At 37.4% G+C, this 72,089-nt stretch overlaps 1 protein-coding gene across 1 annotated transcript; it reads right to left on the bottom strand.

Annotated features, from left to right (window-relative positions):
• Positions 1-27,064: 27,064 nt before the first annotated feature.
• On the bottom strand, positions 27,065-58,175 carry LOC134470291 (kynurenine/alpha-aminoadipate aminotransferase, mitochondrial-like). Its single transcript, XM_063234754.1, has 14 exons — positions 57,995-58,175; positions 55,975-56,084; positions 54,375-54,543; positions 52,635-52,767; positions 44,847-44,921; positions 43,541-43,750; positions 38,483-38,548; positions 37,237-37,319; positions 36,414-36,510; positions 34,861-34,922; positions 33,982-34,046; positions 32,642-32,748; positions 29,856-29,957; positions 27,065-28,743 (listed from the first exon to the last, which is right to left on the bottom strand). The coding sequence occupies exons 2-14, from the start codon at positions 56,039-56,041 to the stop codon at positions 28,702-28,704; spliced, it is 1,278 nt and encodes a 425-aa protein (XP_063090824.1). The 5' UTR covers positions 56,042-56,084; positions 57,995-58,175; the 3' UTR covers positions 27,065-28,701.
• Between the last annotated feature and the right edge of the window lie 13,914 nt (positions 58,176-72,089).

Genomic DNA, 72,089 nt, shown 5'->3' with positions numbered 1-72,089 from the left:
TAAGATTTTTCCCAATTTGTGGTTTTTCTTTTGACTATGCTGGAAATTTCTTTTGACATTAGAAACACTTCAACAGGATGTGATCCCAGTTACTGCTTTTGTGAAGTATTTTGTGTGTGGTTTGATTCTTGTTCATGAATTCTCTGCCTACCCTTATGGCTTCAAGATTTTTAGCTACTTTGTCTTCCAACAGATTTAGTGTTTCTGTTTTAATATTTAGATCTTTGATGCATTTAGACTTTAGTTTAAGTACATGGTGATAGGCATGGGTCTAGTTTTAGTTTTTGGCATATAGAGAGCCAATTTTTCCAGCACCACTTATTAAAGAGACTGTCTTTCTTCCAGTGAACGTGTTTGATCCCTTTATCAAAGATAAGGTGACCAAGTGTGTTTGTAGTTGTAATTGTATATTATCATGTATTCTATTCGTTTTCAGGGCTGTTTTTATTCCAGTACCATGCTGATTTTATTACAGTAACTTTGTAGTAGCTTCAAGTCAGGGATTGTGATGCCTCCTGCCTTGCCTTTCTTGCTTAAAATTACCTTTGTTGCTATTCTAGGTCTCTTCTGGTTCCAGATGAATTTTAGGAGTGATTTGTCTAGATCTTTGAGGTATGCTAGTGGTATTTTGATTGGGATTCCATTAAAGCTGTATAAAATTTTGGGATAGTGGGTATCTTCCCAATGCTTTTTTTCTTCATATCCATGAACAAGGGATGTCTTCCCATTTTCTGAGGTCCTCTTTGATTTCTTTTTCAAGGTATTATAATTTTCCCTAAGTAGATATTTTACTTCTTTTGTTAGACTGATTTGTAAATCTTTCATTTTTTGGATTCTATTTTGAAGTTTATGGTTTCTCTTATTTCTCTGTGAGTGATTTTGTTTTTAGTGTATAGGAATGCTACTGATTTTTGAATGTTGACTTTGTATCCAGCCACATTACTGAATTTATTTGTTATACCTAGGAGTTTTTGGATGAAGTTTTGGGGGTCTTCTATGTAGAGTATCATGTCATCTGAAATAATGATAATTTAAGTTCTTCTTTTCTTATGATTATTCCTTTTATTTCTCTCTCTTGTCTAATTGCTCTGGGTAATATTTCCAGCACTATATTGAATAAGAGTGGTGATAATGGACATCCTTGTCCTGTTCCTGGTTTTAGGGTAAAGATTTTCAGTTTTTATCCATTTAATATGATGCTAGCTGTTGGTTTGTCACAGATGACTTTTATCATATTGACATAAAGACTATTCCAAGAATAAGTGTTGGACCTTGTTAAAAGCTTTTTCTGCATCTATAGAAATTATCATGTGGTTCTTATTTTTGGCTGTATTGATATGGTTAGTAATATTTATTGATTTGTGTAAGTTGAACCATCCTTGCATGCTTGAGATGAATCCCATTTGGTCATGGTGTATAATTTTCTTGATGATTTGTTGCATTCTGTTTGCTAAAATTTTATTGAGAATTTTTGCATCTATGTTCATTAGGGAGATTGGCTTGTAGGTCTCATTTTTGATTATGTCTTTCTCAGGTTTTGGTATTAGAGTAATATTTGCTTCCAGGATTGAGTTAGAGAGAATTGCTTTCTTTCAATTTCATTGAAGAGTTTAAGGAGTGTCAGCTTTAAATCTTCTTTGAATTTCTTGTGGAATTCTGTAGTGAATCTGTCTGGACCAGGCTTTTCTTTGTTGGTAAGGTTTTAATTACATTTTCAATTTCATTAATAGAAGTTTGGTTATTCAGAAGTTTTACATCTTCTTGATCAAGTTTTGGCAGTTCATATGTTTCTACGAATCTGTCCATTTCTTCTGTGTCATCAAACCTATGAGAGTAGAGGTTTTTGAAATAGGTGTTGATATCTTCTTTATTTGTACAGGGTCTGCAGTTATTTCAGCCTTTTCATTCCTTATTGTATGAATTTGAGTTTTTTTTTCTTTTTTAAAATAAAGTTAGCGTATTAGATGCTTATCAATTTGATTTATTCTTTCAAAGAACCAACTCTTTGATTCATTGATTCTTTGAATTTTTTTCTTAGTCTCTATTGCATTGATCTCTGCTTTGATCTTTATAATCTTCTCCCTTCTTTTGGCTTTGAGCTTGACTTGCTCTTCTTTTTCTTGCTCTTTCTTTTTCTAGTTGTTTGAGGTGTAACATCAGGTTGTTCATTTGTTTTCCTGATGTGGGAATTTACTACCATAAATTTTCCTTGAACACTGCTTTCATTGCATCCCACAGGTTCTGGTAAGATGTATTTATATCTTCATTTGCTTTTAGATATTGTTTAATTTGTTCTTTAATTTCCTTTATGACCCACTGATTGCTCAGGAGAGTACTATTTAATTTCCATATGTTTGTGGGGGCTTTGTAGTTTCTTTTTGCAATTAATTTCTAGTTTTATGGTGCTATGATCTGATAACATGCATGGGATAATTTCAATTCTTTTGCATTAACTTAAGTGTGTTCTGTGGGCTAGTATATGGTCTATTTTAGAAAACACTCCATGTAATGCTGAGAAGAATGTACATTCTGATATTGTTGGGTGGAACACTCTGTATATGTCCATCAATTTCATTTGTTCACAGGTGTGATTCAATTCTGTTATTTCTTTGCTGATTTTATGTCTACTTGGTCTGTCCCTTTGTGTCAACGGTGTGTTAAGGTCTCCTGTTATACTTGTGTTATTACTTATTTGATTTTTCATTTCTGTTAATATTTTTTGTCTAGCTGGGGTGCTCCCAAATTTTGTGCCTATACATCTAAGATTGTTATCTCTTCCTTTTGAAGTTTTCCCCCAACTAGTGTATAGTGACCTTCTTTATTTCTTTGGGTCATTCTTAATTTGAAGTTCACATTGTCTGCAAACAAAATAGCTACCCCTGCTTTTTTTAGGTTCCTGTTGCATGGAGTATTGTTTTTCATCCTTTGACTTTCAGTCTATGAGTTTCCTTTTGAGTGAGATGGGTTTAAGGTAGACAGCATATGGATGGATGCTGTTCCTTGATCCATTCTGCCAGTTTGTTTCTTTTAAGTAGTGAATTGAAGCAGTTTACATTAATGGTTATAACTGATATATATTGTCTTACTCTTGACATTGTCTTTCTGCTATTGATTCTTTATTTTCTACGCTGTTTAATTGTTTGCCTTGCTTATAGTTTTTTCCTATGTCTATGTAGAATGTCTTTCAACATTCTTTGCAGGGTTGGCTTGGTGGTCATGAAGTTCTTCAGCTGTTCTTTGTTGTGGAAGTATCTTATTTGTCCTTCCATTTTTGAAAGATAGTTTTTCAGGGTATATCAGTCTGGGTTGGAAGTTGTTTTCCTTTAGGATCTGAAATACTTCACTCTGTGCTCTTCTTGACTTCATTGTTTGTATTGATAAGTCTGCTATGATTCTAATAGGCTTTCCTCTATGGATCATCTGTCTCTTCTCTCTAGCATCTTTTAATATTATATTCTTATGTTGGATTTCTGGGTTGCTGATTATTATATGTCTGGATGTAGTTTTATTTTGGTTATGGTTATTTGGAGTTCTATATGTTTCACTGATCCTGATGCCATTTTCCATTCTCATGTTTGGGAAATTTTCAGCTATTACTTCTATAAATAGCCTCTTGATATCATTTGTGTTGTCACTTCTTTTTCTTTTATCTCCATCAATTTTATGTTGGTTTCTTTGCATCATCTTGCAGCTGTTGAATTATTTCCTGATTCTTTGTTATTTTTAAAAGATCTTTCCTTTCTTGTTCATTAGCTTCAATCTTGTGTTTGAGGTCTGAAAGTCTATCTGCACTTTCAGTGGGGTGGTTTTGTCAACTTTCAATGGAATTTTTTGTTTCCTTATATCGCTTTGAATCTGCTTCATGCATTCTATTTGTTTCTTGTATTGTTCATTCAGGGTTTCCATCTTTTTGCATTTTTCCTCTAATTTTTAAACTATGTCTTCTTTATATGTGTTCAGCATTTCTTTCATTACATTTATCATTCCTTCTTTTACCTGGGAGATTATTTCTGATCTGAGTTCTTTTTTTTTTTTTTTTTATTTAAGAGGAAAAAGAGAAAAACACAAAACAAACCAAAGCGGTGTAAGGGTACACGTAATACAGAACTACAAAAAAACAAAACAAAACAAAAAAAAAAACAAAACAAACAAACAAAAAAAAACATAACAGTAAGAAATCACCTGTTAGTATATTACATATTATCATCTTGAAAATAGTTCCTCAAATCACAGTATCAAAGAATACAAGGTGGACATTCAAACAGGTAGACTGCAAACAGCTGTGTTCAATGACTGATCTGAGTTCTTTTATAGCCTCCCAGAGTTGTTTCTTTATTTCAGTTGTTACCATTTCAGGAATTTCAGGTGTATGGCTTACTTACATTTTGTTCTTTGTCCATGTCTCCTAGGCTTGCTTAGTTTGGGCTGGAAGTTTGAGATTGCATTTTGGTCTTTTGTTTTGTCATTTTCCTGTATTTTCAGGTTTCAAATGATGCTCCAAACTTCCCCCGTGTGCTGGGGATCACCTGACTCACTTTTTATAGGCAACTGCTAGCTGCTTGGAGGTCACTGGGCATGGCCAGTTAGGCTGTGGAGACCCTCCATGCACCCTCTGGTGATTTGGGATGCTGGGTGTGGTCTTACAACCTGGGAGCCATGTTCCAAAGCTTCCCTGTGCATCTGAGATTCAACTCGTGCACATTCAACTCCTGTTACTGAATTCAGGCCCTGGCTAGCCCTTTGGAGTTCACTGGATGTGGCCCACAATGTTATTTTGAAATATTATACATAGTTGGGTGATGAACACTATTGTAGAAAACTATTTGCTTATATCCTTAATTATTGCCTTAAGGAAAAATTCTTAGAAGTGTACATTCTGAAGAAAAAGATGAGCAACAATATTATTTTTAAGAGAAACATGAATAAGTTAGGTATGTTCAGAAGAATATTTTGTGGACCAGAAGCCATATCATTTGAGACTAGTTGCATGAGAATAGTTACAAATAGTCCCAAGAGAAAAAAATCGGGATTTTTAATTTCTGCAGTTATTTCATAACTTGTCACAATGAGAAGAATGGCAAAATTAAATATATAGTGCTTTTTGGTAAATGGTTTGAGGCAAAAGGAAATAGATGGACGAATCTGTAGCCAGAGCTACTAATGAAAGAATGAGGGAGAGAATAATTCAAGGGAAGAAGGGTGGTTGGCCTTGCAGGCAGCAAACATAGGCTGATGGTTGTATATGGTTGGGGATATTAGAGATTCAGTAGATTGAACTCTTCTAACCTTCTGAGTAACTAACTTGTCCTAAATAGGAAGTCTTTATGAAATGATTTTCTGTTTTTCTGTTTTCATTTTGGTACTGTAATTTACACAGGGTTAAAAATGGGAAAAAGAACCCTCAGTAGCCCCAAACCTGGTTTACTTCAGAATTTACGTTTGTATGTTTTCCTAAAATAATTTGTAAATCTCACTTTTGCTGCTGGAACTTATTTTTTTTTTTAATAAAGAAATGGATAATACTTCCACTGTAATGATAGTGTTTATTATCACATGGATGCTTTAAAACATGAAGCAACTTTTTTGTTTATAATATACTCACTATATAATAGGATGTGAAGCTGAAAGTCTTGTTTATGGTGCTTCATTTTTCTTTTATTCTGAGAAACCTGTCAAAGTCACTATCTTTTTCAGTTATGATAGTGTCAACAGGAGGTCTTTCTGCAGGTACCTGAAGCTGCCAGCAGGGTGTCACAGAGAGTAGATGTGAGTGATTGCAGGATGGATGAATGAGTGGCAGGTGTGATGACCTCTGGAGGCTGAGAAAGATACCCACACTGGTTAGGGAAGAGGTACAATCAGATGCTTTGCTTGCCCAAGATAAATGGGAACACCTGTCTGATCTCTGAAGAGATGAGTTTCTTGGAAGAGAAAGGGATAGCTGTCATACCTCTACAGCCCACAGTAGTCCTGGGCTTGTTTCTTGGGGAAAGCTAAGTGACTAACAGAAATCAGGGTAATAGGAAACCCTGTTCTAGCTTTGCTCAGATCAGAAAGAGGTATCTTCTCTTTAAGATTCCCTTGGTCCCTATGTGAGAATTGAATGAATATTAGTTGTGCTGAGTAGCATCAGTCTCATGTATTGAGATGTGAGTAGGAGTATCAACCCCTATGTGGCAGCAAGATACAAAGACTGCCTTTGCTTGAATGTAGAAACTGGCCCACCAGTGTCACATTTGGACTGAGAAAATCATTACATTCCTGGATAATTTAGGGATGGGGTTACCTGTAATGAACTGTCCAGTAGAATGTAAGCTAACATATTTTCTGGAGATGTTGTTCATCGGCTTTTTTTTTAGTAGTACATATTGGTAGAACAATGACTGTCACACAGTAGTCATTCAATATTTACTGAATAAATAAGCAGTGCTTTTCTTGCTTATACAACAGGTGGTGGGGGCTGGAGATTTAGCTTAGCGGCATAAGCACCTGCCTTGCAAGCAGGCAGTCATGAGTTCAATCCCCAGTACCGATAAAAAGGAAAAAGACAAAAAAAAAAAAAAAAAAAAGAAATACAACAGGTGGTGAACAAGCTATTAATTAGCAAGGGAAAGAAAGATGTGATCAGACATTTGTCCTGATTTCTGGGTCAATTTATATAATCTCTTAATTATTTGCATATGCATAAGTCATATGAATAAACAAAAGTCCTACATTTTTTTCCCCCTGAGACCAGGATGCTTTTCATCTCATCTCACTATAGCAGCTGTACTGGGCATAATTTTGTTAATGTCGTGACTGTTAGCAGTGAGTAGATTACTTACTTGACCTCTCAAAACCAAATTTTTTGTCTGTGAAAGCTAAAATTAGATGGAGAAAGGATCAGTAAAAATAGTAAAAATGTAATGAATCATAGGAAATGAAATGACTTCTGACAATTGCTGAGATGAATGTGACTGCACAAAACTTCGGATTGTCATTTGGAAATGATATCATGGGAAACTAATTGCAGTGGGAACGTTAATAAAAAATCTTCCACAGCACTGGTGCCCATTAATTTTATTTCTAATGACTCTGGGAATTAAGAAACTAAGTATATTTCTCAGCATTTCTCACTCATTTTGTGATTCAAATATCTGACTCTTTTTACCCTGTAAGTCATACAAAGTGACTTAAGAGGGATGTTTATTTTACAATTCTACAATTTTCATTTTTACTTAGATAGCTTGTCACGCTTAAGTATTTCTTTTTAAACCTTTTTTCTTGTATTAAAAAGATAGAATTTGAAAGTTCATGATAGAAAATACTATTCTCAAAATGATATTATTCAACCTGCATCCTTTAGCCCTTTGCTGTAAGACTATGATGCAGTTATGTTCCAACAAAGTCACAGTAATTGGAAATATTGTGTGACAAAAATGCATTCAAAGTATCTAATCTACCACATAGCTTAGCTTCAAATCTGTTTCTAACATTGGGTTCAGTGTCAGCACTAAAAACTACTTTTAACAATCTTTACAAGGCAAGTCTATGCGTAATGAACTCCAGCTTTTGCTTTTCTAAGGAAGTCTTTATTGTACTTTTATTTCTGAAAGTTTTATTGGGTGATGTCTGGTAGTATCATCCCATTGTCTTCTCACCTGCAAAGTTCCCACTGTGACATTTATTGATTATCTCTTTGTGGTTTCCCTATGTGTGTGAGTTTTCTTTTCTTTCACGACTGTGAAGAGACCTTCTATGTTTAATTTTTGGCAGTTATCATGTCTCATGTAGTCTTTTTTAGGTAAATCTGATCATGACTTTTGAGCATCCTGTATTGAATATTTTATCTTTTCTGATGTTTGAAAAGGTTTTTAGCCATTATTTTTAAAAATACTTTTTGACATTTCTTTTTTTTTTCTTGAAGACCTGTGAAAGTTTTCTTGATGAGGCCCCTTATATCTCAAAGGCTTGCTTTATCCTTCTCTATTCTTTTTTTTTTCTTTGTCTTACTAGACACTTTCAAATAACCCAACTCTTGATCCTCCACTTCACTAAGTCAGCTATTGTGGTTCTCTATTCCATTTTTCATTTAATTCATGTATTCTTCAGCTTAAGACTTTGTTTAGTTCTGTTATAATTAATTTCTCTGTTAAACTATTGATTACATTCATGAATCATATTTCCATTAGTGCTAAATTGTCTCTTTGTGTTTTCCTGTAGTTCAGTGAACTTTCTTAAAAATCAATTATTAGAATTCTTTGCCAGGCAATTTGTAGATGTGTTTTTTGGGGGTGGGTTATTGGAAAACTGTGGTGGGGGTATATTTCCTAGTTTTCATATTTCCTGTTGTTTTGTTGGTTAGGTTTGTGCACTTTTATGGATTATATAACTCCCAAATTTTATGGTGTGATACTGTTGTTGAAAGATCTGCACATATGGGTAAATGAATAGGCATTGGTGATTGGGCGACATCGGTTCTGGCTCCAGGAAGGTACAGTGCAGTACATTCCTTGAAGTATGTCAGCATTAGTGAATACTGTATAGTAATACTGTGATTCCCTCCACAGAGGCAGTGAAAGCTGAAAGTATTCCTTTTGATCTTTTTCTTCCAACCTGGATATTCATGGCTCGGGAAATTCTTTTAGGTGTTTGTGGTCTCATTTGTGGAGACACTTGCTGTGGGGGAGACATTTTCTGATCTGTGGAAACAGCCAAATGGCCATGAATCCAGACCTAGCCTGAGGCTTGAACACATGGAGGGTGATTTTAGTCCAGGTTGAATGTATTTTGTAAATGAGGCACTAACTGGTGTTCTGGTTTTATTTTATTTCTTCCTTGCTTTGATTGCATTTGTTTTAAAATGTTTACATAGACATCGTTGTTAAGGAAGGAAAAAATAGGAGCTATAATATTAAAATTCATAGATAATTTAACCACTAAAGTTGCTCTCACTCTTGCCTACTATAAATAATTTTAGAATAAATTGTTTTGTGAGCAAGGCTTCTAATTCTCTTTTTATTTATTTCTTTTAGAGCATTTTCCTCAGGTAAATACAAAGCCAAATGGCATACTGTTTTTTTTTTTTTTTTTTGTTTGTTTGTTTTTTTTTTTTTTTTTTGGAGAGGGTGATTTGGGCATAGAGGGATGTCCTGACCGGTTTCCCAAAACATTTACATCAATTTACACTGCCTTCAGCCAGTCTGAGCTTATCAGTGCACTTCCCCTTTGGAAGCATTGATTCTCATTTTGAAAAGAAGTATCTTTTTCTAAAGAACCCTATGATCATATTTTGAAGTGACTATTAGCAGATTATTTTCCTCAGATGTTATTTGTTTATTTCATATTGCTTTCTGTGAAAGAACTGATGAAAAGCAAGGAGAAACCTGAAGTGGAAATGTAACATGGGAAGAGATCACATGAAAATTCTCAGAGGGCTGAATCGCGCTCTGCTATCAGTGAAGTGGAAGGATACTGCATTAATAAGCTATGAGAAATTGTGAGGTCTGACAGGAAATAGGTGATTCCCGCCATCGTAGAATTCATGCTACTCAGTGAATACCAGAGGTTGGAGTGTTTTCTGGTGGAGGAGGAATTGGGAGTAGAAAAAGTAGCATTTGGTTAGGCACAGAGAAGGTATAGAGGACATTTCAGACATCTCGGGCTTTGCTTGTATTGTTTCAGACTGAGTTCTGATAGCTCTCTTTTGGCCCCTTACTGTATGACCCCAAAGATGTTTAATTTTCATTTCCTTACATGCAATCCATTTTCTCTAAATTAATACTATAGTACATGCCACATATTATGCTGAACACCTTACATTAGTGTCTAAAGAACAAATATGTACTTCATTTGATCTGTCTTTCCTTTTTTAAGAGCCTTCTGGGCCATTTCCTCAGCTGATGAGGAATTTCTTCAGCTCCAGAATTTCTATTTCAGTATCTTCTGTGGTTCTTATATCCATTTTGAAATTTGTATTTCATTCATGTATTGTTTTTCTGACATTTTTCTGTTTGTCTATGTTGTGCTGTACTTCAGTGAACTTTACTGAAGTCACTACCTCCAAGTTTTTGATGTGGAAGTTTGTGGTTCTCCATATCTTTATGGAGTATTATTAATGCTTTGTTTTTTTCCTTTGGTAGTATATGAGTAAGCTTTCACATCATAGAGACACAATAGTCAAAAGTCACAAATTAAAGGAGAAGAAGTTTAATTTTTCTCTGGGTTTTGAAGGATTCAGTACATGATGAACTGGCTCCACAGCATAAATAACGTGGTGGAAGGGATTAGCAGCACAAAATTACTTAGTTTATGCAGCCAGGAATAAGAGGAGGGGAACAGTGTCAGAGAGGAAGGTGCAAGGGTCCAAATATAGAATGCAGGATAAAGCCTCGATGACCTACCCAGACTCACCAAAATGTATACCCTACGAGTCTCCTGAGAAACTATGAACCCAGTCAAGTTGACACAGTCAAGCTTAAGCACCACAGACAATATGTTTTCCTTACTATTCAAAATCCTGTAGCCTTGCACTGTTGTTTACACATTGACTTAAGTACTTCCAGTCTACAGAATGACTTTGGCAGCAAATGCAGACTGCTTGGCTGATGAGAGTCACCGATTGAATTTGCTGTAGGAATCTGTGGGCAGAGTAGTCTAGTAACTCTGTTATGTAGGTGAATAAAGGAATGTGGATGCATCAGCATGATCTTGAGCTGGTGTCTATGGGAGTCATCTTGATGCATAGATCCACAGAAGCCCAACAGGATTGGGTCTTGGATCTGTATAAATTAGCCCAGAGCTCACAGTGGACCCAAACAGGCTTGCTCATTGGTGGATAAGTGCAAATGACCTGGAATCTTGACTTATAATGGCCTGGAATTATGATGGCTCTACAAGGGCAGGCCTGGAATCAGAGTCCACAGGGTAGTCCTTGGCTGGTATCTGAAACTTCAAGGCTGACTTGGAGCTTGGGTCTGTGAGGTGTCTCCTAGCACCGGAGCTGACCTTCAGTCTGAGCCCAGAAAGGTCTTAGTTCCACAGGTATCATCCTGGTGCCTAAGGACTAGGGTGCATTTGGGTTTATTTGTGCAGCAAAAGAAAATTTTCCATTTTTCCCTTTGCACTATATTTTAAGCTACAAGTGGATCAGTAAATTAATAGCCACTATCATAATCCACTTAAGGGATAAATAAAACACTATTGATACCAAAATTTCTCCCTTGCTGCTCTATAATAGTGTATCATTCGAAAGTAAGTTACTTAATTTAATTACTGAACTCTCCAGAGTATTTAAATACACATCAAGCTTGGAACATCCATATACATTACCCAAAACAGTTTTGAGTGAAGGAACTCATTTGGGCTTCTCAGATTAATGAAATGTATGCAATAAGGAAGCTTTGAACAGGTGACAGCATAAGCAATGGACCTGAAGGGTCTAGTTGGAATTGTAGTTAAACTGTGTGCCCCTGGAGGAATTACTGAATTTCTCCTTGTCATTATCTATAAATACAGATAGAAATGCTCATCCTTCTGTATTTATATGAGTATGATATACTAAGTCATGTAGCCCACTTAGACATATTATTTAATGTATTTTTGATATTACCAATATTATTTTATTAAGCTTCAGTAAATAAACTCATTGTAGAAAGTCAAGCTCACTCCTTCTCTGTTCTGTTTTGAGATCATGAAAAAACACACCAGAGCCCTATTTTTCTCTGAGTTTATCTGTCCTGAAAAAGCACACATTCATGAGGCTAGTCACGCAGAGACCAAAATGCCAATCTATACGCCGGTACTGTTTGGTACTTAGTAGGAAGTCAAAAAAATATTTTCTATATGTGAGTAAGTGCCTCGGGATACATGAGCACATATTTAAATGGGCATAGTAATGATTCTAATCCTAAAATAGCCACTTTTGATCTTAAGGAGCAGCAAATGCAGCTCTAGAACTGCAAATATCACACTGCACTAGAATATTTCAATGCTATAACATTAATGATATTTGATTTAATCATATTATAAAATAAATCAATTACAGGGCTGGGGATTTAGCTCAGTGGCATAAATGCCTGCCTTGCAAGTGCAGGGTCATGAGTTCAATCCTGGATACCGAAAAAAAAAAAAGTCTATTATTTTCGGATATAGAAGAGGAGGGATGGACTAATTATATTGCCTATAATTATTCTCTCTCTGAATTTGTAACTGTATTTTTCCCACCACTCATTTGTCTTTCCAGTATGCACAACTGGCCTCAGTTTTAAAATTTGAATTCTTCAAAAAGGACACAGTGCACAAACACGTTATGGCTGGCAACACAGGACGGGATTGCACTTCAGTCTGCAGATTTTATTTTTCTTTATTCTCTTTAGACCCTTCACCTCTCTTGCCTTCTTGTCCCAAGAGAGAACTGTAACATGTGCATCGTTCACTGCTGTCACTCTATTTTGTAACCAGTATGTCACTGTACCTTCCCCTCACTGTTCTTTGAGGACTGTGACAAGCAAAGAACTTCATGTGGAAACACTGAAGTACTCTTACTGTGGCTTTCATAGAGAATGGTTTTTAAAATCACTGTAGCTTGACTGCCACCTAGAGAAGAATGGAGATTCTGAAGTTAACCAAGCTAAGCAAGTATTTTCTGGGCTCAATGTTTACTAACCCCTTGACAAGAAGTCATGAAGAAAGGCATGTCAACAAAAAAAGAAAGTAGAAAATACTTAAATGCTGCATGGTACTAAGATGGTGCTATTAATTGCTTTTACAAAATAATATGCAGCAATTGTATTCTGATTCCAAGGAGAAATGATACCACTAGTGAGAGGAATCTGCTTGCCACTGAATTTATTTTATGGGTTTCTCATGAAAATAAGCACAACATTATTGTATCTGCACATTTGCATTGCTGTACTTCAAACTGAGTATTGGTTGTCATTAGGTTCTCCAGGTTGTTTGTGGTTTATTTCCTCTTGGAAAATGAGGTTTCATCTTAAAACAGATTTCTGAACCGTCTGTATTAGTTACTTTTCTCTCACTGCTGAGACAAAATACTTGATGCTCAAAATGAAGGAAGGAAAGGTTTATTTAGCTTACAGTTTTTCTGGAAGTCTCAGTCCATACTCAGCTGGTTTCCAGGCAGGGAGACATGGCTGAGGGGCAAATATCATGGTGGCCACAGGTGACAGGAACGAAAAGGGTAAAAGGGGCAGGGCAAGCCACTTTCCCTCTTTTGTATTGTATGCTGGCTATCTGGCCCTGGGCGGGTGCAGCACTCACATCACCAATTCCAGCGCTAGACAATAAACCAATCACAAATGCTATACTCAGTCACCTTCAAAAGGCCTGCCCCTCATGACTGCATGTCGCTCTTGGGGGACATTTAAATGCAAACCATAACACTGTCTATGCTGCTCTTATCGTATTAATACTGATATAACTAGGGTAAATTCTCCAGATTTTTAAAATGTCCTTTAACAAATGTAGCATGAAGTAACTTCAAAAAAAAAAATCAACCAGTACACAAAGGCAATTTAAAGCATAGCTTCTTTCAGAAATCTACCATAAAATTTCCTATGTTTTTATATAGCTAATACATTGATTTTCTTCTGGTTTCTGCTATCAAGGCATCTAGAGGAATTGGTAGAGTTTGCTATCATTCATATTTCTCTAGGAGTGATCTGTTAATCAAATATCAAGGGTAAGTATTTGAGGGATTGAAATTCTCAATCATTTTCCCAAGAAATTTTTCTTTGTCACAGTTTTCAAATAATAGTGATGAAAATGTTAAATTCAGGAAACTGGCAAAACTGAAACATAATGGGATAAATACAGCAAAATCATAGAATCTCAAGATTTACTTTGGCACAAAGAAGTGAGGGTTACAAAGAATCATGGAGCATTAATGGAAATGTGACTTCAGCTTTCATTGTATTCTGTGTTGTTAGGTATCACATTGCTGGACATAGCACCCCGTTTGAAGATTTTGGGTTTAAAAACTTAGGCCAGATGGGTTCATCTGAAAGAGAATGGGCATTCAGAAATACATGGAAGCAAACTTGTGGCAAGAGCAAATCAGTAAAAATGCTGTATTCTGAGTTTCCTTGTCCCGAGGACTCTAACTTATTTAACATGTGATTCATAGGATAGCAGTGTTAAAGCGATATCATTTTTGAAATAGTTTAGTGTGACTCTACTTGCTATGATGGAGCCCAAGTAAAGTTATATGAAGTTTGGGTGTTTCCACAGGGGTAAGTAAGCTTTTCCTTAACAGTCCAGATAATTACAAGTTTTTGTTTTCTGTACAATATAATATGATATGACAACTACTCAGCTTCTTATAAGGTTTCTCCCTAAACTGATTCTGGCAAGGAAGTAAGGCGTGAACCTGATCTATGAGTGTGTCCAATGTGCCTTGAGCACTCAGCAAATTTTGGCCAATTGCCGGACTAACTGTAGTTTTTATTCTCTTGGCTAAAGCAAAAGTCACAGTTATCACAGGGGGTGGGGAGCAAAAATCAAGTTGGACAAAAGAATTTATGCAAGTTGAAGTGGAAGCAAGGACTGCAGTAAGCAAACTGACAAGCACGAAATCAAGGGGAATAATGCAGGACCCTATAAACTTTTGTGGTCTTAGTGTGTAAAGGAAATGTGTTAGGCCAGCCTGAGTAGATACAGATGAACACCAACAGATATTTATAACCCCCGTAAGGTTTTGTTTCTGTGAAGTCTGTCTATATATCTCTAAATAAGGAAAGCCCATTGTAATGCATGTTGGGTGGAGGCCACGGCCAGTGACAGAGACACTGAAATCTGAATTGGCTGCAGGGGATGGTGCCAGTGTTACAGTCTGAGCTTTCAGATCCTGCGTTGGGGGCAGATCTGGCTCTGCATCATTGCTATTGGTGGCAGGCTTCCCAATAGCAGCAGGAAGCCATAGCAGAACAGCTTTGACCAAAATAGCTTTGTCCGAGGTATATCTAGCCTGTTGGACTCCATTCCTAAGAGGGCTACTTCTATCCATTAAGAGAATGTACTCAGCTTCTGTCAGAGGGTTTATTTTTAAGTCTAATTGGCTCAAGAACAGTTCCAGGCAGGCAGGAGAGGAGGTGCTCCAATGTGGTTAACAGTCCATCAGGATCTCAACCTCCTTCAGATGGCTGAGGCATGGCTGGATGCCTATGTACTTCCCATGACATAGGATACTGTCAATAGTGTGTGTGGGGGGGATCTCAGAGTTTAATCACAGTATCCTAGTCAGACCCAGAGGAAAGTCTTTGGTTCATACCTCTTGGAGGAGATTTTTCAAAATTTCAGGATTGTGGTTATCTGTCTCAGGCTGATGCAGGTGTCATCTTCCTCCTGGAGAAAGTGCAGGGTTAAACAAGGTGCAGGCTGATTGGCTCTGTGACAGAGAGTTGTCTGATGAGATGTCCTCCCAGACTCCAACTCTGTGTCTGGCAGAGGGGGAAAGAGGTAAGACTCCCAGTTTCCGTGGTGATGGCAACCTTTTTCTGACAGGGAACTTTTCCTTTTGGTTCCCTTACTTTGATCCCTTTGAGAATTACTTGACTGATTTTATGCTTCCAGGCAGGGTGACTTTTGGAAAAGGCCATGGCAACTATCAGGGCTGACAGTCCAATTTTCCTCAGTCAAAGTGTGGAACTCAGAAGCAATTGCTGACAGTCATCTCTGCTAAGCGTCAGATGATGCCATCTGACCTGGATATGAAACAGAAAGCTCTGGATGGAGGAACTCTATGGCCAAACGAAGGCAAAGGCCAGCTGGAACTGGTCCACTTGCCTGGAAGTAGATGAGTCAGGAGTGGGGAGTGAAGCTATTGGTGTTGGCAGCAACTGTGGTAGTCAAGAGGGTTCCTAGGAAGAGTTCTCAGGAAGAATGGGCCTATTTTTTTCTTTTACTTTTGAGAAGTTTGGTTTCATTTTTAACTCCTAATCTCAGAAAAGTCCTTTTGTTGCAGTCAGGGACTGTGAGTTTCGACTAAGTAGTGCCCATCTCTGACTTCCTATGTGTGTTTTGTGTACCCTTGAATGATATTGCAACACACAAAGTGTGGATGCCCCTCAGAGACAGACTATCAACTGGACCTCTGGTTGTGTCCCTCAAGGGGACTTGGGAGAGAATTAACTAAGGAGGGTGTAAGGCCTACCTTAATGCCATATGTCAATTGACATGGAACTGCAGGTGTGGGTCCAATCAGTCACCATGATCCATGTGATACCAGTGCTTCCTAGTCTTGCTTCGCCAATGGAACATTCTATTGCTCATTCTCTTGGTTACTTTTCTCTTATTTCTGGGACAAAATACCAGACACCTAAAATTTAGGGAGGAATAGATTATTTAGCTCACAGTTTGTGGAGGTTTCAGTCCATAATCAGCTGGCACCAAAATGGGGTGGCGTGGCAGAGGACCAAGAGTTGATGGCAGGCAGCAAATACCAAAAGCAAAAAGAGCAAAAGGGGCCAAAAGGGAGGAACAAGCCTCTTTATCTCCCTTATGTTGTATGCAGGCTACCTGTTCCAGGGCAGGTATAGCACCCACACTCATTATCCCAGAACTGGACCATGAATCAATCACAAACGCTAGAAACCTTCCCACATAACTGCATGAGACTTTCATTCAACAGGAACTCACAGGTTAAAACACTTCAGGCTTCTGTTAGGGTGGTCCTGACTAATGACAGTGGATCAAGCTCTCCTTCTGCTCAGTCTGAGCAGGACTGACAGACTAACTAACTGGGGTACCCCTAGGATTACTATCTTGTAATGATGTCCAGACCAGACTGCATCCTCCTACCTTTTGGGTCCAATATAAGCTGCCCAGAGGGGCTTGAGAAATCTCAAGGGCATGCTTTCCTATTGGAACCTTGAGAGTTCCTTGCTTTATCCACAAGGGCTGTGACTGGTGACCAAAGTAGTCAGCACAGTTGGTCTTCCCAGCCAGTGCATCTGTCTGCAACAGCAAACAGAAACACTGAAATAACATCCAGGATTTGGAGGCAGATTTATTTCACATTCGATGGGCACTGACAGAGAATCAGTTTTCCTCAAAATGTCAGGCCCTATTCCTTGGTAGTTTGGGGCTTATATGGGATAAGCAAACAGGAAGTACAGAGCAGAATATTGGAGATTATTGGTTATTTCTTATGATATGCTCATAGTGACCAGTTAAACATCAGAATGACCTTATTTCTAGGAGACAGAAGTAACAGGAACTATAACCTGGGCAACTAATCAATTAGTGGGGGGAGCATTTTCTGGTACATTATTACCTATTGTAATTTCTATAATTCTCATCATAATTAATCAGTCATATTTATACAGTGGCTAGCATTGCCAAATAAAAATTTTTATATCTAGATTCCTTACAAAAAGACTTCATACTTTAATTTTTCAATGATATAAAGTACAGCATGTTGAAGTATTGTGGAAATGCCACTCAGGGAAACATTGAGATTACATGTAACTGAAGTGGGGTCATTGAGACAAAAGAATTTTGATCAGAATTAGAAAACAGAAACTCATCTATACAACATGAAAGCAGAAAAGTAATAGAGTTCTAGAGTTATTTAAGGGAGAGGGAAAAGAAAGCCAGAGTTGCTGAAAGTTAGAACAGGAAAACTAGCTGTGGGGCATGTGAATAGAAGAGCCAGGAAGACAATAAAAATGATATGGCATTTGTGAAATACTAAAAGGATTGATAAAAACATAAATCAAGTGTTTTCCTTTGTTTTCCAATGTATATTCTTACTTTAAGGAATATGAACTACAAATTTCTTCTTTTTTCTTTGTTTTTCTAATATAGTAATATATTTGGACACAGAGGAAAATTTTAGTCATTTTTATACTTGAATTTTCCTCATACAGCACAGGCAGTACTTATTTTGGATGACATAGCATGTATGAGTTTCTAGAATATCACCACAACCCTAAAGCAATGTCACGCAAGGGTCCCAGCTATATTAGTGGATTTAGAAACCTTTCTGGCTCCTGTTGTACAACATCCCTGAAAAGTTACCAGTGCAGCTATATATCTCAGATATGTTTGCAAGAAAATTGTTTTACTTATCAATGATTAAGACTACATGTATCTTTTTACTTTAAAATTTTTTTTTTTATTTATTTTGGTCTTCTTGAGACAGAGATTTGCTATGCAGTTCAGGCTGGGCTTGAGCTCACTTTGTAGTCTAGGCTGGTCATCAACTCATAACAGTTCTCCTGCCTCATCGTCTTGAGTGCTGGGGTTATAGGTGTGTACCACCACGCCTGACTCTTGTATTTTTAAAATATCATTATTTCATATAAACATAATATATACATAGACTACTTGTAAAATATTTATTCAAAACACAAAATTCCTAATGTTCTCATATTTTCCTGTGCTATAAGGCAATATACAGGTTGTATTAAAAACATCTCTATGAAATCTTTTTCTCCCATTTTCTTAAAGAATAACTGCACATCATCTCTTTAATAACTCCCTCCAAGATTTGGCAATAATTGAGTACCTAAAGGATAGAAGATCTAGAAAAGATGAAATTATAGATTTATTTGCTCTTTCCTTCGTCTAGGAATAAGAACTTTTCCAGAGAAGTGAAATACCATATGTTCAGAAGACAGCAGCATTTTAAATGGTACTAGACTCTTCAGAACAACTGTGATTATTTCCTCATTGGTTTTCATCTCAAATGATGAGAGTGAACACTTACAGAATACTACGTATTAAGTATGTTAAGTTTAAAGCATATCAGATCCTTAAGCAAAAAGCTCCACTGGAAAGCCAGGCATGGTGGGACACACCTGTAATCTCAGCACGGGGGAAGCCAAGGAAGGAGGATTGCTCAAGGTCAAAGTCAGCCTGGGCCACATTGTAAATTAAAGGCCAGCCTGAATTACACAGCAAATCCTCATATTAAAAAAAAACAAACAAATAAAAAACAACAACAAAAACCCATCCAAAAATACAAAGCAAAGCAAAACAAAACAAAATACATAACTATTGAGTTTCCTCACTCTTTACAATGAAGTCAAACTACTTATATGAGTCTTCCTGGAAAAATATTACCCTCTCTAGATTTTAATTTCCACTACTCCCTCAGTGGTAACAACCAAAAGACCTGAACTTTATATACATGCTCTGATTTTTCTCTTTTTTATCTTTATTTTCAGACTATTCCATCCATTTCATTCTATTTAACTGCTTTTTCACAGCTCAACTTTATAACTGTTTCATGCACACACACATGTGTATACATTCCATCGACACACGCACAAACAGAAACATTTCTTCTCTTATGTTTGTTGTATGTGATGTTGAGTTTTATGTGTCAACTTTGTTAGGCCACAGCACCCAATTATTGGGTGAATAACAGTCCACCTACTTCCATAAAGATTTCTCTAAAAGAGATTAACATTTAATCAGCAGACTGACTAAAGCAGATTGATGTCCATAATGGGAAGATAAGAGAAAAGATTTAGGTGGTTGAAAGAGAAAAACATTCTGCCTCTCAATTCCCTTCCCACTTAAAACCTCAAAATCAATTCTTGCCTTGATATCCATCTCACTGGCTTTTCTTGCAGATTCCAGGCTTTCTAGCTTTCAATTCTTTGAGTTTAACCTTTACATATCTATCCTATCCTTCACTCTTTTGTGTGAGAGAGGCCATAAGCAAATTTCTCTAATGAATTTAAAGCTTCTCAAGATCTAGTATCTTTCAATACCTCAAAGAATGATGATTAAAGAATAGAGTGCTTTGCAATGATACTTGCAAGATGACAGAAAAGAGATTTCAGCTCTCAGCCTCCTGCTAAAACATTAATTTATTAAAAGTTTAGGGGCAAAAATATGCTTTTGAGAAGTTTGGAATCCTATCAAGAGCTCTATTGTGAAGCATAGCAATGAGGGGAAAAAAAAGCATTTAAAGAACAATTTAATCCCAGCATTCATGAGTTTCAGTCCTGCCTGGGCACCATAGTGAGTAAAATATAAGCTTGAACCTTTGTTTGTCTCAAACAAACAAAGAAGCAAACAAACAACCACAGCAACAAAAACCAAAACTAAAACTAACAACGCCCCCCCTAAAATACCCAGTATAATAATAACCAGTTTACCTGCATTTCCTTCCCTACACGTTGGCAGAGATGAAAAAGTGCTGAAAGAAATTTCTTCAGGCCACAAATTTCCCTATGGAGAATAGAGACCATAAAATTAATTTTGGACTTCAACGTTTGAGCATCATAGAAGAAATTGATAAGTTGTAAGAACTACAACCTATCAAGACTAAATCAAGAAGGCTTATACAGATATGTAATAAATTAGGAGATACATGAATTCCATCTACAAAAAAACTCAGCTTAGTCTTTACTCTCCTTTCTTTGTTAGTACTGTGAGCCACACACTCAGCCCTTTCTACTGTCTGAGATTCCTAATGGGTGTCTGCTTCCAGACTTTTCTCATTTCTAATCCCTGCCCCAATCCAAAGCATTCTTTACTCAGTTGAATTTCTCTCCAAAACTACCCACCCCTCCACACACACCAGAGTCCTGCAATAAAATACGTAATGCCTTCCCATTGTGTAGTATCCCTTTATAGTGACATTTAAATTTATTTTCTAATATTCTACTAAATTCTCTTACAAAAATAGTCCTTTTTAAAAATTTCATCTTAAAGAGGGTAAAAATAAACATAAAAAAAACAGAACAAAGCAGATCAGAAGAAAACAATGTAAGTGACACAGATTTCAAAGCAAGACAACAGGAGATCATCACTGACTACCACGATGTCTCTTGTTTTCTTCTAAATAGTTGTCCATATCTTCACACACAATGAATTCATATAAAACAAAATAGTATTAAACTGATCAGAACAGGATGATGAAGGCATTATAGGTCTTCAAAACCAGACAATAGGGAAGTCAACAATGGCTGCCATGTCTCTCATACTCTTCAAAATAGCTTCATACTTCCATGTATGTTGAAATTAAACAATACATAACAGACTAAAATTACTCTGAACAAAGAATAATAGCATTACTGGATTTCACAGCATGACAATATGGAATCAGCAGTGGATAACATGATGTCTCTTTTTTTTCAAAGTAGCTGTTCAATTCATTGTACACTACATAATTGATTCTCATAAACTGTTTAGGAGAAGTTCTATGCATGTATGAGTCTCTACATGTATACCTACGCTTTCTGTATTAGAGGGAAAAACAAAACAAAACAAATTCCTAGAAAAGCATGAAACAAAAAGGACAAATAACAATAGCAGAAAGCCTAAAACATTGACAATATAGGCCTTCAAAACAAGGTGGTAGGAGCATAACTAAGGTTGTTATTTTCCATAATGTTCTTCAAGAGTTCCATCAGACACTAACATGCATAATTGTTCCAATTCTATGAATGTTACATGTTTTGTTCCAACAACTTATACAATTTATAACACAATCATCTTAGCTATCCCGTGTTTATATAATTTTGGATATTTTTTCCTTTTCCTTTTTTCTTTTTCCTCCTTTTCCCTGAGATATTATTTTTTCCCCAAGATATTATTTTTCCCCCTTTAAGCAAATCCTTATCCTTTCACTGTATTTGTTGAGGATTTTATATCATATGTACTCTTACCATTTCTTATACCAAGGAGACTATATAGTATTTGAACATCTGATTTTGGTTTATTTCACTTTTGAGTATGGTCTCAAGTCGCATCTATTTTTTTATAAATATTTCAATGTGATCAGTCTTTATAGCTGAGTAGTACTCCATTGTATAAAAATGCTCTTAAGAGACTTCCCAGTTAAAAACAAGTTTTCTATGCATAAATGTCAAAGATAACAGAAGGTAAAGAAATTTGAGAGATTTAAGCTATCTACCGCCACCTAAAGCTTGGCCTTTGTTACATATTCCCAAGAGATCTCAATGTTTTGACTGCATGCCGTAATGCATTGAGAAATTTATTGACCTGGAATTTACGTATTTTAAAGTTCTGTATGAGCTGTTACCCACTTTGGGTAAATCACTTTGCTCCCTTAAGCACTTACTAGGAGGAATGTAAACATTTTCTTCATTGAAGATTGCCCACAAACACTGCACATAAAGCAAAGAATAGAGCATTTCCTGGGAATGTATCAGTGGATGCCATGAATAGGAGCTTGTCAAGATCATTAAATTTTGCTACTGTGTAAATCTATGAGAGTAGCAGCTGCTCAACCATACCTGCCCATCAATATTTGAAGACAATCCATTGTCTGTTTTTCATTATTTGTTTCCTACCTCAGACAAAAAGAAAAGGAATTCAGTTGGTGCTGGTTCTGGAGAAAGATGACTTGAATTATAAATGTCTTCAATTATTTTCCTTGCTTCATGTAGCTTCCTCTTTTCTCCTTCCATGGTCAAAAATCATTTGCTATGAAGTTATAGGAAAATAGTTTCTTCGAAAGCAGAAATGAAGTGAAACTGGGCATGAGTCAATAAACATGTATGAGGCTTTCAAATCATTATAAACAAAAGCCACCTGTGACACATGGCCGTGCTGGTCTCAGACCCCACGGAATCGGTTTACGGAGAGACTGGAAGGAGTAATGGTTTCTCTCCTTTGAAACTGATGGTCTCTGTCATCTTCACTCCAGGGACAGCTTTTCTGTGAACCACCACATATTTGTTGGGGCGAGGAGTTTATACACATGTGTATAAACATGTGTAAAGACACATATAAGCATCTTTTCCCAGCAAATCTGCAGCTGTAATCAAATTTGGAAATAGAACTTAACAGAGTGGCCTTTATGACTCCCTAACTTCAGCCACTGTTCTCTTCTTGGTGCAGTAGAATTATTCAGCACGCCGCTCGGATGCAGAATGGAGAGAGGCTTTGGAGCTGGTCAGGCTCTGTTCAGACGCAGTTGCCTAGGAGCAGAGCTGAGTGACCTCGTAAATTGCTGCTGGAAAATCACTGTCTTGAGCCCTCAGTTTGTTCATTTGTGCATTGTACACACAGGAATCATGTTTTCTATCTTTTAAAATTTAAACAATATTTACAAGTTACTTAGCACACATTGTGCCTGGCACATAGTGTTGAGTTTCCTTTTCATTGGAATCTGAGGATGGGTGAGTGACCGTGCCCAGGCTCAGTGGATTACTCATGATTCCCCAACTGGACAATCTCATTTTCTACTTCTGTGATAGATTTCAGAGCATCCAGTTCTTTCCAATATAAATGGGGAAACCCTTGGGATCCTGGGAGGGATTTTCCACTCTGCAATGACAGAGAGGTGAGAAGAAAAGTTCTGTTTGGTGTAGGACTTTTGAGGTGAGGCCTGGCTCTGCTGCTTGGCGGGCCAGTTGGCTGAAGCGGAACTGTTATGTGGAATCCAAGCTGAAGACAGCAGGTCTGGGGTCGGGCCTGGTCCTGATCTTACTGTGGGGCAAATGTGGGATTTTTTTTGGCCTTTTGTTAATAAACAATAAATATTCTGTGTTTCAGACTCTGTGAGTCATATTTTCTATTATTTGTAACTGAAAGCATCCAAGCCAAAAAGACTATACATAATATGTATTAGTCATTATCTTTTAAAAGAAGTAGGTTGATATTTAATAGAACTTATTTTGTTGTTAATCAAAAATATTTCCCAATGTAATCCCAACTGTAATTATGTAATGTTTCTATAATAATATAATTTTTATAATAATTCTACAATTCTATAACTGACATTTCTATAATTAATGTTTTAAAATTTAAAAAAGGTTTTCTTTTTCAGAGATGACTTCAAAATAAAAATTATTTAATGGTAATTATATTTTAGCTTATTTTTATTTTATTTTAAAGAGATTAAGACAAAAGAGGACATAACAAAGCAGATCACAGCAGAACAATGTAAGTAACACAGTATTTCACCATAAGACAACCAGTAATTAACAGTAACTACGATAATGTCTCTTTCTTTGAAATAGTTGAGCATAGCTTCATATACAATAGTAACAAACAACAAAATAGTATAAAACCATTCAAGAGAATGAAAGTATTACAGGGCATTCAGAACCAAATAACAGAGAACGAACAATGACTACTATATTATCTCATTTTCCATAGAAAATTTGTTTATTACTATCACACATAATAATATCCAATAAGATATAACAGGATAGAACCAAAGGAAACAGAAAAACAAAAGCATAGTAGACTTCAGAGTTAAGATGATACTAAATCAGCTCTGGCTATTCTAATGTCTTGTTTTCTTCAAAAAAGCTGTTCATACTATCACAGATAATAAAATCAAACAAGCCAGGATAAAACCACTCCAACTAATGAATGAAAACATTATAAGGCTTCAAAGTAATGTAATGGGGAATCATGATTACTATAAACTCTTTTGTATTCTTACTATTTCTTACACTAGGGAGACTATACTGTATTTAGACATGTGAGTTTGATTTATTTTGCTTATGAGTATGGTCTCAAGTTGCATCCATTTATTTATAAATATCTCAATGTGATCATTTTCTATAGCTGAGTAGTAGTACTCCACTGCATAAAAATATCACAACATTTTATCCATTCCTCAGGTGATAGACACTTAGGTTGTTTCCAAGATTTAGCTATTACAAATTGTGCTGCTATAAACATGGGCACATATATATCACTGTGGTATGATGTTTTCAATTCTTCCGGGAATATACCTAGAAGTGGAATAGCTGAGTTGAATGGGATCTCCAATCCTAGCTTTTTGAGGAAACTCCAGACTGATCTCCATAGTGGCTGCACCAGTCTACACTCCCACCAACAGTGCAGGAGAGTTCCTTTTTCCCCACAGCCTCTCCAACATTTGTTTTTGGTAGTTTTCTTGATCCTGTCCATTCTTTCAGGAGTGAGATGGAATCTCAGTGTGGTTTAATTTGTATTTCTCTAGTGACCAATGATGATGAAAATTTTTTGATGTATTTATTTGCCATTTGTATTTCTTCATCTGAGAATTGTGTATTCATCTCAGATGCCCATTTTTGGATTGGATCCTTGAATTTTGAGTTTCTGATTTTTAAAAATTCTTTATATGTTTTAGACAGAAGTCCTTTGTCTGAGGGACAGTTCACTAAGATTTTTTCCTAGTTTGTGGGTTTTCTTTTCACTATACTGGAGATTTCTTTTGACATGCAGAAACTTTTTAATAAGACGTGATCCCAGTTATTGATTCTGGGAAGTATTTGCCGTGCGGTTTGATTCCTGTTCATGAATTCTCTACCTACCCCTATGTCTTCAAGGTTTTTATCTAATTTGTATTTCTTCAGATTTAGTGTTTATGTTTTAATATTCAGTCTTTTTTCCATTTAGATTTTAGTTTACTACATGGTAATAGGCATGGGTCTAGTTTTAGTTTTCAGCGTCATTTCAGCCAGTTTTTCCAGCACCATTTATTAAAGAGACTGTCTTTCTTCCAGTGAATGTGTTTGGCCCCTTTATCAAAGATAAGATGACTGAGTGTGTTGGTAGTTGTGGTTGTATCTTCTAATTTATTCCATTGATCTTCAGATATGTTTTTATTTCAATATCATATTGATTTTATTACTGAAGCTTTGTAGTATAACTTCAAGTCAGGGATTGTGATGGCTCCTGCCTTGCCTTGCTGCTTAGAACTAACTGTCTTTGCTATTCTAGGTCTCTTCTGGTTCCAGATGAATTTTAGGAGTGATTCCTCGAGATCTATGACGTATGTTGATGTTATTTTCATTGGGATTGCATTGAATCTGTATAATGGTTTTGGGAGAATGACCATTTTCACTGTATTTATTCTTCCCATTCATGAACAAGGGATGTCTTTCCATTTTCTGAGATCCTCTTCAATTTCTTTTTTATGGGTGTTATAATTTTCCCTGTATAGATCTTTTACTTGTTTTGTGAGACTAATTCCTAAGTATTTCATTTTTTGGAAGCTAGTATGAAGGGTGTTGCTTCTCTTATTTCTCTCTCAGTGATTTTGTTGTTAGTGTATAGAAGTGCTATTGATTTTTGAGTATTGATATTTGTATCCAGGTACATTGCTGAATTTATGTATTAAATCTAGGGGGTCTTGGGATTTTTTTGGGTCTTCTATGTAGAGTATCATGTCATCTGCAAATAATGATAATTTAACTTCCTCTTTTCGTATCTTTACCCCTTTTATTTCTCTCTCTTGTCTAACTGCTCTGGTTAGTATTTCCATTACTATGGCGAATAGGAGTGGTGATAAGGGACATCCTTGTCTTGTGCCTGGTTTTAAGGTAAAGGCTTTCAGTTTTTGGCCATTTAATATGATGCTGGCTGTTGGTTTGTCATAGATGGCTTTTATCTTATTGAGATAAAGACCATTTATTCTAATTTTCTGTAAGGTTCTTATGAATGAGTGTTGGAACTTATCAAAAGCTTTTTTTGCACCTATTAGAAATGATCATGTGATTCTTACTTTTGGCTTTATTGATATGGTGGGTTGCATTTATTGGTTTACATATGTTGAACCATCCCTGCATGCCTGGGAGGAATCCCACTTGGTTGCGGTGTATAATGTTCTTGATGATTTCTTGCATCCTGTTTGCCATGTTGATCTTCAGCGTCCTTCCATTTAGTTGGTGGTTATTTTTGTCTGCTCTAATATAATGCATTCTTTCTTAGGATATCTAATTATCAGGAATTCTTCATTATGAATCCAAAATTCATTTCATATAATTCCTATGTTTTAGTAGATAAAATTATTTTTCCTAATTCTCTGATTCCCATTTTTAATACAAGTGGTATCATTTTTCTAGTTCTGTGTGATGCCTCAAAGCTTTATAAAAGTATTAAAAGCTTGGATACAACTTGGCCACATAGTTTTCTTAAAATTAAAAAACATTCCTCCACACGGAGTAACATACTTTATAATGATCAGGCTTCAAATGTTAGCTCATTGGTTCCATTATAGGCTGTAGTTATTTATATTATTCTTTAAAAACATTTCCATAAATGATCTCAATATAGTAATAACTTCCAATAGTTTTAATAATTAAATGCATATTTTATGACATGAAATATTACAGTACATGTATTCATACTTCTCTGCTGAAACCCAAAATAGTCACAAAATACTTGAAATGACATGTTCTGTTGAAAGAAAATTTTTTTCTGAGGTTTAATGTATGAGGTTTTAAGTCACGGCCTGATGAGATTAGTTTCCCCATAAAAAGCTATCATTTATGTGGCATTTTTATTTTAGAGAAGCTGAAGTAAAACAGTAGAGGTAGCTTCACGTTAGTTCTTGGGTGTAAGCAATACTGCTGATTAGTTATCTGTACTTATAATTGTCTCTTGGTTACAGATGCCACAGACTTGCAAAAGAATATAATGAATGGAAATATTTCAGTAATTCTACTAGTCTCTAGTCACTGAGGGATTATGGTGACCTGACATGCTAGAATAAACCTAGTTGTATAAAATTGCTTACACTGTTTTTAGCTTTTCCTTGTAGTGCAGTAGTTTTTCCTACTTTTTTAAATCTTAGAGTTACGAAAGTCTGCTATAGACAAAACATTATGAAACAAATGCTACTACTGGTATTTTTATTAAAAACTCATGTACAATGGTCATATAATAACAATAATTTTTGCCATAGGCTATCGTGGTGCTCCTAGAAACAGATAAAGTATACATTACATATCATTTTGAATTTAATTGTTTTCTTAAAATTACAAAATAATTTCCAGTAAAGTGCTAGTTTTAATGAAAATTTATGTGACGCTTTAAGGCAACTACAGAGTCCTTTACAGTAAAATGTAAGATAGAAGTATTTTTTAAAAAATGAATCAATAACAAATGCTGGCACAATTGTGGGCAAAAGGAACCCTTTCCCACCATTGGTGGGAGTGCAAACACTGTGGAAATCAATGCACAGATTCCTCAATAAAACTGGAGGTTTTATTTGAGACAACTATTCTCTTCTTGGTATCTTGAAAGAATTAAAAGCATCACACCTCAATGATACATGCACACCCATGTTTATAGCAGCAGAATTTGTAATAGCTAAATCTGTTCTTTTTTTTTTTTAAACAATGGAGCACTAACCAGCCATAAATGGGTAAACTTGAGATAACATTTCTGGGTAAATGAATGCACCTGGTGACCATACTTTTAAGTGAAATAAATTGGAAGCACGTATGTAAATATAGCATAAGGACCAAAATGTATAACAGATACTGTGTAACAGGAAGAAATTGTTCAAATGAGAAAGGGAACTGAGGAGAGAAGAGGAAGGAAGAGAAAGGAAAAAATAAGTAAGAAAAGGAGGAAAAACTGGAAAGAAAAATTTTGTAAATGAGGAAGACAATAGAGATTGAAGGGAAGAGATGGGAATAGGAAAAAAAGAATGAAGATATATCATGCTAGGTACAAATTCCCCAAGATGAATGGGATCATTATGCATATGTACCATATACCAATAAGCTTAACTAATTAAAAAAGGAAAAAAATATTTGCACATTGAGAAGTGAAAAAGCCTGAGTGGCTTCCAAATATATTTTTGTAATCTGATAGATTGAAAGGTATTTCAAATGTTTTCTAGTTAACTACCACACATACACATATGTGTGTATATGATGTCTGATACCACTTTGTAAGGCTAACATCAACAGTTGTTTCCTTCAGAGAAAATGTGGAAAAAGTGTATCAGAAAAATCCATGACTACTATTGTTAGTTAGATTTCTTCATAAAGATTCTTTTATAATTTGGGCTAATCTCTGGAAGCCCTAAAATAGAAAAGAGGTAAGAATTATTCATGAAATTAGAATGCTATTTTAAAAAGTTGATCAAGACTTTAAAAATTCAAATAGAGTGCTCATCTGAGGTTGAGTTAAGGCAAGGAAAAGTTGAGTTGGATGTTATATCAACTAGGCAGAATGTCATGGATTCTCCTAAAATATGGAGATATAGCCACATGAAATTGCCAGGAATTGTTTGGTTCTTTATAATCTTCATGATCAACATTTTGTATTTTATCCAATGCACATTATTTTATATTTTCATGTAATATTACGCCTGAAAATGCATTCTATGTAGTTTTGATTGTCCAATTTTACTTATGAAGAAAACCAAAGAGAACTTATGAGAAGCATTTTTAATCACAACAAAGCAGCTAAACAATGAACACACCAAAATAGAACATCTCCTAAAGTAAGACTAAACTCTACTGAAGGTTAATAGCAGCATTCAATTTATCATCCTGCCTTTTGGATTTTCACATACTTAGTCTGTAGTATTCCTGTTCCTTTGCTGCTTATTATTTTGGTGAAAGGTGGACTGTGAATAAGAACATCAGTGCTTCTGAGTGCAATGGTTAAACTGATCTGCCAACCTGATGGGCGTGGGAGCTGCCCAGAGGATTAATACAGCACACTGCTAGAGTGTCTGGGTGGTCACTGAGGTGGGACCCTGGGGGCTACCTGTGCTCCCTGGCCCCTCCCTCTGTGGTGCTGTCCTTGCCCAATAGGAAGTGAGCACCTTCTTCTACCATGATGTCAGCTGACTACCTGCTGAGTCTTCTGAAACTGAGCAAAAATAGAGCTTTCATTCAGAGAAGGAAGGAAAGAGGTTTCCCCTATAAAATGTTGGCAGTCTCTGGCACTATTCTGTAGAGCTATTCACAAAAGAGTCAAACTTTACTTGGTTCAGTCTCTTTTATCTACAGAAGTCAAATAGTAAAGTAAAAGGGGATACTTTGTGGTAATTCACAATGGTCTAGAAATATCTGGGTTTTTGAAACACAAGAAGACAGTAAGTAATGTTTTAGCTTCGAAGGTAGCACATGCACCCACGCGTGGAACAGAGCCTGGGGCCGCTCTGAAGAGAACACCATACTCACCATGTCCATTTCTTCTGCAGAAACGAGGGAGAAGCACGCTCTGAAGTAAGGACTGGGAGCTGAGCTATCGATGTAGAAAGCCTTCCCTGGAACCAGTAAAACCTGAGAGGTTGTGAAAGGTAAGTGATGCTGCCACTGAAGAATGGTTAAAACATAGACAAACCTAATCTCAGAATGAGAGGAGGGTCCAAGCTCAAAAGCAGTTGAATTCACAAAAGAAAAAACTGGTTTATATAAAAATTGTGTGTCACCCAACAAAGAAGACTAAATGGATAGAAACTAGTAAGGCTATTGCTTCTTTACTTTTAAAGACTGGACAGAAACTGAAAAGAAACAATAAAATGTGAAAGGATAGCTTATTAAAGGAACAGAAATGGAAATAAACACAAATAATTATGTAGTCTAACTGGAAAATTCAATGAGAGGACATTTGCACTTAACAAATTTTACAGTCATTTTTATTTGAAATTTTTAAGATAAGTCAGTTCTGTCTTAGCAAAAAGTAGGGACCAGTATTTTAGGGAGATGTAAAGAGTGTGTGATAGGAAGAAAATCATACATTAAAAGAATGATAGAAGGTACAAAATAATGCATAAAATGAAGGACTAAAAATGAGTATTAGATAAATATGTCAAGACACAACTTATCTAATACTCATTAGAAACAACTGTTCTTCATGATGCTGTCATCGAATCCTTAAGTCCCTCTTTCTCCTGCTCCTCTCTTTCCTCCCTCGTCCTCCCAGTTTTTCTCTCTTCCTCTCTGACAGTTCAGTGCAGGACATCGTCCTTCTAGCTAAGCACACACAGACACTGAGCTACGCACACAGCACTCGTACTCTCTTTTTTTTAGTTATGTGTGGCCACATGAACCAAAGTCATGGACAATGTTGCTAGTCCTGGCCCATAAAAATGTTCCCATGTGTGATCTCTCATGTTTTTCTCATTTTGTAGTCATCTTGGAATCCAGAAGAACCAGAGAATAGATGGAAGGAACCAACATTGGACTGTGAATCAGAGCTGCCTGCAGATCACAGTTGGAATTTTAGGTGAGTCGGAAATTAATTTTCATGTTAGACATCTGTGACTTTGGAGTTAACTGTTTATAGCAATTAGTTTTAGATTGCACAATCACGGTCTCCAAAAATATGAAGTAACTACTTGTTACATGATAAATCTGTGAACTGTCTACTAAAACAAGAGGAGCTGGCAAAGCAATGATTTGGGGCACTTTTTGGAAAAGAGTTTTTGGGCTTTTTAATGTTGACTAAGGAAATATTATGAAAGTCATCATTCTTTGGAATATAATAGTATAGTTTTGTGATGAGCCAGAAATGAAAACCTTAATGGGAGAAAGTGGTAATAATCTCTTTGGAAGGAAACCAAAATTCAGTTTGAAGCAGTTGTAACTATGTTGGAGACCCATTAGGAAAGGTAAAGGAATACTTAACAGGATTATGGAATAAGCAAAGAGGATGAGAACAAACACAGTAGAATACAATTTTTATCCTTAGCACTTACAAATGCAAACAAATAACTACTGCAGAGGGATTTGATGGAAATGGTATTGATAGAGAAGCAAAGAAAATATCAAGTTCAATTCCTACACTGCAATATATTATTTGAAATAAGTCAATATACATTAAATGCCTACTATGTGTAGCTCCTAGGATTAGAACAGTGATAAAGCATAAGTCCTGTTGTCAGGTAGGATAGTCAGAGAAGACAATAACTTGCCATGTAGACTGTCTCTAGATTTAACCTTTAGAGTAGCTAGTCTCTTATGCAACAGTATGATAACCTGGCATTGTCAATCCAATATCGTTTATACTGCTTGTTGCTTCAAGACAACAATGACTCCACAAAGAGTCCCAGGGTTTATTAATGGGAATGTTAAATATAATAATGGGATTAATTGATGCAAAAGGACAATTTTTTTAGGTAAATTAGAAAGCTACACAAAAAACTTCAGTCAAATTTTAAGCTTAATCAATGCCCACAAATGAAATCTAAATAGACTCATGAGTTAAGTGCAGAGGAGGAACAAATGGACAGATAGTCAAGTCTATAAGAGATGATTTTCAGTGTAAAAATCAGGACTATCTGGTGTAATATTTGCTATGTAAAATAATTGCACAACCAAAACACTGTTCTACATAAAATCTGTTCAACATAACTTACTATAAATGATCAGAAACTAGAGTGATGGAATGATGAGCTTTTAAAAAGTTTTTCATTATGCTCTTAAGTATTTTTCCAAACCATGAGCATATTTTGCATTAAGCACAAAAACAAGTTCTTTCCATTACAAATACTTATTGAGCTAATACTAATAGGCTAATACTTAGTAGTACTTATTATGTGCCAGGTATTAGTCTAAGTGGATTACACATATGATTCACATAATCATCATAACAATCCTATAAGGGAGGGATTTTTCTTCTCTCTACAGATAAAGTACAGGGAGGGTAATTTACCCCAAGACATATGTCCAGTAGTGGACAGAGCTGGATTCAAACCCATGGAGCATGGGTCCACAGCAATATCTTAGCCACTATGCTAATCATTGGCTGAGATGGATGACTTTTTCCATTAAGTTAGGACAACTGAGTAATTGTATAATCCTTACACTTACTACTATTTTACTAGGGAGACAGCATATCTAATATTAGGATAGTAATGGTTGGATAGTGAGCAATAGAAAATATCTCTGTATATGAGTAAAAAATTAAACAAAAGTGTAACTTTGCTTTAGATGTCCCCTCCCACCCACCTTCCCAGTTTTACCCCTTTCTTAATGGCCTCTTCTTCAATCAGTTGCTCTGAATCAGAAATGCCTTTAATTTTAATCCATAGAAACAGACCAGCAACAGGTACATGCCATTCTGCCAGACCTATGCACAAAATGGAATATACATCAATACGTTGTTCTGTGACATAAAGCAACGATTACAAACTAGCACTTCCTAAATGTTCCTTCAGTGATAACATTTTTAACAATTTTATGAAACCTGAAAAACTGATTTGTAGGTTTATTTTGAGGAGTCAGTGTGTGGGTCAGAGAGAGGGAGACAGACTAAACAGCTACTGTGTGAACAATTAGAAATATAGTGTCTGTCTTACCAGAGAACAAGGAATATTGTTCCTTTTTCTCCTAAAATTATTAGAACCATACCTAAGCCAAGCTTGGCTGCTTAAGTTTTAAAAGATGATTTTTCAACTTCTCCTGGAGTATTGTGGTGTTTCAATTAATCTTATCATTTATACAATAGTTTAGAAGTTCAGTGTATTAGTTGTTACCAGACTGTAATTAATTATGGAAAGAAATACTTAAAACTTAAGAATTCCATATGCCTTTGTAAGTTTTGTGTTCTGTTTAGTATTAGAATAGAAAAATAAAAAAGGACTATATTCTTTGATATTAATTGCAATTTTTAAAGAAGTTCTCTAGTTACAACTTTTTCTTCATCATTACTATGAAAAATGATGGAACAGTACTCTTATCAAACATAAAAATTCAATTTTACCAACATTTATAGGAGATTAAATGGAACAGATAAGGAACTGACATTTTTGGTATATTACTGTTCATATAATGGGCATTTTAAATGATACTGTTAAAGCCACATAATTCTTCTGACTCTCTTCCACAATGACAGATAATTCTAACACATTCTGAAATCAAATAAGCAATAGCTAATATTAGACAGATAAACACCATCAGTGACCACAATAGAATCAGTTTGTAATGAGAAATCTGCTTCAGATTGAACTCCTGGCTTTCATACAGCTTAGCTAGAAACAGATCATACTATTTGTTTGTGGAAAAGCTTTGAAAGAAATAAAAATTTTGAAGTTGGATTCAATTTAGCTTTAAGTAAGGCATGGCTGCTTGGCTTTGAGATGACTTTGTTTTTCAAGAACCACAAATTTTGCAACAGACAGGTAAAGAAGTGTGCTGGTGTTTGTAGGATGTTACTTGTGAGATGATTTGTAGAGATACATTTTCTGGACAAGAACACCCCAGGATTGGTGTTTTTCACTAGGATTGTATAATCTCCAGTATCTATCAGCCACTCTTATAGGTGTTCTCGTATCTCTTGAGGACAGATGTACATTTCACTCACCACTTAACCACTTCTCTGCAGCTGCCAGCATGGCGTCCCTCTGATTCCTGTAGAAATTAATAATTCTGGAAGAGGAGAACGAAAAAGCTATGTTTAGCATGTTGCACAAATAAATGGGCTCTAAAATCCAAGGTATAAGAATTTGTTTTCTCTCTCAATTATAATGTTGAATGCTTGAGAAGAGGCAAGGGAGTATTTGCTGAGTGATCAGCTTTTACTGTTTTTACCAGTGCATTTGTTCTTTTTTTATGAATTAATGAAAAAATAAAAGTCAATAGAGCCAAAAAGTACATTTCTATTTAAAACATAGAACCTAGAAATCAAAGGATTAATATTTGTTTAGTTGTCTCAAATAATGATTGCCATTTGTAAGGAAGGACAATCCTTAGAGTCACAGACAATGCTGTTGGAATTTTGGATCTGTGATCTGGGAATGAGGGCACCTCCTTTCTCCTTATTTCTACATGGCTTAGGAGGCACCAAACTTACATAACCCAGCACTTGGTAATCTGCACCATTTATTGACTATTTGGGTATATTGTGTTCTTACTCATCAGTACATGAGTTAATTCTTGTGTCATGGGTTGCTCACAGTAAATGAACTATTAAACAGAGTGCTTGTGTGTATGCATTCTAACCTGGAGGGAATTTCAGGTTACTTTGGGGCTGCACTGACACTTCTTTTGGGGCATACCTTGGATTTTCTAGAGGACAAGAAAGCTACTAAAATGAACGGGCTTTTGACCTTTAATAAACTGTTCCTATCATTTAGCTTAAGATATTTAGGAAGGGAGAATACCAAATAAACACTGTATTACTGTGTGCTTGGTTCATGGGGCTCCTATTTTGTTCATAAACATTTTAATAAAAATTTGATACCTGTCTACATGAGCCAGGAAACCTTCTTCTCCCCATTGATGTAAAAGCTCTGATACCATAATCTAAATGAGAGAATAGGAAATCTGTCATGGTTCATTTCCTTGAAGTGTCTATGTTTGAGAAATCACCCCTGACTACCATTATGAAAAGATAAAATATGCTGAAACTAGCTTATATCTGTCAGGAATTTATAACAAGTGTTAATAAGTATCACAACAACAGTAGTAAACATAACAAATATTTCCATGATATACATGATTTACCAGGCACTATGGAAATATATTAGTAAGTTTTGGCTAATCTAATTTTTCCAATAACTTAGTTGTTAAGTAGGTTATTTCTGTTTTGCTGATAAGGAAATCAAGGCAAAAGTGTTAATTTTTTGATGTCCAACAGCTAGTTACAGAGCTCAGATCTGAGGTCAGGTTTTTCAGATCCATATCCAAGATATTTGCAAGAGTATATGTCTCTTTAAACATGAAAGACTATGAAGTATTCTCTCTTCCTCTTCTATCATTCTGGGCAGTGTGAGAACCAAACCCATCGCTTTGGCCTTGCTAAGCAGTTGCTATCCCACTGAGATATATTCTAAGCCTAAAATAGAAATGGTAAATATATAAAGTTCTATATTATATTTGAAGATTTTTCCACTTAACATAGAAGTTTTAAATGGTATAAATTGACACTGAACTGTTGTTGATGACAGATATTAAAAATATGCAAAAAATCCCTAATTTACTAAAAAATGGGAATAGCTACACTTTACAGAATGGACAACATTAAATGTCTTATGAGGTCAATCTTTTAAATTCATTATTAGTTCTTTTATAGACATTCTATTCTTAAGATCCAATTCCAAAGATTGTAATAATTTCCAAATCCAATAATTCCTCAAAGCAAGTGAGAAAATTTATACGTTCTTGGAGGTTAATTTTACTTTAATTCCCAGTTTCCTAAAAATAGGACCTACCTGGAAATACAAGTTATAGCACAGTTTCAGAAGAGGCATCTCTGAAAATGATTCCGATGACATCTTTTGGAGAAAAACGAGCTCAGTTCAGAGGATGTCTCTTCTACAATCGTGCTAGAACTTGTTTCCAAGGTAGGTCTTATTTTCAAGGAAACATGCTTATAACGTGTTGTAACTCCTGTCTGTAGGTGTGGCTGGCACATGTGCAGTTAAGGTCACAGTGAGTCACTAGACAGATTCAGATTTCCTGCTGTCCTTCCAGGGCCCAAGACAATAAAGTCTAAGTTAGTACTGCTTCACCAAATTCAGCTCAGTTCCATAGAGTAACACTCTGGTGTTCTCACAGGGGTGCAGATGAGTATAATACCTCGATACTCAAGGAGTTTGGGTCATACTGCAAAAGAATTAGTGCAACTCATTTGTCTTCCACAGTACATTCTATGAGATCTGGTCTGCATCGGAACTGGAGATCCAGCACTGGTGAGTTTTCTTTTTTGCTACCTTAAAGTAATCTCACCTGTCACCATCAACTTCCTATAGTGATTTGATTTTTTAAAAATATCATTTCATAGATAGGGCTTACCTGGGAGAAAGTGGAGACATGAATTGATGAAACTTGTGTGTGTAAAACAATTCTCTCTATTAATGGTTTTGGGCCAGTTACAAACCCTACTCTCAACCTACACAAAAAGAGAAAAAGGTCAAGTCCAATCCATGTCAACTTATCTCTTAACTGACTTCATTACTAGGTACACTTTGACCTGGGAAAAGTGGGTCTAGAAAAATAAACACTGTAATAAAACCCAGTACTTACTTTAGATACGAATGTAAGAGTACAGTTATAGAATGATGCAGATGGAAGTATTTCCAAATTTGTTCTTTCATAATGACACTAAAAGTCTGACCCGAGGGCTGGGGATTTAGCTCAGCGGCATAAGCACCTGCCTTGAAAGCAGGCAGTCGTGAGTTCGATCCCTGGTACCGATAAAAATGAAAAAAAAGCCAAAAAAAAAAAAAAAAAGTCTGACCCGTGCCAGTAGATTTTTAGTGACCAACTATCTTTGATTACTGAGATTAATAAAGAAAAAGTATCATTAGTGTTAATAATCAATAAGCTGTTTTAAGTTGAAATTCAAGCTTTTTTTATTTTAGCAGTGGGATTCAAACCATGCCTTTGCACTTATGTACATCTCCAACCCTTTATAAATGCTTCATTTTAAAACAGGGTCCCACTCAGTGGCTAAATTGCCCGGGTTGAGCTGCGATTTGTGATTCTCCCACCTCAGCCGGTCAGAGTGCTGGGATACAGGCATGCACCACCCTGCTCAGCTTCATGCTTCTTAAATGAGAACTGTTTGGAATAAAAGATACTGAGGCTAACCTCAGGTTACAGACATGGATCTTACCCAGAGGAGAGGAGTTTTGAAAAGGAATCAGCTCTGATGACACGCCCATCCACATCCATGGAGAGAAATGTTGGTGCCCAGGGCTTAAAATGAGAAGAAAATTATACTGGTTTGTGAATACTGCTAAGGGCTTATTTTGTAGACAGCAGAGAAGGCATGGATTTAGACCACAATAACCCAAGTATCACTTTCTCTGGTTACTCCTTTCCCTGGAGTAAAAACCTGATGTGCATGTTCTTTTACTAGCATCTGCCTGTGTTCATGAATTCCTTGTCAAGTACAAGGCCTCCCTTATTTGCTGAAGACACCACTACTGTGTATTTAGAAAAACCTTGTTGCCTTAGGAATTAAAGTTCGGGAATAACTGATTTAGATAAAGGACTCAAGCAAAGCTAGTTTGGACAGGATCAAAATGAAGAGAGCTAGAAACATTTAGTTGTTGAAAGAATGTGGCTGAAGATGTGCAGAATTTTGTTCAGTCAAACAATACAGAGAAATCAAGAATGTTTGTTTCTTTTTGGTGACTTAAATGGGTGACAGAATCCAATTACATGTTCTCTGGGAGCAAAAAAAGTGTTAGATTTTGATGAACTAGTCATTGGTAGTCTGCACTGCCTCTTCTTTCCAGTAATCATGACAGGTAGAACATGCACAAAGTAAGGGTGAACCTAAAAGTCCATGATCCTTAGATAAGATCGAGGCATGAAGGACACGGCTGGTGTGTGCATGGCATGCTGTGGGTAAAGCTTTCGTCTGTGTCCACAAATGAACAGCATTAACTGGTCACAGCTCTACTTCAGCCTGAGCACAGCTTCTCAATCCTTCTTAGACAGCATGGTCAGCCATCAAAACAATCTTGAAGTGGACACTCATGGTAAAACCTGCTTCAATATCCCACAGATGATGTTAAAGGAGCTGTGAGCTAGGATATTCAGTTCAAATCCATTATCCTGACTTATTCTGTTTGCCTAAACTCATGATTCAGGGATTAACTACTATTCTGAAATTAAATGATTTATAGCAAGAACCGTTCGTACCAAATATTAAAAGCACTAAATCCTTGAGAATACTGGAGGACTAAAAAATTAAAGTGGTACTAAGTTGATAATAGTTCACTTAATTTCAGGGTAATCATAGATTATGGGCTCACCAGTCTGGTTCACCAGTATGACTAATTTGAAATACAGTGTAGTAACTTACAATACCTCATCTCTTAATAGTGCAATAAATTCATATCATCACTCACCTTATTGAACTGGAGAAAGTAGTAAGGATCATCTTCTATTATGAGGAAATCATATTTGCTTGCAAGCTAAAAAGGCAAAATAATGTATTTGATAACTGTTATTTAAAATTGAAATCACTTGCCATCGTAATTCTTTGTACTCCTTTTTTCATCATTCAGACAAGGAGGAGGAAGATGAGGGGGACACTAAGGACTTCCATTCTCATGGACTTACATCCTATAGGAAAAAGATAGAATGTGCACGAGCCCTTGGATATGAACTGACAAACATTCTATGGGGCAGGATTTAACGTCTAGCCAGAGCATCACACAAGACCACATTCCTAGAAAGAATGTCAGGGTGTTTATTTAGGTGGAAGCACTCAGGAGCCCTTCCTGACAAGGTAATGCTGTACAGCACAGGATGAGAGGAATAAGTTGTGTAAGTATCATGGAAAAAGATTCTAGACTAAAGGATGAGTGAGAGTAAAGATTCTCAGGGTGGGCAAAACACTTGGCTTGTTTAAGGACCAGACAGGCAATGTGGCATGCAGTGAGTGGTCCACAGCACGGATGATGAGAGAGAAGTCCTCAGGACAGAAAGGACTGTACCTCACAGACTGTGAAGGTAGACAGAGAATCTGGACCTTCACAGCAAGGGGAAGTCAGGCAGAACTGTGAACAGAACTCTGATCCTGAATTTTTAATTTACCATGTGGTGAAAACCAGATCTGTTGCTCATGCAAATAATGAGGTGTTGGAGATCAAAAGTGGAACACAGCCAAGGTGAGTGACCAGGTCATCCATCTAGTAAGGGCAGGTGGTGACTTAGAAGAGGCGGCTATAAATGGTAGTGGAGAAAAAAGACTGGATTTGGATAATCCTGGTGGTGGAGTAGGGAAGGGAGAGCAGGGAAAGTGAGAAATGAAGAGTGACTGCTTCTGCAGTTTAAGGTCATTCATAGAGATGGAGTGCGCAGAGGGGTTTGCGTTCGGTTTTGGGGAGTCTGAGGAAACAAGGCATTCCGTTTGGCCAGTCTGAGTTTGAAGTGCTATTAGCCATTCACATGACATCAAGTATAAAGTTGGACTTAAGACTGGAGTGCAGGGAAGGGGCAGTGCTGGACAATGAGGGTTTTTTGTCTGCAGAATGGGAAATTTCCAGAGAACTGCATGAGGCTGTCTCACGGAGTCTGTAAATCAAGCAGAGAGATGAGGAAAGCACCCAAGGGAGTGTAAACAATATAGTACAGAAAGATTTTGAACTTAATTCAAAGTAAAAGGAACTGGCTGACAGCTAAATTTCTGCTTATGTTTTCACAGCACAGGATTGAATTTTATATAGCTTATCATGTATTTCTTTTTTTAAAATTTTATTTAAGGAGAAAGAGGAAAAAAAAGCAGAAAAGGGGTACAAGTTATACAGAATTTCAGAAAAAAAAATAAACAGTAGGCAATCACTAGTTAATGGATTACATATTGTCATCTTAGAAATATTTGTTCGTTACAAAATTAAAGCATATAAAGTGGACATTCAAACTGTAAGACTGCAAACAGTTCTGTTCAATGATCCAACAAAACTCAGTAATATCATTGTCTATCTTATACACTTAAATATACATGCAGTTATACCGTTTAGAGCACTTTCTTTTCTTCTTTTTGTACAATGACTATTACTCTTTTTGGGTTTTATTGCTCCCACAGTTCTTAATACTATTTTTGGAAGAGAGTAAAACCAAATGTGACTTAACAGAACAGAGTCGGTTAAATCAAAAGGGTGGACATGATAGATAATGTAAAAAATAATACAAGGTGATCAACAATGGTTACCATAATGCCTCCCGCTATCTCAAATAGAATTGCCTATATCATCAGTTATAATAAAATTGAACAAATAGTACAGAATGAAATAAAAAAGTAAATAATAAAATGGAGATTGAGATAAAAGAGGGCATAACAACAAAGCAGTGCAGATCAAAACATAACCATTTAAGCAAAATAGTGTTTCACCACAAGGTAATCCCGACATAAAAGTAGTTACCATATTGTCTCTTTCCTTGAAATCTTTGAGTATAACTTCATATACTATAGCATCAAAGATATCAAAACAATGTGAAACCATTCAAGAGGATGACAGTATTACAGGGTATTTAGAATCAACTAACAGATAATACACAATGGTTTCTGTATAATCTCCTTGTCTATAAAATTTTTTGTTTATATTATCCCACATAATAAAATCCAATAAGATACAACATGTTAAGACCTATGGAAACAGAAGAACAAAAGCTTGATGGGACTTCAAAACAAGATGATACCAAATCAGCACTACCTATTATGACGTTGTTTTCTCCAAAATAGCTGTTCCTATCATCCAATCTTCTCTGCCTCATTTCTGTTGAGCTCTTTTCCTGTCATTAATTGTCAGTTTGTCTTCTTCATTTTGTTTTCTGCTCCATTAATTGTGGCTTCTCTGCCACTATTTCTGGATTCTTTGTATTTTTCTTTTTTTTAGAATATCCTGCAATACTCTCTGTAGAGTTGAATTGGTGGTTGCAAATTCCCCCAGTTCCTCTTTATCCTGGAAGCACCTTGTTTTTCCATCAATTTCCAGGAATAGTTGTGCAGGATATATCAATCTTGGCTGGAGGTTACTATCTTTCAAAGCTTGAATTATTTTCCCCCACGCTCTTTGTGATTTGATGGTTTGTGCTGAAAAGTCTGCTGTAATTCTGATGGGTGTTCCCTTGTAAGTGATCTGTTTCTTGTCTCTGACAGCTTTTAATATTCTGTTCTTATATTGGATTTCTGGTATTTTGATTATTATATGCCTGGGTGTAGCTCTGTTTGGGTTGTAGGTGGCTGGGGTCCTGTATGCTTCACACATCTGAGTATCTTTACCTTTTGCTAAATAAGGAAAATTCTCCTGGATTATTTCTGTGAATAGCTTTTGTAGTTCATTTGTTTGTGTCCCTACCTCTTCTTTCATGTTCTTAATTCTTAAGTTATAGATCCTCTTAAAGGTACATCATACTGAAAAAAAAAGTTATAGATCCTCTTTTCATCTTCTAGCCTTTGTATTGTTGCTGTTTGTTTCTTTGTTACTTTAAAGAAGTTTTTCATTTCATGCTCCCATATTACAAATCTGCCCTCCAGTTCAGATAATCTATCCTTAGTTTCTTTCAAGCTGTTATGCCAATTTTCGATAGAGTTTTTAGTTTCCTGGTAATCTCTTTGAACCTGCTTCATGTATTCTATGTTTTCTCTATTTTCTCCATCAAACAATTCTCCCCTCTTTTTCTGTTCTTCCATTCTACCATCTGCTTTTTCTTGGGTGGTGCTTAGTATTTCTCTAACTATTCTGCTTATGTCTTGCTTCAGGTCATTAATAATTTCATTCCTGAACTCGTCTATGAGGCTTTGGAGATAGCACTTTATGTCTATTGGTGCCGTGTCTGCTATTGCCTGTTTCTCAGGATTTCTCAGGATTGGGGGCTGAGCAGCCTTTCTTGTTGCTCCCTTTTCCCATATTCTTTGTTCCTTATATATGCAAGCATATATAGGGGGCCCAGCTTCCTTCCCTGTCGGCTACAGTATGATTGAATTGCGCCAGCCAAGTGTTCCTGCCCACCGCAGCATACCAGGGAGTTACAGACCGGGCAGCCTATGCAGGGCCCATCCCTCCAGGTCAACCTACCTAAGGCTTCACCACTAGGGTGCACCTCCAGACACTGGGACCTGGACCGTGCTAGCCTACTGGGTCTCAGCCAGCAGCGTCACGTAGGCTAGGCACTGCTCACCAATCCTGCTTGAGAGGAGGATATGTGACTGAAGTCACTATAGCGCCCTGTTCCCGCAAGTCTGCCCGGTCACAGAATGCCCTTTGTTGGAGCCTCTTAGACCGTGGAAGAGTCCCAGTTTCCCTCACTCACCGCAGGTCGATGCACGGCTCCCCGCCTGTCTGGCTCTCAACTCTGTTCACCGATTCCCGTTCTCACAGCTTTCACGTGTCTCTCTCCCTGTGGAGCCGATTCAGACATAGCAGTGGCGGCAGGAAACCCAAATCGCGGCTTCCAATGGCGCGGGCTCCAGTTTCCACGCTGAGGCTTTATCTGTTCCTTAAATACTTTTGTGCCAGGAATTTCAGTGATTGGTTCTTCTGAGTAAGTAAGATTCTGCTCCATAAAAAATTCCCGTATTCCAAGTTCACTGATTTCAACACCAACTACACTGTGTCCTAACCATTTCATCTCCACTGCTTTTCCACAAAGAGGAAAAAACACTCTCAGTCCACTCTCCCCTTTAAGAAAAGTATCCAAATACTTCTTTAATAGCCTCACTATCAGGGTGCTCTTTAGTATCAAGTGAAGTTCTTGTATCATCCATAGTTCTGCAGGTTCCACTGTTTTGCAGGCAGGTAACTCCAATATCTCATCAGGCGCCCGCAGTTAGTTTGCGGTCACCTCACTGCTGCTCCTTTATCATGTATTTCTTATTTTAAAAATGTATCTGTAGTAAAAGTGTAGGGAGCATAGTTCCGGTATAGAAAAAAAGACTTTGTAAAAGGCATATTTCTCTTTATGAAGATTTTTGTATAGCTCAGTGTACAACTGATACTTTGAGAAAAGATTTAAAATGAAAAGCCAGACTTTCTACATACCTAATTAGTGATTTCTGAGATGAAGAACACAACTCTTTGAAAGAATTATTTGAAAGAATTTCAAGAATTCTTTGAAATGTGAAATGAAAAGAATAAGAAGCAGAAGAGACAAATGAAAAACACACATATAATCAAAATCAAACTTGAGTTGAAATATTAATAATTTCATAAAGTTTAACATCATAGCAAGAATGCTATTTCTTTTGTAGTAAAATACCACTTAAGGGAAAAGAAAATCTCAGAAACAAAATAGTATTACTACATAGAAATTTATTAGTGTCCTTAGCAGAGATGAGATTATTTTCTTAAAAATTATCTTTCTTGAAAGCAAGAAGGTAATAAGAAAGGGACTTGATCGGACTCATCTAAAATGACAAAAGGAGACGTAAAAACACCCCCAGGTAACACTCTTTGAAATACCTTGTATATCTCCTTCTTGCGGTCACCTGTCAGTGAGTTTCCAGCGGGGTTGTTGCCATTGGGGATAGTGTAGAGAAATTTGGGGGTGTTTTTGGTAGGGTCCTTGGAATCTTCTGGTTCCCATTTGGAAAGGATTTCTTTGAGGGCATCGGGAATCATCCCAAACTCATCACTGGGGACATTAATAATGTTGCAGCCCAGGGGGAGCAGCTGAGGAGCACCAAAAAGCAAAACAACAACAACAATAACAACAACAAAAAGTTCAGGAGTCACACAGTGATACAAAGCATAAGTGCAATTTAAGGAAATATTAACTAGCAATGTTACTATTTATATCATCAAAGTTATCTGCCTGTGAAACAGTGGAACCTGCCCTGAGCTCCAAGCTTCAGTAGTTGACATTGTCTTTTTTTCCCTGGGGTACATTCAATGGGTGTGATTATAGTTTTTTTTTTTTAATCAGGAATTGAACCCAAGGTCTTGGTACTGAGCTGCATCCCCACCTCCTTTTCCCTTTTTATCTTTCAGTTTTCCACAGGGTATCACTAAGGAGCCCAAATAGGATTTAAATTTGGTATCCTTATGACTCAGCCTCCCAGAGTGCTGGGTTTGCAAGTACCATAGCCATGCCTGGGTATGGATTATATTCTCTTGATCCATTTATGTCTGGTTTGGCCATAGGGACATTTATTCTTTCAAAAAGCTTTAAAAATCCAGCAGGAGTTTTCTAAGTTTGTTTCTCCTTTGCTTTGAGATTGGCCATGTTCTGTACAGAGGCTGCTTCTGTCACCTTGGGGCTTAGAATGTAGATGCCCAGAACTGAGCAGCAGTGTTTTTGTGAGATAAAGTGATACTGGTGTAAGCCACTGAGATATGACAGTCCTGCATCACACAGTGTCCGGCAGCCTCTTTTAACTGAGCTATTCCCATAGTTAGAACTGGAGGTAACTTTGGGGACCTGAAGCCATGGGCAATGCTTCACCTTCTGAACAGGCAGGTGGGTGAGGCTGATGGTTAGCAAGTTTTTCTAAGTTGTAATTACTTCTCCGTCCCACATTTCTACCAACCCAAGGACATGAAACAATGAATTTAATTTTTCTGTTACATGCTACAGTTAGATTTTAAAAGAGGAAAATGTATGAAGCAGAGGTTACATTTAACACATACTGCATATATCATTTTTAAAATGCTCTCCTTTCTAGATGAAAGCTGCTTTTTTATTATTCAGTGGCCAGATATCTCTAAAGTGTGGGTTTTTAAAAATTTATTATAAGAAGGTTGGTATTTCCCCATAATGTGTACTTACAGCGTGGAGTGTTCCTGGATAAACTGGTTCATTTAGGAGGACATTATCTCCAGGATTAATTATCATTTCAAATGCCTAGCAAAAGAAACATACTTTAGCTTGCATAGTATGGTTTCATTCTTAGAACCCCATTATTTAGTTTGAACTCACATGACCCTAGAGTATGTGCTGGCGAAGTTTTGGTAGAGAACCCAACTGTAACCATTTAAGGGTTATAGCATCTTTGCTTGCTATCACCCATCTCTGCTTCTAGAGTGAGACACTATCATAGCCAACATAAAAGTTAATGGAAGAAGCTGAGTTCCGATAAAACTTTGTGCACAAATCTAGGTGGGAATCTGAATGAGACTCTTTAAGTATCAACCTCTGTTCTCAGAAGAGGTATAAAAGAAGATGACTGTCTTGGATCCTAAAATTCACTTATTCATCTAGTTTAATTTTTGAAAATGTGTTAAATTTCATGCCACTGTGGGGTACTGGAGCTCAAAGATGGAGAAAATTAAATTATTCTTATTCCCATGGAGTTACAAATCCTCTGGGAAAGCTAGAAGAACTCAATAGTTGCCCAATGAGATATTTAAGTAAAAATAGTGGTGAGCACAATGTCACGTTCAGCCCACTGCAGCACCTGGGAATTCATATAAGGCTTTTTTTGTTTTTTGTTTTTGTTTTTTTTGGCTTTCTCCTTTTTATCGGTACCGGGGATCAAACTCACGACTGCCTGCTTGCAAGGCAGGCGCTAATGCCACTGAGCTAAATCCCCAGCCTCATATAAGGCTTTTGAATGGTGATGAGTTGGTGTTGTGGTGACAATAGGGACACTTTCAGAAACTAAAGGAATTCTGAGAATTGAGGAGTGTGAAGAGAAGGCCAGAGAAAAATCAGGGCAGAATGAGCAGAGACCAGACCATATAGGCATTCAAGTGAAGGGTGGTATTATGGTTTAAATAGAGAATGTCAGAAGGTGATGGATCACTGGGTACTGCACTGCACAGTAGAATCCTCCATTAGTGTGTTTTCTGGCTAAGTGTGCTGATAAGTAGGTGGAATCAGAATAGAAGAGGCGGGTCACTGGGAGCATGAGCTGGAAGGATATATCTTCCTGCCTGGCTCTTGCCTTTTCCATTTCCTGGCTGCCTTGACATAAACACCTTTCTTCTGCCAGACCCTTCTCCCATGCCATTTCTGCTTTACAGCCTGCTAACCATGGCCTCAAACTGTAGGAGCCAAAATCAGCTCCTCCTCTTTTATCCTGTGGCTGTCAGGTATCGAGTTCTATTGATGACAAAGTGACTCAGATTGAAGGCAAAAGAATTTTAAGAAAGGAAATAAGGAGGAGTCACACAATCATATACATTTTGGAAAAATTCTGCTTGTTGAAATATGTATGAGCAAAGGCAGGGAGAAAATATGTGAAAAATACTTGGAAAGTCTGTAGGTAGTTTTGGAAATTAATCCTGTAGTCCTGGATACAGATAAATATAGTTGAACAGGTTGTGGAATTGTAGAGAACTGATAGGTAGCTAGGAAATGAAATCATGCAGCTCCCTTCCAGAAAGGTAGTGGAACAGTAAACAGCAGTAAATCAGCCTGTCTGAGATTCAGAATCCAGCTACTGGATTATAACAATTTAGGGAAGAAGGAGTGAATTAGATCCCTGGGATCCAGGATGGAGCTAAAGGGAAAATCTGAGTCTGTAGAGCAAGTGAGGAGACAGAGTTCATCCAGAAAAAGGAGGAGACAAAGCCAAGTATGGTGGTGCACATCTGTAAATCCAGCATGTGGAAGGCTGAGGTAGGAGAATAGCAAGTTTGAGGTCAGCCTGGAGGGAGTCCAGGCCTAAAGTACATAGTGAGACTCTGTCCAAAAATAAAAAAGAGTGAAAGAAAGGAAAGAAAAAAGGAAAGGAAAGGAAAGGAATGGAAGGGAAGGGAAGGAAAGGAGTGGACTTCTGGCTCTTGGTGTGAGAGAGGAGTCTCAAATCCCAGAGACAATGAGGGCAAGAGACTCCAGAGGGGTTCACAGAGAGAGGAACCAGTGGAATTGAGCAGTGGATGCTGTGAACTACAATAGCTTATGAATTTTCTCAGTCCAGGCATCCTCTGGAGAGGGAGCTTGGTCAAATGTCATTTTAGAAGGGAACCAAATGAACCCAGGACTCAGAGCACCTGTGAGTTGGCTGTTTCTCAGGACTCCCAAGGACTGAGTGAGGCTCAACCACAGGAGACATCCAGGGTCAAGGAGCTAAGTCAAGCAGGCAAGAGACACCCAAAGTGTTGTACGCTGAACAGCTCTGGCCTCAACTCCTCAACCAAAAGCTGGGATTAATGTGAACTTCTGTGGAGCTGAAAGGACCAGGATTGGAACCCTTCCTTTTTCCTATTGCAGGCTTCCTGGGATCATCCAACACAGATCTGGGGTCTCTTTGCCTCTACTGGTGACAGAGGAGACATGTCCTGAACTAGTCCCTATCATAAAAAACTCCAGAACATAACCATAGGGTGAAATCACAGAGAAATCTTTTACTTTCCTTTATTCTCTCTTTTATTTTGTTTTTTTCCACCTCTTTTCTTATTTTCTTTTCATGATTATAAAAATTGTTTTTAGGGTTTTTTTCTGTGTCTTGAGTTGTTGTTTTTGTTTTTACCTTTCTTTCCAAAGCTTGAAAAATCACGTTCTCTGCTTTTATTTCTGTTTTTTTCTATTATCCCCCTTAAACTTTCTACCTTGCAAAAGTCTTCGTAAGAATTGAATGCAGCAAGTCATTAAGAATATTATACACAATTATCAAATAAGATTTGCAGGGATGCAGAGTTGGTTTGACAAGTACATATTGATAAATGTATATACCATGTTGACAGGACCAAGGACAAATTCACATGATCATCTCAACAGTTATGAAAAAAGCATTTGACAAAGTCCAACATTCATTAATCAAAAAATCCTATAAAAGTTGGAAATCTCAATCTGATAATAGCCATCTATGCTAACCAACATTCAACTTTATACTAAATGATCAAAAACTGGAAGGTTTCAGTCTAAAATCATGAAAAAGACAAAGATGCACACTGTCATCCTGTTCAGTATAGTTCTGGAAACATTAACTGGAGATAAAAGAAAGAAATAAGTGGAATAAGGATAGGAATGTAAAAAGTTAAATTATCACCATTTGTGGATACCATGATATGCTATATGGAAGACCCCAAAACTCCACCAAAAGTCTTCTATAAAATAATCAAATTCAGTAGCATGTCTGGGTACACAGTCAACACTCAAAAATCAATAGCATTTCTTTGCAAAAATAATAACACCTTTCAAAATACCATCAAGAAAAATGGAATACTTCAGGAATCAATCTAATGAAAGAAGTAAAAAATCCTTACACTGACAATGGTATACTTTGTAAAGGAGATCCAAGAGAATATCAGGAAATGGAAGGGTATATTTGTGCTTGGATAGGCAGAACTAATATAGTGAAAATGGCCATACTTCTAAAACTATTATACAGATTTAATGCAATTCCTATCAAAGTACCAATAATATACATCACATGATTAAGAAAACAATCCTAAAAATCATTTGGAACTGGAAGAGATCTTATAGTAGCACAAGAAAGGCAAGGCAGGGGACATCACAATCCCATCTTGAAATGATACTACAAAGCTACCATGATAAAAACAGTTTGGTAATGGCAAAAACAAACAAACAAACAAACAAACCCAAAAAACAAAAACCAAAAAAAGATCTGAGGATGAATGGGTGCAGCACAACTCCAAATACACTCAGTCACTTTATCTTTGACAAAGTAGACAAAAACCTTCCCTAGAAGAAAGACTCTTTAATAAATGGTGCTGCAAAAACTGGCTTAGACCCATCTGTCTTATCATGTACTAAGCTAAAATTGGAATGGGTCAAAGATCTAAATATCAAAAATGAAATACTTCATGTAGGAGACAAACTAGGTAAAAGTTTAAACACATAGCTATAGGCAAAGACTTTTTGAAAAATATCCCAGTTGCATAGGAAATATTACAAAGAATCAAAAACTTGGATCTCATATTTAAAAAATTGTAAAATGTAAAAGCAAAGTAAATGACCAACAAAGTGAAGAGACAACCAACATCCTGGGAAAAAACTTGAGGGGCTGGGGTGGGAACTAATATCTAAAATATATAAAGAACTCAAAAAACTCAGACATCCCCATTTTAGACCCAATCTAAAAATGAGTATCTGAAATGAACAGATTCTTCTCAAGTGAAGAATTATGAACAGCAAATAAACACCTGAAAAAAAATGTTCAAAATTACTAGTCATGTAAGAGATGCAATTTAAAACAACACTGAGATTCCACTTCCAGGAAGAATGGTTTCGTCAAGACATTAACCCGTGATAAATGGTGGGAGGATGGGGGAAGATGGAGCCCTTCTTCACTGTCGTTGGAAATGCAAATTGATATAACCATTAGGGAAATCAATATGGAGATTCCTCAAAAAACTAAAATGAAAGGTTCCATTTGACCCAGCTATTTTCCTTCTTGGAATCTTCCTGAAAGAATTAAAAGCATCATACCTCAGCAATATATTTACACTCATGTTTATAGTGGCACAGTTTGTCATAGCTAAATCTTGGGATCAGCCAGAACGTCCATCAACCAGTGAATGACTAGGGAAGATGTGTTTTTAAAAAAAAAAAAAAATATATATATATATATATATATATACAATGGAATACTACTAGTCATTAAGAAGGATAAATGAGATTATTTCTAGGTAAATGGTTGCACTTTGAGAGCATACACTTAAGTGAAATAAACTGGATAAACATGTAAATACCACATTGTTTTTCTGGTATGACATTGTAAATAAGGACCAAAATGTATAATAAATATTGCGAAATAGGAAAAAACGTTCAAATGGAAAGGAGAACTAAGTTGGGGGGCAGGGGAAGAGAAGGAAAGGAAGGAAGGGGAAAAATGAGAAGAGGAAAACTAGAAGCAAATCTTTTGTAAGTAAGGAGAGGAAGAGGGTGAAGGGAGGTAGGGGAATGAATGGGAAAAAAGAATGAAGATAAATTGTGTACAGGTACAAACTCCCTATGATGAATGTGATAATTATGTATTTTATAAGTACACCAATAAAATTAATTAAATGAAAACCAACAGGACATGATGATGGACTGCAGTGAGGTGAGGAAGTGCTGTCAAGAAGCACTCCTAAACATCTGGCTATCAAAGTAGGTAGATGGCGAAGGCGGTGCCATTTGCTGAAGCACAGAAAAAGTCACCCACATCAGAGTGATGTTTCATCATCCTGACTCCAAGTCCTTCTTTCTGTCATTTTAACAATCTATATTTCAAAGTTAAAAATAAGACAATTTTTAATTGAGATAGAAGTTTTGACTCTTGTTCTCTCACTTGGCCTGTGATATTCAATATATCTTTCTCTTGGGGAGTTTTTGACATTTTATGAAAAATAGCATGTTTCTCCAAAAAAGTTTCCAATTGACTCAGGTTTGCAAGACGTATTGCAACTAAAGAAATCATTTGGGTGGCATGAACACTGCCAACTGGTCAAATTCCTGATTATGTGCATTTCCATGTAGGGAACATACAAACATCAAATGCTCTAAATTAGAGCAGAGAGAGCAGTTTTTCATCAAAAAGATACAGTCAAACATACAAACCTAAAATGACATCTGTTTTGAAGAATAAAGTGGAGGAAATGATCAAACAGATTCCTGCTAAGGCCTTTATAATCAGCACATTTATGGTAATGTGTTATTGATTTATTTGACAATTGATGCTATGTAGCTTCTTTGATATGACTGGTGTAGTAACTGAGAAAGAAACAACTTTGTCTTTGACAAAATAAATGTCTTTGGCATTTTTCCCGTGCAGGGAAATATTCAAAGAATCTTGTCTTAAGAAAATAATTTTATTGAACAAGACTTTTAAAATATTAGTCCATGATATCACAAATACTTCAAGCAAACACATGAGGGTAGCTAATCCTTTTATTTTTCCTAATTAAATTTGAAAATCATGAAGAAAAATTGTTTTAAATTTATAAAAGTGTTTACAAGATATTTTTATTACAATTCATTATTCTATAGTAATTAAAGTTCAATAAAGTAAATTTGATACTTTTCATAAAATAGAAAAGAAGAAAAAGGCCCCTCTCCTGTGCCCAGACGACCTCAGCAGCTAAGGGGAGCCTGGGTCACTCCTCCCATTCCCCACAACTACCTTAGCAACTCACAGGGGCATCAGTGACCTTTCTAACTTCTGTGGTACTTGGGTGGGCAGGTGGAAGCTTTGGCCAGCCCTTCCTCCACCCAGAGAACCTCTCTCAGAGGTTGGCAAGAGTGTAGTGAGTCTCCCCAGTAGAGGATCTCAGTGGGTCAACAGGAGCCTCACCAAAGCCTCCCTGCACAGGGAAGACCTTGACAAGCCAGCAAGAGCACTGTTGAGTCCTTCTCCTATGTGGGGAACCCTGTGTGGACTGGTGAGAGTGCTGGTGAGGCCTCTCCTCGCCCAGAGAAACCATACTGAGCCTATGAGATCTCTAGTGACACAGTACAGTCCCGGCTGAGGTGCACACTATAGACAGGTGGGTCTGGTGGCTTGGGACAGCCTGATGTTGCAGTACCAATATGAGCTAAGGGTTGGTTCACATGAATATTCCTAGGTGAGTCAACCTAGAAGAACTGTAGGACTCACCCAACAGGTCCTGCAGGAGGAATTCAGGTGACCAGTTCCTCCCCTACACTGTAGGACCCAGCAACTGGGTGAATGTCAGCTCCACAGTAGGATCTAAGATACACACACACACAACCGACAATACACACTAGCTGGGATTGAAAAATATTAACCTAAGACGTGAAAATGACAAAATGAAGCAGCAAAGTGCAATCTCAAATGCTCAGCCCATCTGGAACAAGCACAGGAGACATCAAAATAAAGGTTATTGGAAGTCACACAACTGGAATTTCTGAAAAGATAGCAAATGAAATAAAGAAACAAATCCATGGGCCTATAGAGGAAATCAAATTAGAAATAATCTCTCAGGTAAAGAAAGAAATGACTACCATATTTTCAACTTAGGGAGAGCTTATCAGAAAATAGTGCCATCGTAAGTTGAATAACACTTGTATATGCTATAGATTTAAAAAAATATAGTCGAGCACATGATAAAATATAAGAAGTGGTAAGCAGAGATTCTATCCATTGGCATATGAAGGAATCATGCTTTCATCTCAGGAGTACGAGGGTATGCTCTTTAAAGAATCTAAAAATTATATTGAAATCATAGCTATATGTAGAAATAAAATGTTGACCTGAATCTTTGTGGAAAATGAAATTAAGCAGTGTTACCAAACTTGTAGAACCTTGAGGCTCTCATATCTCATATCAGATATCCTAATTTAGTGATTCACAGCACCAGGCTATTAAACAAAGGCTGAGTATTTAAGAAAAATCAATCTGCTAAATGTAGTAAAGAGCACATACTTTTTTTTTTAAAGTCTATATTTTCAAATGGAAATATCAATAGATTAAAGTATTTCTACTCATTGTGTATGTGAAATTAAAACTCCCATGTGTATTTTGCTCCTAGTATACCCCCTCCAAACCTGTAATTTGTCTTTGGTTTTCCTGTTTATAATTTTATATGAAGACAAGAAAGACTATCACTAATTTTCAAAGTACAAATCTCCTGTGGTTAAGTGAGACGATTTCATTTAGAAACATATTTCTTTCCACATCTTGGCTACCTTTTCCTTCAGTCTTACCTTACAAAGGCCATCTTGGCAGCCTGATGTGACACAAAGATCCATTTGTCCTTGATTAGGTGCATAATGGATAGTGGGAGGATTATGCAATTTTATTTGGAACTGTTTTAGCCAGGACACAAGCTCTGGAATTCTAAAACCACAGATGTATTTTTAAATTGATAGTAATAATACTCATCTTAACAGTAGACAGGAAATAAATGATAGCTTTGTATCAAACACATTATATATTCAATTTAAAATTCTCAAATGCTTTTTGGCAATATCAATATTCCCATTTGAAAGTTAAGTCAGCAGACGTAGAGGTTAGGAAATTCACATAAATTCAATTATCTGGAAATTAACACAAAATCATTCAGTAATCAGTGAACTGAGACTTGAATCTACATCCTTCTTGTTTCAAAACCTGAATTTCTAATTTCTGCCTTTTACACTGGATCATTCACTGTATAATACATTCCTTAGAGAGATTTCTATAGGATGTCTTAATAGGTTTTTTTGTATCATGGAAAGAAATCCATACTTATGGATTATTTATAATTGCTATATGTTGGGGACCACAAATTCACAGTGACTAGTTTTGTGTATTTCCCTATGGGATAAAAGGAAGAACTGGGATTATTAGTACCACCCATCTGAGATTTCCCATTGATTCTTATAAGAGTAAAACATCTATGCCTTGGAGTTGGGGATTTAGCTCAGTGGCATAAGCACCTGCCTTGCAAGCAGGCAGTCGTGAGTTTGATCCCTGGTACCGATAAAAAGGAAAAAGACCAAAGCAAATAAACAAACCAAAAATCTATGCCTTCTTAAATCATCTGAAGATTATACTCAAGGACAAGATAAACATAAAGTCGTCTGTGCCTTCTTAAGTCATCACAGGATTATACTATGATCAAGATACTTCAAACATAAGATTGTCTATGCCCATCAGAGTTGGAGTCTTTGGATGAATGGTAATCCTTTACTATCCCCACCTATCTCTATATAAACCAAATAAATAGTGGCTGTTTGGGGTATGGAGGAAGTTGGATCCAGGGACATTGACTTCCAACCATTGTTGGAATGTGATACATGTTTTTGTTTTTTATTTTTTCTCCTGACATTCTTGAGACTGACCACTGGACTCTTGGCTGAGTTCTTGATATTTACAATCAGGACTCTTGGCTGGGTTCCCAAAATCTATATGCTATATTTCAGTGTACTCTTCAATCACATAACAAAAGTTTTAATAAAATATAATTGGTAAATGTTATAGACTCTGTTATCATTTGAAAATCAGCTAAAGAAAGTTTTAAGGCATGTTTCAGCTTGCCTTTAAGAAAGACATTTGAATCTGTGCCATGTATTAGCATAGTCGCTTGCTTAAAAGAGGCCATAATTATAGTATTAGAAAATTACCCAGAGATTAAAATTACCCTCACTGTATCATTCATTTTTTCCTTTATTTTATTATTTCTTTATCTACTATTTTTTTCCAGTTTCCACATTCATCTCAAGTGATATGTCCAGCAGACATATAATTTTTAAGACATGTCTGGCTTTCCTAATCATTTAAGTTTGAAAGCAGTTACCAAGAGGTGTTAAATATTTCATATTTGTTTTACTCTTAATTAGTGTTTGAAAACTTTTCTGCAACTTGCCTGGCAGTCAAATACATTGTTAAAAAAGAGTTAAGTGACTTTATCAATGGGACATGAAAATGAACCAGCAGGGTTATACTATCTATTGGAAACTCACCCATCAGTTATATTATACTGAAGTGCTTTCTTCATGATCTCTCCTTCAATTTGGATGGTATTTCCATTTTCTAAAGTGATAACAGCACTCTTAAAAGGGAAGGTGTCTGGGTTTGGACATCCAGGAGCCAAGGAAATGAGAGATTTTGGTGCCCTGTGCAGGATATCAGCTATGATAAACAGAAACGAAATACATTTATTGAAGAGGAAGAAACATAGACAGTTCAGTATGTACTACGGTCAACCATAAAATTTGATAATTTCTAGTGACGGAATGTGCCACGGTGTGAATGTGTGCAGTCCCTCTTCATATGTTGGAACCTCACACTCCCTGTGCAGTAGGAGGAATCGAGAGTCTTTGAAGGGTGATTAGGTCACAGAGACTGTATCTGCTTGAATAGGATCACTGATTTTTAAAGAGATCGGAGGGAGTGCTCTTGCTCCTTTCTGCCAACAGAGGACCCCTGTTACCTCCTTTTGCTAAGGTACATAGGACATGGCAAAGTGGCAGGGAAATGAGCTGGACCTGTCAATTACAAGAGCTCAGGAGGCACAGGACCCATGCATGGACCTTCTCACAGGGCCCACCAGATGCGGAAGACGTAAAAGAGTAGACACTACCAGGAGTGCTTTCCTGGGTTCCCACCATAGCCTGTCCTGGGTTTCCCAGATGCAGTGCATACTTTTATTTTTTGCATTTACCTTCCTTTTTCTCTCATTTAGCCCAAGTTTGATCTTCAGAGCTAGTTTTTCTGATACCCTTCTCTTGTTTTTCAAATAAACATTGGCGCCATTTTTGGCTTGCCTGGTCCCATTTTCTTGTTTAAGGCAAGAAGAGCCAGGAGTACTTATGAAGCCATTTCTAAATTTCTAAACTCCCCAGTAACACTGCCATTATATGAGGACACAGTCATCCACATGAATGGCCCTCACCTCAACACCGAGCCAGGCCTCACCCAACCTCAAGGCCTACACCCTGATGCTGGATTTTCCACCATTCAGGATTGTAGCAAATCATTTCCTTTTGCTTGCCAGTTTATGGTGTTTTGGTTTAGCCGCCCACACGGTCCAAGACGGAATGCTAGTCTAAAACAAGCACAGAATAACTTTGTCTGCGCCTCCTCACTGGTGAGAGGACTGAAGCAGGAGGATGTTTCCGGTGAGGACAGAGGGGCCAGGAACAAGCAAAGGGCCACAGTAACAGAAAACCCTCCTGCAGTTACCCGGGCTTGCCTGTGGATTCCTGGCTCAGCCCTGCTCTCTCGTGCATCAGCCCACTTCACCCGCAGGCTTCTGCACACTGCGCCTGCCCGCTCTGTCCTGCCAGAAGGGCCTCTCTCCACAGCCTGCCTTCCAGGATGCGCCCCATGGGCAGGACAGGCAGGCTGCGCCTCTGGGCTGCTACCTCTCCACACTGTTGCAAATGCTTCTTTGCTGGTCTTCCCTTCTAGCTGCCTTTTCTGAGAGCAAAGGTTCTGCCTGCCCAGGCGCTGCTCACGGAGCCTGGTGCCCAGTGAACTCCCGGGGGCAGGAGTGGACGCAACCCAGGGTGACTTGGAAGGCTCCACCCGCGCAGGAGAGGCGCTGGCTCCGCATCTCACCCTTGTTTGGGATGGGAGAAGGTTTTCTGGCTGCGCTGGTCGCAGTAATGAACCGTGAGTAATTCATGTCTCTGAGAGTCCTGCACCAAGCTCTCTTCAATTGCTCAGGGCTAGGAAAACAAAAAACAAAAAACAAAAAACAAAAAACCCCTCAAAATACATAAGGCAGAAACCAGTCAACCTCGTCAAGCACAGCCTCACAAATCTCGCTCGCATCGCCAGCGGTGGGTGTCCCCGCACGGTGCCCAGGTGCGGGCTGCTTGCGGTCCCTGGGTCCAGAGCATCTCCGGCCGGCGGCGGCAGCAAAGTCCACCCGGGGAGGGAGAGGCGCTGCTGGCGGGCCAGCCTGTTTTTCTCGGGTACTGCTGGCTCGACTGCCGCGATCTCTGGCCTAAGGTCAAGGCTAGGAGTTGCAGTCCCCTGCCAGTGCTCAAATCCGATCAAAGCCCGCAGGACTACTGACTTCAAGGTGAGAATGCTTGCAACTCTGCTTTCTGCTGACCAAGACTCCAGCCTTGGAGCACGCCTAGGGCTGTGGCAAGGAATCCAGAATTTTTCTGTGATCCTAGCCCTCGAGTACCATCTGGTGGTCATTTAGGTCCACTGCAGCTGGCTCTGTGAGCGGGGCCCAGCCTGGAGCTGCACCTGGCCCACTGGGTCTCTGGCTGAGGACTGAGCATTTTGCCTTCTCAAATCATTGTTCTGCTAAATTCTCACTTTCCTTAGTAAATCGACCGACACTACCCCAGTGAGTCACCATGGCGCCCGCAAGAGTCCCCAAAACACGTTCTTTAAGATCTGAGCTCATCAGAAGAAAGGTGGAATGATAAATTTTCTTGAAACCACTCAGAGCAGCTCAGTTTTACGGTCTCCTCTCCCTGTGAGTGTCTATGTAAGCATTAGCTCGGAACTGCGTTGCAAAGGATGAAAACAAGAAAATGATGGCCGTGAGAGAGTTCATGAATCCCCTGGTTCTTTCCATACACAACAGAAATGTTTCTTAAGTTCACAGAGTTTGGAGGGGAAAGAAACCTCATAGCTCACTTGATAGATGAGGTCCATCACCCAGACAGTGAGGAGCCTCATTCAAGTGCATTTGTTCTGTAGCAGAAAATGCTCCCTTCCCCATAGCCAGTGTATTTCAGTTTCTTAGCTGCACAGGTGATAGCTCCTGTTCCAGTTCCGACTGCTCCTGTCTCTTAGAAATGGCTGGTCACTGTGATACAAGGCTGGTCACTAGGATGCTTATTGGATAAACCAATCCCCAATTGACAAGCCATTCTATTCGGTACTTTCTGCTTGATTATCTCATGTAAGCCCTTGGCCATCAGAGATCAGGTCCTGATATTTTAAAAATGATCTTGATCTTTGCCCACCAACATAAATAAATCTGCCTCCAAATCCTGGGCGCTTCGTGTTTCTGCTGGTGGTTGCAGTTCAGTTAGGATGGCTAATTGACTCCGGTGGAAATTAAAATTCAGTTAAATTCAAGGTATACTTTTATACACTTGATCTCCGGAGCAAATATTGTCAACTACACGTGAGTGTTTTGGGTGCTAGAGGATCCTGCAGGTATAAGTGGGAGGCTTTGGAGATTACTTGGCTTCAAAACTAACTAGAAGTCACCCTGTTGTACTCTGACAGCTTTGTACTAGATAAGCCCCTTCCAGAGCACAGCCTATCACCACAAGTGTCCTAAGTCTTCACAAAACTAAAAATAAAGATATTTAAGATCGTTCAGCCATAAGGTGCTGGCTGTCAATCTTTCAACATCTTAATGGATTTCCTATCTGGACTGCCCTGGAATTAGATAGGACAGATGGTTTGGGGTGCTGTTGCTAGTAGTAAATTGGGTGATGATTCAGGCCAACAGGGAGGAAGAGAAGGAACCCATCAGGTACTTACTGGGATTCTGGGACACTGAAGTTTGGGACTAGAAAGGGAAATGCATGACATAGCCAGAGGTAGATGACATTGTAGTGGGAAAGGGTTAGTGAGAGTTAAATGGGAAACAGCTCACCAGTCAATTTGAAGCTGCTAAATTGAAGATAAAATCGATTTCCAGAGAGGCTGACTTTGGATTTGTCAGAAGTAGCAGGAGCGTTCTCTTGAAGGAGTGAGATGCATGAATAAGCCTCACAGCTCAGTGCTGCCTCCTTTTAAAGACTGCCTGGGTAGGGACCGCTGTAGGACAGAATTAGAGGGGCAGGTCTTTTCTCCAAACATGCACTGAATCCTTACTCTGTTCTAGAAGCTGTAATGAATGAAAAGCTTAAGTGAGACAAGTGTCTGCTCTGGAAGAGCAAGGGGTCACCAGTTTCATACAATGCAGTGCAGTGTCACAGAGGTAGATGTAAGCCACTAAGGCCAGCAGAGGGAGGTATTAGTTATTTTTAATGAACGAAGTACTCAGTCATATTAGAAGCAAGTTTCTTTTCCTCTTATCTTTATCTTAGAATTTTGTTCATGATCACAGTCTAAAATGGAATAGGTTTTCCCACTCACAGTATAATCATCATATTCTGCTACTTTTTCCTAAAACTTAAAGACGACCCATGGGGAGAGTTATCCTTTATTTGACAAATTTATCACTGAGCCTTTCTCATAATCTGAGAGACTCAAGGTTTCAAACATAGTTTGTTAAGAGAAATTTTGCTCAATTTCTTAATTTGCATACTTCGTGGCTAGACTTTTGAGATAATTTTGGATGCTGAATCTAGATGGAAAGACATGTTTTTACTGGAAGAATGGAGGAAGTATATTGCATATTGTTATGTGTCAGACTCTTCCCATATTTAGCTGCGGACAGTCTGCTTAGGACAGCTGTGATAAAATACAGTGGTCTCCTGTATGATTGTCCTCATCTTACCACAGTTCTGGAAGCCACCAGTCCAAAATGAAGGTATTAGCAGCCTTGCTTTTTTCTGAAACTTGAAGAAAGCTATCTTTGGTGTATTCAGCAAGTGTTTTCCCTAGATACCTGCATCCCTGGTATCTCTTCCTTTACTTTTAAGGACAACGGTTATATCAGACTAAGCTCCTACACTTTCAACCTCAGTTAACCTGGATTACCTCTTTAAAGTTCTTACTTCCAAATACTGTCATGTTGAGGATTAGGGCTTAATAAAGTTTCTGACACCAAGTTGAAGTCCTGTTTGTCAGGCTAAGATAAAATTAGGGCCAGAAGGTTATGAAGGAAAATTCATACTTGTCAAAAATAAACACTGTCTCAGAGACTGTCTAAAATCCCGCCAGAAGTTTGTTTTACACAATGCTTATATACATAAAATTTTGTAACAATGTCTATATTTAACATGCTTAAGATCACACCTATTCAGGTAAGGCGTTCAGGAGAGAACACAGTTGTCCAGCAATGCATTTCCACCCGTGTCACCAGTTCTTGCCTTGAGTCTGCAAGACAATTCTCACAGCATCCAAGAATTTATGTGAATTTCTCTTTTTGTAAATAAAATCTTCCTTTACAATGCTTTCTTGGTGTGCACCTGTGGGTCACTGTTGTGTGCATCCTGGACTATGCTTACTCTCAAATAAAATTTTCATTCTTGGGGATATTTTTTCTCTGTTATCTATTCTCAGCATCTATTATAGTTTGTATCAAAAGTCCCACCCCCATCAAAGCCTAATGCAGTCATAGGATCAGTCCACTGATTAGATTGGCACAGCCTTAATCTCAGTAGATTGGATATGATATAAGGGACAGAAAGAGGCTCTTCTTATGCTCTCTTGGTGATTCTGTTGTCTTCTGCTAACATGAATGGTTACCTCTTTGCCACGTGCTACTCTGCCTTGGAGCCAGCCAATTATGAAACTTCTACAAACTGTGGGCTAAATAAACCTATTATCCTTTAACTAAGAGTTGGGTATTTTGTCCCACCAAAGAGAAAAGTAACTAAGACAGCATTTGTATATATTTTAGTAAATGAAGCATAGTTAAGTATGTAAAAGAAGCTAACATATCAAATATTTATCTCATCACTTTCCTGGGGCAGTAATACAGGAACTGTTTAGCTTGTCCAAGACATTTTAAGAAACTGCTGTCAAGATACTGGTAGGTACTGTAACCAGCTAAAAGCTTGTCTAGGACAGGAAGAACTGCTTCCAAAGTGACTCATTCACATTATGCATTAGTTTCCTACAGCTGATGTGACTAGATACACAAAACCAAGTGCCTTAGCATAACAGATGTTTCATATTTCAAGGAACTAGAAGCAGAAGATAAAGGTAAAAATAGGTTTGGTTCTTTTCAAAACTGTGAAAAAGCATGTACTTCATGCTCTTTCCTATGTTTCAGTAGTTTGGTTGCATTCCAGTGTTTGTTGGCTTGTAGTTGATCTGTGATTTCCACTCTAATCTTTGCATGTTGTTCTTTTTATGTATATATTTTGTGTCCAATTTCCCTTCCTTATATGAACATCAATCTACTGGATTAGTGCTCACTTTGATTATTTTACATGATTATTACTGCACAATGTAGCCTTGAAATAAGGTCACGTTCTGTGGTCATAGGAATTAGGTCTCCAACTTATCTTTCCAAGACAGAATTTTACCTGTAGTTACTGTTGATAGAGGATCTCTTGCTGGTTTTTGGTAGGAGGCGTCAGTTCTTTTCATGTGATTCTATTCATAGATTTGCTTGAGTGCCTCCATGATACGGATTTATTTTCTTCACAGTGAGTGGCCTAAGAGAAAGAGGAGAAACTCTCAATATCTTTTATCACCTACTGCCTCATATTACCACTTTTTCCATATTGTATTCATTAGAAATGTGTTGCCAAGTCTTGTCTACACTCGAAGAAATCAGGCTCTAATTTTTGAATAAGGGAAAGCTGTGTAATTTGGGAAGTCATTTTAAAATCTAACACTGAAGAGAATCAGAGTTAGGTCAAAAAAGGCAGAAATATTGTTCAGGGTAGTGAATGAGATTAAGGTTGTTGTAAAGTGATAGCAATGGTACTTGGTATTAATGCTAGAGACAAGCAGTAAACGAGAAAGGAGGAACTGAGTAGTGGTACACATGAAGACAGTTATCAGTGACGCTGAACAGTATGAAAATTACTGTACATAGAGAAGTTGGGAGGGAAAATTATTATAGATCAAGGCTATCTTTCTAATTTTTAATATCATAGTTTTCAATTTTATGCTTTACATTTGATCCTTTATGAAGTTTTCATTTATCTCTTGAGCTTTATTTACATCTTTTCATTCACTGTGAGTGTGTTTTAGGGGCTAATTATAGTAGTTGGCATAACATAGTCATAGTAGTTTCTTTCAAGTCTTTTCCTACTTATTCAAACTTCTGGATCACCTGACCTCATTTTCTTTTTCTCCTCTCCTCTCATTTCCTTTCCTTCTTTCTTTTTTCTTCTCCTTCACACTGAGTCTTATTTTACCTGGTTCTTTGCATGCTGAGTAATTTCAAACTTATCATGACACTGCAGTTATTATGATGCAGAGACAGTGATTCTTTTGTATTTTTCCAAAAAGTGCTGAAGATTTTGTTTTAACTCGATTGCAATCAAAATGCAATTTCTGTCTCTTTCATGTAAGCTCAAGACTCAGGCAGTTTTATCTTTAGCTGGGCTGCTTGGAGTCTTCTGCATGCTTGGGTTAAAGATCAGCCAGAGAGTTAGGCAGCATTTAACCATGGAGTTTGTGATGTCTTCTCTTACCTTTTCTCTTTTTTGAAACATCTTTTTTTCATTTCTCCTCCTGGAATATTCACCTACATTTCCCTGTCAGGTTGCCATGCTTTTTTTTTTTTTTTTTTTATCAGCTAAAGATGACCTGTTTTCTCTCACTAAAGTGTTGATTTTGGTTTATTCTCATGCTGGAAACTGTGAAAACGAGAATCTCTTCATCAAGCCTCCTAAATTCCTTACCTAATTTGTGGGCTTTTGTCCCATTTCCAGAGCCTTCAGTTTTTCCTCCTTTTATTTCCTACTCTCGTTTTCTTCCTTCTGCTTTCTATATTTATTCTTGTACTTTGTGTACTAACATGTGTTATCTGCATGTGGCCTGGAGCCAGTGGGAGCACACTTAGTAGTATGTGAAGTAGAAACTTATGAGTGTGGCCTTTTAAAAAGACAAGAGGAATGTAGTATAGTATACTACAAGAGAATGTAGTATAGAATAATTATGGTTTTGGAACAGGCTTCCTGGTTTCAAATCTTAGCTTTACCATTTATGTGCTATGTGTACTTGGGCAAATTAATCTTTTTATATCTAATCACTTGTACAAGACAAAAATGTTACCTGTATTTAAGGTTATTATAAGTACCAAATGCATAAAAATGTACCTTATATTGTTAGATACAATAAGCGCTTCGTAAGTGTTCGATGTTATCATTATTATGAGCAATATTAACAATAAAGAAAGGATGATTCAGAATTTTGGGAGAAATCTTACTAAGAAGAATTTATCTCAAGCTTAATGGCTATAAATCAACTTGGTTGCAAATAATCACTGAATGATTAACAAATGCAAACTGTGGAGTGAATTTATGAAGACAAGCAAACATCATTATAGCATTCTTGAGCAAGTTTATGCTGGATGCATTCAGAGTATGAGAAGAAGGAGAAAAGTGTAAAGAACAAGTACATGTTACAAATGTATAACAGAGACACTGGGATGATTAATTGAATGGGCACATTTGTTTCTCACTGAACACATGTATCTATTTATAACCTGAGACAGAACTAAGTTTTAGAGTCAACTTGGCTAGGGAAAATTCCATGGATAAGACCTAGTAAAGAGAAGTGTACAGCAGTTATCACAGAAACTCTGACAAGTAAAAGAAATTTATGACATCTTGATTACTTATTTATTTGTTTTGCAGAAAAAGTATTCAGGTGACAATTGAAAGAAGACTAGAAATCAGCAACAAGGTATTATTTCTTTTGGTAAGTTAAATCCAGCAAGGTAAGAACTTATTTGGCAATATTTATTTTCTTTATTTTTCTGTTTTCTGTTTTATAGGCACTGATAAAGGTTGAACAGAAAAGCATACAGTGCCTTGATAATATATAATGCTATAAGGATGTAGTCCTGAGGGTTCAAGGGATCTAGTCTCCAGATGATGTGCTGGTCAAATTTCCTGCTGTGGGGGCAAAATATTTGAGGCCTATAGACAAAAGAAGGAGAGATATATTTTAGCTTAGTTTAAGAGGTTCCAATCTGTGGTGAGCTGGCTTCTAGACAAAACATCATGGCAGAAAAGCATGGTGGAACTCAACTCATAGCACCCAAGAAGCAGAAAACAGGAACAGAGCACAGAGAAGAAGTAATAGACCAGACATAATTCCAAGACTGCATTTCTATGGTCCATTGAGGAACACCTAGATGCATGGTTATGGTTTAACCATCTCTCAAGTTGACAATGAAGATTGCCACAGAGGTCTTGGTGCTTCCGCTGTGTTGTAAAAGTTGAGTGGAGGAGAAGATGAGAGAGAGAACACTTCTAACAGTGTACTCAGAGTGTGGAGGGCTTTCCTAGATGAATGAAGCATGGTACAGTATACAAAAAGAAGTGAAAGAGACTAGGCAGTGAAGATGTGAGTGAAAGAATTGAAGCAAGGTGATATCCAGAAGTCAAATCATGCTGGTTCTTATAGGGCCATGGTCTATATTTTGCATCTCATTCCAAGACTAAGAAACAGTTGAAGACTTAGATTTGAGGGCTGGAAGTAAAGATTGAGGTAGTGTGGGAAATAAGAGTATCAGAAGTGGGGCTGGGGATTTAGCTCAGTGGCATAAGCACCTACCTTGCAAGCAGGCAGTCGAGAGTTCGATCCCTGGTACCGATAAAAACGAAAAAGACAAGAAAAAAAAAAAAGTACCAGAAGGAACATACTAAACTTTGCATTTTTCTTCCACGTGCAGAATTGATTAATGGAAGGAGATCAGTTGGAGATTGTCATAGTAATAAAGATGAGGACTGACATTTTTTGGACTGATATTTGGTTATGAAGGTAAAAATGGAGATAAATGGACATATTGAGAATTAGAAAGGTGAGTAGAGTGGCATGTGCCTGTAACTCCAGCATTCTGGAGGCAAGAGGATTGCAAGTTCTTACCTAGCTAAACCAATTTAGGGAGATGTATGTCAAAATGCAAAATTCCGGACGATGAGGAGGTGGGAGAGGAGAAAGAAGATGAGAAGAAGGAGGAGGAAAAAGGGGAAGGGAGAAGATTGGAGAAAAAAGGTATCCAAATATAATACATACAGGTACAAATTTCCTTGATGGATGTGATCCTTGAGTTAATCTAAAGTATACCAATAAAATTAATTAAAAACATTAAAAAAGGCATTCAGCCCCCCCATGAAATAAAATGCCCCCTCAAAAAGGCATAGAAAAAAGAAAGAGGAAACAAAAAGAAAAAAGAGCCCAAAGAGGTCATCTTACTTGATGGATTGGAAAAGGAGACTCTCAAAGGAAGTGACAAAAATGGCTTCTGGTTGGCAGAGCTGGGTGTCAGGTGGCACAGTTTGCTTAGTAAATAGTCCTGGGAATAGGCTTAGATTTGGGTGATGTTATTAGAAATACAGAGGATTAGAGTGCTCTTGTTAGTTCTATATAAATCAGGATACCAGGGTAAAGAATGGTGAGCACTGTTAGCACAAATGTAGTGAATGAATTGGGTAAAAATGTGGAGCAGGATTTTCCTTAGTTTTTAATTTAGGTCTTTGGTAGTTATAGGATGGTGGCAGGAAAAATAAGAAAAGAAATTGACCCATATGTACTTTCAGAGTAGAATTTCTCTTCTAAGCTATTAGCAAACTCTAGTGATTGTAACACCTGACTAAGTGAAAAGCTAGGGAAACACCATTGCTGTTCTCAGGTTGTGGAACATTGATTTGATTTCTCTTGTTACTTTCAGTCTTTGAACACGCTATAGACGATGATTTCCTTTCACTAAACAACAGAGTTGTAAGGCTCCCATTGACACGGCCAGAGCACATATGTGTACATGTTTAGCCTCAAGACTTTGCTTGAATCAGGAGATGAGGTGGTAATGATTAATGAACACACTTGGAGTGGGAAGAGCTTCTAACTTTTGGAGTTAGCAGTTAAAAATACACATGTGGTGTCATATTTTTTCCCATAATATGCAATGAGGGTGGAGATGATGGCAATAGTGGGAATGGAGGAAAAGATGGAACTGAAAGTTGTTCAATGAATATGATGAAGATCTGTGCTAAATTGATGAGACCAGGAGAAATCAAGGATGAGTCAGTGTGTTAGTTTCCCAGGTCTGCCCTGACAAATACACACACTCTGGGTGGCTTGCAGCAGCTCAGATGTATTCTTACAATTCTGGAGGCTGCGAGTCTGAAGTGAAGATTTCATCTCAGCCATGCTGCTTCTCCAGGCTTTAGGAGAGAATTTCTTCTTGCTCTTGCTAGCTTCTTCCTTACAGTCCTTGGGATTCTTTGATTTGTAGCTATTGTGCTATTATTTCTGTCCCTGATTGTACATGGCCAGCTTCCACTGTATATCTATGTCTTCCACTAATTATTGTATTTAGAGCCGCCCTATCCAATATGACTTTATTGTAATGTGGTTACATTGGCAAAGACCTTGTTTATAAACAAGGTAACTGTCAAAGGTTCTGTACTTGCACAGATTTTGGAGGGCCACTTGTCAATTTGCTACCTCAACTGCTTAAATGGGCCTTAAGTAAAATACTCTGTGGGATAAAACAATAGCTAAGAGTTTTCTGTGAGAGACATAGCAAAGAAAGGGAATATTTTGAGAAGGACCTAATGCTAAGTAGATAAATCTTGGTCTCTAACCTCAGAACTCTAGGGTCATTTATCCAAATGCCCCATGACCCTCTCCTGGCATGCTTTTCAGCAGTTTTAAAGATCAACCAGGAGTGGCAATAGTTTCTCTAAATCTGCTTTTCCTCCTGGTGTTTTTGTTATTGCAGGAAATGGCATCCTTGTGTGATCAATTGTTTAATTCAGAAGATTTTGACAAGATTCTTCCTAAGATATACAAAATGAATGTCTCTGATTGAAAAATTGGAAATCCAAAATCCAAAAAAACATTTTGAGCATCAATGTGTTACCTAGACTAAAAAAATTTTACACCTAATCTCTTGCTATGGATCACAGTCAGAACTTGAGTCACTAAAAGTGTGTAGAGTTCAGGTCATAGGTATTTATATACATGGTGCATATGAAACATAAGTAAATTATTTTGTTTAGATTTAGATCCAATCCCTAGGATATCTCATTATGTATATGCAAGGAACCCCAAATAGGAAAAACTACCTAGCCAGAGTGTGTGTGATACTGGTGACCAAGTGCATGTGCAACAGTGAAGGGAGGTGTGAGGTGGTTTTTAACAACCCACCTTCATGCTGTTCTTGTGGGAGCTGTATTAATGATGAATTCCTTCATGAAGGTGGAGTCCTGTGACCTAATCACCTCTTCAAGATCCCACAACCTCTCCATACCCACACTATTACAAATTGAATTACAAATGGGGGCACTCATTCCATTCACAATGGCTCTATCTTCATGACCTAAGCATCTCTCAAAGGTCTTACCTCTTAGTGCCATAGAACTCAAGATTAAATTTCAATGTATGAATTCTAGGGAGACACAAATATTCAGACCATGTCAAGAGAGTTTAGAAAATACAGATTGCCAAGCATTCTCCCTTTATACCACCAACTCCTATAGCATTTCTGAGCCTGCCTCTCCTTCCAAATGTGTAGGTAAGCAGCAGAAGCCAGCCATCTGATTTTCCAAAGGTTCACCAATGATGACAATGCAAGCGATCTTTAGAATGTTCTCTGGGAAAAACCTTTTCAGGGATATCTAAATAATCACTACCAAGACACGGATCCTTGCATTCCTTGGTTCCTGTTCAAAATTAAAAACTTACGGTTATTTATACTCACTAACATTCCTATCACTGCCATGCTTTTTGATTAAAAAAATCACTTTTCCTCTCTCTTATATCTTTGGACACATTCCAAGCCATGATTAAATATTATATGCCTTTAAAAAATCATCATATCTCTCATCTTTACTAAATATAACTTTACTTAAACCTAGATCTCCACAAAGATATTAGTTTCCCTGTAGCTTTCTCAGGTTAAAAACTTCCATCTTCTTGTCCCTACTGCATCAGGTATCTCACAACTTGAAAATAATGTTGGAATCTTCCTTTTTCCTCAGACCACTGTTACTCATATATTTTCTGCTCTCTGAGATTCATGCTCTTTGGCTCATTGTGTGCTTTACCGTGCTCTATGTCCACCTTTATGTCACTCTCCTTCATTGCCAGTGGAGACATTCGCACCCAGTTAGAGTTCCATGTCAAGTTCCAATGTCATTCTGAACAACTTTGCTGTCCAAGTGTATGCATTGTGTAGCTCTGTGTCTTCTGACATTCTTGGATTCATGTTTATCACTGTATTCTACATACATTACACATCCTGAACTTTGTTGTTACCTGGAAGCACTCTCTCTCACATCAGTAATTCAAACTTTTTAATCTCTGTCCACATCCTCTGTCTTTCTAGCTCACTTATGACTTTTACCAGACACACTCTTCAACTTGCAGGGCATCTCCAGGCCGTGGAGCCCTCTACTTTCTCTTTATCTATCATCTGCTTCATTTAGTCCTGTCCTTCTTTATTCTTCTTAGATTCAGTCTCAAATCTTCTTTCTTCACAGATCCCTTCTATGCAAGAACACTAATCATAGGTACAAACTACTATGGTTTATAGTTTCTCTTTGTTTCTCTAGTCTTAACAATGTTGGTAAAGGCAAACTTGATCTTGTTCTTAAACAATCCTTGAGTGACAGTGACAAAATACACGAGCACCCGTAATGAACTTTAGAAAGAGCACATAGAGGTCCGTGGAAACTGGCTTCTTGAGTATGCAATAAGAAGATAGGATTAAAGTTTGATGCTGAGGCTGTAAGGTTTGGTACCGAGATCTGGCTTGGAGACTTTGGGAAAGAAAATGTGTATCAGTTAGAGTGATACCACTTAGAGTGGTCTCTGGAAAACAGAGTGGGAATATTCCATCTGATATTCTTAGCCAGTGATTGAGTGAGGCAGTCTGAAAACCCCAGTAAAAAGACTTTATCATTCCAGCATAGTTCTTAAACATGCTAGAGACAATGATTAAGAATCTGAATGTGTACTCAGTGTTTTGATGGCTTTGGAACAGATCTGGAACAAAATATTCCCCTGATTCCTATTAGGATTGTTGTAGGGCAGGCCACCATATTAGCTTCCATTTCCCTGGGACCACTTGGCTCCTAATGGAAAAGATGGCAGAGAAGAGGGAATTTGGATTTTACTAGTCAGAGATTTACAGAAGTTGCCGGTTGACATCTGTGCCCTAAGAAATACAAATGACTTTGGGTGACAAAACCTAACTTTGCATGTGTGAACATTAACTGATACTGTCTCAAATGAGCAGGAGAGGACAGTGAAGAGGTGGACAGTACTCTTGTCTTAGATTTATCAACTATGTCTTTTTATTTTCTGTGTTCTAATGCTTTGACATCTTGGATCCTTGCTGATCGTCCTTCCAGGGCTACTCAGTTCCTATATAGTGTGTTTAATTCACCCAGAAACATGCCTTTCACCCAATCCAGAGCTCACATTCCCAGCCACTCTTTTATGGAGCTTTTATGCTCTAGGCTATCATCTATCTCCCTAATCACCCTATGGCCAGGTGCCAGACCACTAGGGACAGATCCTGTACTCACATCTAATTATTCAAACTTGTCAGTGCTAAAGTTACCCAGCATCACCTGTTCCTTCCTGTGGTAACTAATAAAATAAAGTTATTTAGTCTTGAGTCACTTGTCAGAAAACACATGCACCTTGAGACCTTAAGGTTAGGTAAAATAAATCAGATACACAGTCATAAATACAGGATAGTTCATCTTATATGAGAAACAAGGAACAAAATAAAAGGTAATAGCAAATAGGGATATATATCTTTTGGAAAAGAGAAAGGGACCAAGAGATAGGAAGGAAGGGAAGAGATACAAAAAGAATTAAGTATATTATATACATGTAGCAACTACCTAAGAGGAATGTAATTATTTCAAATATCTATGCCTCTCTCTCAGAGAGAGAGAGAGAGAGAGAGAGAGAGAGAGAGAGAAAGAGAGAGAGAAAGAGAGAAAGAGAGAAAGAGAGAAAGAGAGAAAGAAAGAAAGAAAGAAAGAAAGAAAGAAAGAAAGAAAGAAAAAAGGAAGAAAGAGAGAGAGAGAAGTGTTTACCTCCAGGAAGAAGGAAGGCATCTCCAGAGGACGCGTGGAGCTCTGGGAGCTGACAATGTCCTTTTTCCAGCCTGCATGGTGGTTAACAGGGCATTTGCTTTATTATACTGTGTTAAGTTATTCTTTTGTTTCATGTACTTTTCTACATGTGTGTTATGTTTTACTGCATATTTTAAAGTATTTTTAATATAGTAGTCACTGCAAGGAAAGAAAATGAAGGCTGTTAACATGCTACCCTTTTAACTTTGTCTTCTGCTTTAGAGCTTCTTCATCACTCCCGTCCTCCCTCTCCCCGTCTCTCCCCACCTCATGGAGGACCTGGTTCTTTCCTTGGGTCTATAGTAACAATCTATCCTTTCAATGGCAGTCATCTCCTCATCTGTTGGCTTTACCATAACCGAAGAGTAATAAAAACTGTCTTTTACAACACTAGGCCGAAGGTAGGGAATAAAGTAAGGAGTGGTGGTTTGATATTCATCAAAATACAAGTCCTTTCAGGTACCGAGGGCAGCATGCAGTTCTGCTTTCAGGCATGGCTAGCTTCCTCCTGTCCGCATCAATGCCTCTAGAAAGCTTGAGGCAGGTAACAAATTGCTACTTTTCACTGTCTTCTTTGAAACCGTATCTTCTGAGTCCCCACATTAATGTGAGGGATCTCTGCTTTTGAAATGTGTTCAAATTCCAAGGGGTAAAACATAACTTAAGAAAGGAACTCCAAGTCCAATTGATGTTTTTATCTCCCTGAATGGATCTGCAGGTTTTTCTTCAAGGTGAGCAATGATGGATAGCACTGAATGACTACTTTTCACAGCATACGTGATGGCTTCTTATTGATGGGGATCCTTCTGGGTAGTGTAGAACAGGACCAAAGCAGAGTGGTTAAGGTCTGGCTAACTTGTTGTGTGTCCAGCTTACACAGTGGAATCTCACACATTCTCATTTTACATTAAATGTTCCTTTCTACTGGTACATGTTTGCAATACATAATGATTGCATTCTCCGTTGGAGTTGGTCCATGTACATAACACATCTTAATTCTTTTCTTATTCTCTTCTTCTTCCCCCATTCCTCCATTTCCTGTTCTCCTTCCCTTTTTGCAGATCTCTCTCCCTATTCTGTACTATTTTTTAATTTGTTCGGTATAGCATTTATATTTTGGGTTTCTCATGTAAGAGGAAACCATGATGTATTTAACCTTCTGTGACTGATATTAAGACCAGATTAAAAAAAATGGGCAAGTGAAATGAATAGACACTCTTCACATATACAAATATCCAATAAATTTATGAAAAAAATTTCATTATCTCTGGCCATTAGAAAAATGCAAATTAAAACTGCTCTGAGATTTCATCTTTACCCAGAAGAATTGCTATCATCTAAAAGAAAAAAAATTGCTTTCATCAAGATAACAAAGAACAGGGGCTGGGGATTTAGCTCAGCGGCATAAGCACCTGCCTTGCAAGCAGGCAGTTGTGAGTTCGATCCCTGGTACTGATAAAAAAAAAGATAACAAACAACAAAGAACAAATATCAAATAAAAAACAACTGCTGGTGAGTTGTGGGAGAAAAGGAACCCTCCTACATCATTGGTAGGAATACAAACTAGTACACATTCTTGCTAAGACATAGTATCTTCTTCTGCTCTTGATGTTCCTTCTGATCCTAGAAGATTAGGAAGCAGTTCAGCCAGCTTACTACATAATCATGCATCCAAGCAGAGCATGAGGTCTCAGTGTCATCATTTAGCCGCTCTTCCAGTCTTTAATTATGGATCTTTCAGAGCCTGTACCTGCTCAACCACTCTGTGTCAGTGCAACAACCCCTGTGGCATGGGATGGGGAAAGCCACACCCCGATGAACACCTAAAGATTTTAGTTTTTTCTTCATATAGATTGCATATGATGTGATGATGGTCTCTGGATTGCCTCAGTTTTCCTTGTGGCCTGGAAGATGTGCCTGGTAGCTCTTTAAGATTATTGAAGCATCTTTCTTTCCTCAAGTTGCTGTCAACTCACAGACCTCAGTTGGGTGGCTTAAACAACCAAAATTTTGGTCTCACAGTGCTGGAGGGCAGAGGTCTGAAATCACAGTCAGCAAGGTTGGTTTCTGGTGAAGGCTGGCTGGCTTCTGTCTGTGTGATGGCGTGGCCTTTCCTTGGTGCTGCATGCAGATCAGGATAGAGCAAGATCTCTAGTGTTTTTACTTAAGGGGCACTAATCCCATCACCAGGCATCACATGCCATGACATTATGTGAACCTGAATAGCTTCCAAATATCCAGGTCAAAATATCATCACATTGAGTATTAGGGGTTCAACACAGGCTCTTTGAGGGGACATAAACATTTTGTCACTAGCAGGAAGAAACTTCCATATTCATGAAGGTTTTAGTTTGGGGAATTATTCAAAATTAAGACAAAATACAAAAAGCTCACTGAACGTCCTCTTTCTTTTCTGATTTTCTGTTTTTTTTTTGTCTTCCTTTCAATTTTTATCTTTTTCTTGTGTTTTGATAAAATAAAATAGAAGTGCAAGAGGAACAGAAAACAATACATGTAAGATTTATATTTAAAAATATGAAATGTTTAAGAAAGTGCAGTTCATGTATCTTTATATGTAGTTATTTAAACTCTAGTTTATTTGGAATTTGATTTCTCTGTGGTAAATGTCAAGAAGGTATTAAAAGTAAAATATTTAACTTATAAAATGAGGAAATATCTTAGATAATTATCAGAAAGAGGCTATACTGTGAAAATTTGGTTTCCTTTAGTCATATTTTTATGACTTTGAATTTAAATTATTCTAAAAAATAGGTGTATTGTATTGACTCC

The sequence above is a fragment of the Cavia porcellus genome, unplaced genomic scaffold, assembly GCF_034190915.1.
Source record: "Cavia porcellus strain 051 isolate PalLab524CR breed Dunkin Hartley unplaced genomic scaffold, mCavPor4.1 scaffold_24, whole genome shotgun sequence".
Lineage (NCBI taxonomy): Eukaryota > Metazoa > Chordata > Mammalia > Rodentia > Caviidae > Cavia > Cavia porcellus.
Note: the sequence above shows the minus strand (reverse complement) of the source record. Positions and strands in the feature narration are given on the sequence as shown.

Excerpts from the sequence above, each read along its gene's own strand:
- LOC134470291 (XM_063234754.1), bottom strand. The coding sequence starts at position 56,041 with ATGAATTACTCACGGTTCATTACTGCGACCAGCGCAGCCAGAAAACCT. Across the intron at positions 54,544-55,974 it reads TTCTCCCATCCCAAACAAGG|CTGATATCCTGCACAGGGCA; the intron begins GTGAGATGCGGA and ends TGTTTATCATAG. Across the intron at positions 52,768-54,374 it reads CAGTATAATATAACTGATGG|AATTCCAGAGCTTGTGTCCT; the intron begins GTGAGTTTCCAA and ends CTGTGGTTTTAG.